Below are 72,089 nucleotides of genomic sequence, written 5' to 3'. Positions count from 1 at the left end.
ATTGTGAAGTGCTTTTAATACAAATTTAGTGAAATCTTTATTATGGACTTCAACTTTTATGTACCTAGGTCCTCACATTTAACTTGATCCAAACAGGCCGTTACACGAGGGTCATTTATACAACACATTTTGCACATATTGTCTGAGATAATCTTATTTTCTGTAGATTCAGAGTTCACAAATGAGTAATACAACTGGGTTAAAGCATAGAAACACAAATATTGACACAGGAAAACCTGTCACATAGAAAGTCAGAATGCCATTTATGCATCAAAATTGAAAAAGCTTTGAAATGCTTATTTTGACCATATAATGCCAAAATGGGTAATTTTTGCAGAATTTCTATCAAATAAAAGTTTAAATCCTTTAGTTTCATGCTATCTGACAAATTGACACCATTAAATCATTCAGGGAAGTTGCCAAAGTACAGATTCTATATTTACTGATTTCGCCTCTTAGGTCCGAGTACACAGTTATTTCGTAGTGCATTTCTTTTAGACAATAAATGAAAATAAAAAAAATCCCACCTGCGCTTTCTCAATAATATTTTTACAGTGTGTTGTACTACTTTTGGGACAAATTATATCAAAATTATAGAAAACTTCATCGGCTCTAACTCAAAATATGGACAATTCTATGTTAAGGGGGTCTTGAAATCTTTTGACAGCTTCCGAAGTGCTAATTTTTAACCTTTTTCAGCTGGACCAAATCACTACTTTACTTTACAATTCATGACCCAAATTTTTTTACAGTGTAATTTCATCCCCCTACTTGCTATTTGAGGCATAAAACATGAAGGAATACATTTGGAAGGGGAATTAAAAAAATTGGCAAGCAACACACTGTCCACACTAGGGACTTTATTCGTGGACAACGAAAATCAAAGGACGATAACTGTGTACTCGGACCTAATAGGATAGAAAAATTTGACCAATCTTAATAAAACTTGGTATGACTAAAGCTTAATAAATTATGAGACTGCTGACAAAGTTTCATGGCAATAGGATATATATTATAGACAATATGATAAATTCTATATTCAACTTCGCGTGTTAAATTTTGACGTTTAAATTGAAAAATTTCAACTATCGACATTTGGGGCTTTAAAAATTAAAATATTGCAAAAGATTACATTTTAAAGGGCTTTATATATGACATATTATGTATTTAAAGCAATAGAATACTCATTTGATTTATCAGACTTATCACAATTATTTAAAAGTCAAATTTATATGAGCCTGTGCCAAAAAATGGAGGTTTTCCAATGAAGGGGGGCCTTACATGAAGATGTATTATTTTCCAGCAATTTTAAATTTGTGGAGTTTTTTGGTTATAAATAATCCTTACATATGTATTAAATGTACTTTAAATGGAAAGAAAAATTACAAATAGCATACCATATTAGTATAAAAGGGTCTTAAGCCAAGTAAGACTGAAAATAATTTAGGGTCAATTTAGGCCGTAGCACATATTTACATTTAAAAATGCATACTGAAGCTATAGGAAATAAAAATTTGTGTCTCTTTTATAATTTCTATACTCAGGTTACATGATACAATAAATCTGAGAATAAAGGGACTCTTGCATTCTACTTTTTTTGCAGACAGTATGGTCTGATACAAAGATTTTTCACTTTTTAGTGAAAAACTCGCATGCAATTTTAGCCTCAGCAGGCTTATATTTGAACCACTTGCTATTTAACATAAGAAAAGAAAGATACTATGTGAAATGAAACAGGTACAAAAGACATTGTGAAGTGCTTTTAATACAAATTTAGTGAAATCTTTATTATGGACTTCAACTTTTATGTACCTAGGTCCTCACATTTAACTTGATCCAAACAGGCCGTTACACGAGGGTCATTTATACAACACATTTTGCACATATTGTCTGAGATAATCTTATTTTCTGTAGATTCAGAGTTCACAAATGAGTAATACAACTGGGTTAAAGCATAGAAACACAAATATTGACACAGGAAAACCTGTCACATAGAAAGTCAGAATGCCATTTATGCATCAAAATTGAAAAAGCTTTGAAATGCTTATTTTGACCATATAATGCCAAAATGGGTAATTTTTGCAGAATTTCTATCAAATAAAAGTTTAAATCCTTTAGTTTCATGCTATCTGACAAATTGACACCATTAAATCATTCAGGGAAGTTGCCAAAGTACAGATTCTATATTTACTGATTTCGCCTCTTAGGTCCGAGTACACAGTTATTTCGTAGTGCATTTCTTTTAGACAATAAATGAAAATAAAAAAAATCCCACCTGCGCTTTCTCAATAATATTTTTACAGTGTGTTGTACTACTTTTGGGACAAATTATATCAAAATTATAGAAAACTTCATCGGCTCTAACTCAAAATATGGACAATTCTATGTTAAGGGGGTCTTGAAATCTTTTGACAGCTTCCGAAGTGCTAATTTTTAACCTTTTTCAGCTGGACCAAATCACTACTTTACTTTACAATTCATGACCCAAATTTTTTTACAGTGTAATTTCATCCCCCTACTTGCTATTTGAGGCATAAAACATGAAGGAATACATTTGGAAGGGGAATTAAAAAAATTGGCAAGCAACACACTGTCCACACTAGGGACTTTATTCGTGGACAACGAAAATCCAAGGACGATAACTGTGTACTCGGACCTAATAGGATAGAAAAATTTGACCAATCTTAATAAAACTTGGTATGACTAAAGCTTAATAAATTATGAGACTGCTGACAAAGTTTCATGGCAATAGGATATATATTATAGACAATATGATAAATTCTATATTCAACTTCGCGTGTTAAATTTTGACGTTTAAATTGAAAAATTTCAACTATCGACATTTGGGGCTTTAAAAATTAAAATATTGCAAAAGATTACATTTTAAAGGGCTTTATATATGACATATTATGTATTTAAAGCAATAGAATACTCATTTGATTTATCAGACTTATCACAATTATTTAAAAGTCAAATTTATATGAGCCTGTGCCAAAAAATGGAGGTTTTCCAATGAAGGGGGGCCTTACATGAAGATGTATTATTTTCCAGCAATTTTAAATTTGTGGAGTTTTTTGGTTATAAATAATCCTTACATATGTATTAAATGTACTTTAAATGGAAAGAAAAATTACAAATAGCATACCATATTAGTATAAAAGGGTCTTAAGCCAAGTAAGACTGAAAATAATTTAGGGTCAATTTAGGCCGTAGCACATATTTACATTTAAAAATGCATACTGAAGCTATAGGAAATAAAAATTTGTGTCTCTTTTATAATTTCTATACTCAGGTTACATGATACAATAAATCTGAGAATAAAGGGACTCTTGCATTCTACTTTTTTTGCAGACAGTATGGTCTGATACAAAGATTTTTCACTTTTTAGTGAAAAACTCGCATGCAATTTTAGCCTCAGCAGGCTTATATTTGAACCACTTGCTATTTAACATAAGAAAAGAAAGATACTATGTGAAATGAAACAGGTACAAAAGACATTGTGAAGTGCTTTTAATACAAATTTAGTGAAATCTTTATTATGGACTTCAACTTTTATGTACCTAGGTCCTCACATTTAACTTGATCCAAACAGGCCGTTACACGAGGGTCATTTATACAACACATTTTGCACATATTGTCTGAGATAATCTTATTTTCTGTAGATTCAGAGTTCACAAATGAGTAATACAACTGGGTTAAAGCATAGAAACACAAATATTGACACAGGAAAACCTGTCACATAGAAAGTCAGAATGCCATTTATGCATCAAAATTGAAAAAGCTTTGAAATGCTTATTTTGACCATATAATGCCAAAATGGGTAATTTTTGCAGAATTTCTATCAAATAAAAGTTTAAATCCTTTAGTTTCATGCTATCTGACAAATTGACACCATTAAATCATTCAGGGAAGTTGCCAAAGTACAGATTCTATATTTACTGATTTCGCCTCTTAGGTCCGAGTACACAGTTATTTCGTAGTGCATTTCTTTTAGACAATAAATGAAAATAAAAAAAATCCCACCTGCGCTTTCTCAATAATATTTTTACAGTGTGTTGTACTACTTTTGGGACAAATTATATCAAAATTATAGAAAACTTCATCGGCTCTAACTCAAAATATGGACAATTCTATGTTAAGGGGGTCTTGAAATCTTTTGACAGCTTCCGAAGTGCTAATTTTTAACCTTTTTCAGCTGGACCAAATCACTACTTTACTTTACAATTCATGACCCAAATTTTTTTACAGTGTAATTTCATCCCCCTACTTGCTATTTGAGGCATAAAACATGAAGGAATACATTTGGAAGGGGAATTAAAAAAATTGGCAAGCAACACACTGTCCACACTAGGGACTTTATTCGTGGACAACGAAAATCAAAGGACGATAACTGTGTACTCGGACCTAATAGGATAGAAAAATTTGACCAATCTTAATAAAACTTGGTATGACTAAAGCTTAATAAATTATGAGACTGCTGACAAAGTTTCATGGCAATAGGATATATATTATAGACAATATGATAAATTCTATATTCAACTTCGCGTGTTAAATTTTGACGTTTAAATTGAAAAATTTCAACTATCGACATTTGGGGCTTTAAAAATTAAAATATTGCAAAAGATTACATTTTAAAGGGCTTTATATATGACATATTATGTATTTAAAGCAATAGAATACTCATTTGATTTATCAGACTTATCACAATTATTTAAAAGTCAAATTTATATGAGCCTGTGCCAAAAAATGGAGGTTTTCCAATGAAGGGGGGCCTTACATGAAGATGTATTATTTTCCAGCAATTTTAAATTTGTGGAGTTTTTTGGTTATAAATAATCCTTACATATGTATTAAATGTACTTTAAATGGAAAGAAAAATTACAAATAGCATACCATATTAGTATAAAAGGGTCTTAAGCCAAGTAAGACTGAAAATAATTTAGGGTCAATTTAGGCCGTAGCACATATTTACATTTAAAAATGCATACTGAAGCTATAGGAAATAAAAATTTGTGTCTCTTTTATAATTTCTATACTCAGGTTACATGATACAATAAATCTGAGAATAAAGGGACTCTTGCATTCTACTTTTTTTGCAGACAGTATGGTCTGATACAAAGATTTTTCACTTTTTAGTGAAAAACTCGCATGCAATTTTAGCCTCAGCAGGCTTATATTTGAACCACTTGCTATTTAACATAAGAAAAGAAAGATACTATGTGAAATGAAACAGGTACAAAAGACATTGTGAAGTGCTTTTAATACAAATTTAGTGAAATCTTTATTATGGACTTCAACTTTTATGTACCTAGGTCCTCACATTTAACTTGATCCAAACAGGCCGTTACACGAGGGTCATTTATACAACACATTTTGCACATATTGTCTGAGATAATCTTATTTTCTGTAGATTCAGAGTTCACAAATGAGTAATACAACTGGGTTAAAGCATAGAAACACAAATATTGACACAGGAAAACCTGTCACATAGAAAGTCAGAATGCCATTTATGCATCAAAATTGAAAAAGCTTTGAAATGCTTATTTTGACCATATAATGCCAAAATGGGTAATTTTTGCAGAATTTCTATCAAATAAAAGTTTAAATCCTTTAGTTTCATGCTATCTGACAAATTGACACCATTAAATCATTCAGGGAAGTTGCCAAAGTACAGATTCTATATTTACTGATTTCGCCTCTTAGGTCCGAGTACACAGTTATTTCGTAGTGCATTTCTTTTAGACAATAAATGAAAATAAAAAAAATCCCACCTGCGCTTTCTCAATAATATTTTTACAGTGTGTTGTACTACTTTTGGGACAAATTATATCAAAATTATAGAAAACTTCATCGGCTCTAACTCAAAATATGGACAATTCTATGTTAAGGGGGTCTTGAAATCTTTTGACAGCTTCCGAAGTGCTAATTTTTAACCTTTTTCAGCTGGACCAAATCACTACTTTACTTTACAATTCATGACCCAAATTTTTTTACAGTGTAATTTCATCCCCCTACTTGCTATTTGAGGCATAAAACATGAAGGAATACATTTGGAAGGGGTACTAAAAAAATTGGCAAGCAACACACTGTCCACACTAGGGACTTTATTCGTGGACAACGAAAATCAAAGGACGATAACTGTGTACTCGGACCTAATAGGATAGAAAAATTTGACCAATCTTAATAAAACTTGGTATGACTAAAGCTTAATAAATTATGAGACTGCTGACAAAGTTTCATGGCAATAGGATATATATTATAGACAATATGATAAATTCTATATTCAACTTCGCGTGTTAAATTTTGACGTTTAAATTGAAAAATTTCAACTATCGACATTTGGGGCTTTAAAAATTAAAATATTGCAAAAAATTACATTTTAAAGGGCTTTATATATGACATATTATGTATTTAAAGCAATAGAATACTCATTTGATTTATCAGACTTATCACAATTATTTAAAAGTCAAATTTATATGAGCCTGTGCCAAAAAATGGAGGTTTTCCAATGAAGGGGGGCCTTACATGAAGATGTATTATTTTCCAGCAATTTTAAATTTGTGGAGTTTTTTGGTTATAAATAATCCTTACATATGTATTAAATGTACTTTAAATGGAAAGAAAAATTACAAATAGCATACCATATTAGTATAAAAGGGTCTTAAGCCAAGTAAGACTGAAAATAATTTAGGGTCAATTTAGGCCGTAGCACATATTTACATTTAAAAATGCATACTGAAGCTATAGGAAATAAAAATTTGTGTCTCTTTTATAATTTCTATACTCAGGTTACATGATACAATAAATCTGAGAATAAAGGGACTCTTGCATTCTACTTTTTTTGCAGACAGTATGGTCTGATACAAAGATTTTTCACTTTTTAGTGAAAAACTCGCATGCAATTTTAGCCTCAGCAGGCTTATATTTGAACCACTTGCTATTTAACATAAGAAAAGAAAGATACTATGTGAAATGAAACAGGTACAAAAGACATTGTGAAGTGCTTTTAATACAAATTTAGTGAAATCTTTATTATGGACTTCAACTTTTATGTACCTAGGTCCTCACATTTAACTTGATCCAAACAGGCCGTTACACGAGGGTCATTTATACAACACATTTTGCACATATTGTCTGAGATAATCTTATTTTCTGTAGATTCAGAGTTCACAAATGAGTAATACAACTGGGTTAAAGCATAGAAACACAAATATTGACACAGGAAAACCTGTCACATAGAAAGTCAGAATGCCATTTATGCATCAAAATTGAAAAAGCTTTGAAATGCTTATTTTGACCATATAATGCCAAAATGGGTAATTTTTGCAGAATTTCTATCAAATAAAAGTTTAAATCCTTTAGTTTCATGCTATCTGACAAATTGACACCATTAAATCATTCAGGGAAGTTGCCAAAGTACAGATTCTATATTTACTGATTTCGCCTCTTAGGTCCGAGTACACAGTTATTTCGTAGTGCATTTCTTTTAGACAATAAATGAAAATAAAAAAAATCCCACCTGCGCTTTCTCAATAATATTTTTACAGTGTGTTGTACTACTTTTGGGACAAATTATATCAAAATTATAGAAAACTTCATCGGCTCTAACTCAAAATATGGACAATTCTATGTTAAGGGGGTCTTGAAATCTTTTGACAGCTTCCGAAGTGCTAATTTTTAACCTTTTTCAGCTGGACCAAATCACTACTTTACTTTACAATTCATGACCCAAATTTTTTTACAGTGTAATTTCATCCCCCTACTTGCTATTTGAGGCATAAAACATGAAGGAATACATTTGGAAGGGGTACTAAAAAAATTGGCAAGCAACACACTGTCCACACTAGGGACTTTATTCGTGGACAACGAAAATCAAAGGACGATAACTGTGTACTCGGACCTAATAGGATAGAAAAATTTGACCAATCTTAATAAAACTTGGTATGACTAAAGCTTAATAAATTATGAGACTGCTGACAAAGTTTCATGGCAATAGGATATATATTATAGACAATATGATAAATTCTATATTCAACTTCGCGTGTTAAATTTTGACGTTTAAATTGAAAAATTTCAACTATCGACATTTGGGGCTTTAAAAATTAAAATATTGCAAAAAATTACATTTTAAAGGGCTTTATATATGACATATTATGTATTTAAAGCAATAGAATACTCATTTGATTTATCAGACTTATCACAATTATTTAAAAGTCAAATTTATATGAGCCTGTGCCAAAAAATGGAGGTTTTCCAATGAAGGGGGGCCTTACATGAAGATGTATTATTTTCCAGCAATTTTAAATTTGTGGAGTTTTTTGGTTATAAATAATCCTTACATATGTATTAAATGTACTTTAAATGGAAAGAAAAATTACAAATAGCATACCATATTAGTATAAAAGGGTCTTAAGCCAAGTAAGACTGAAAATAATTTAGGGTCAATTTAGGCCGTAGCACATATTTACATTTAAAAATGCATACTGAAGCTATAGGAAATAAAAATTTGTGTCTCTTTTATAATTTCTATACTCAGGTTACATGATACAATAAATCTGAGAATAAAGGGACTCTTGCATTCTACTTTTTTTGCAGACAGTATGGTCTGATACAAAGATTTTTCACTTTTTAGTGAAAAACTCGCATGCAATTTTAGCCTCAGCAGGCTTATATTTGAACCACTTGCTATTTAACATAAGAAAAGAAAGATACTATGTGAAATGAAACAGGTACAAAAGACATTGTGAAGTGCTTTTAATACAAATTTAGTGAAATCTTTATTATGGACTTCAACTTTTATGTACCTAGGTCCTCACATTTAACTTGATCCAAACAGGCCGTTACACGAGGGTCATTTATACAACACATTTTGCACATATTGTCTGAGATAATCTTATTTTCTGTAGATTCAGAGTTCACAAATGAGTAATACAACTGGGTTAAAGCATAGAAACACAAATATTGACACAGGAAAACCTGTCACATAGAAAGTCAGAATGCCATTTATGCATCAAAATTGAAAAAGCTTTGAAATGCTTATTTTGACCATATAATGCCAAAATGGGTAATTTTTGCAGAATTTCTATCAAATAAAAGTTTAAATCCTTTAGTTTCATGCTATCTGACAAATTGACACCATTAAATCATTCAGGGAAGTTGCCAAAGTACAGATTCTATATTTACTGATTTCGCCTCTTAGGTCCGAGTACACAGTTATTTCGTAGTGCATTTCTTTTAGACAATAAATGAAAATAAAAAAAATCCCACCTGCGCTTTCTCAATAATATTTTTACAGTGTGTTGTACTACTTTTGGGACAAATTATATCAAAATTATAGAAAACTTCATCGGCTCTAACTCAAAATATGGACAATTCTATGTTAAGGGGGTCTTGAAATCTTTTGACAGCTTCCGAAGTGCTAATTTTTAACCTTTTTCAGCTGGACCAAATCACTACTTTACTTTACAATTCATGACCCAAATTTTTTTACAGTGTAATTTCATCCCCCTACTTGCTATTTGAGGCATAAAACATGAAGGAATACATTTGGAAGGGGTACTAAAAAAATTGGCAAGCAACACACTGTCCACACTAGGGACTTTATTCGTGGACAACGAAAATCAAAGGACGATAACTGTGTACTCGGACCTAATAGGATAGAAAAATTTGACCAATCTTAATAAAACTTGGTATGACTAAAGCTTAATAAATTATGAGACTGCTGACAAAGTTTCATGGCAATAGGATATATATTATAGACAATATGATAAATTCTATATTCAACTTCGCGTGTTAAATTTTGACGTTTAAATTGAAAAATTTCAACTATCGACATTTGGGGCTTTAAAAATTAAAATATTGCAAAAAATTACATTTTAAAGGGCTTTATATATGACATATTATGTATTTAAAGCAATAGAATACTCATTTGATTTATCAGACTTATCACAATTATTTAAAAGTCAAATTTATATGAGCCTGTGCCAAAAAATGGAGGTTTTCCAATGAAGGGGGGCCTTACATGAAGATGTATTATTTTCCAGCAATTTTAAATTTGTGGAGTTTTTTGGTTATAAATAATCCTTACATATGTATTAAATGTACTTTAAATGGAAAGAAAAATTACAAATAGCATACCATATTAGTATAAAAGGGTCTTAAGCCAAGTAAGACTGAAAATAATTTAGGGTCAATTTAGGCCGTAGCACATATTTACATTTAAAAATGCATACTGAAGCTATAGGAAATAAAAATTTGTGTCTCTTTTATAATTTCTATACTCAGGTTACATGATACAATAAATCTGAGAATAAAGGGACTCTTGCATTCTACTTTTTTTGCAGACAGTATGGTCTGATACAAAGATTTTTCACTTTTTAGTGAAAAACTCGCATGCAATTTTAGCCTCAGCAGGCTTATATTTGAACCACTTGCTATTTAACATAAGAAAAGAAAGATACTATGTGAAATGAAACAGGTACAAAAGACATTGTGAAGTGCTTTTAATACAAATTTAGTGAAATCTTTATTATGGACTTCAACTTTTATGTACCTAGGTCCTCACATTTAACTTGATCCAAACAGGCCGTTACACGAGGGTCATTTATACAACACATTTTGCACATATTGTCTGAGATAATCTTATTTTCTGTAGATTCAGAGTTCACAAATGAGTAATACAACTGGGTTAAAGCATAGAAACACAAATATTGACACAGGAAAACCTGTCACATAGAAAGTCAGAATGCCATTTATGCATCAAAATTGAAAAAGCTTTGAAATGCTTATTTTGACCATATAATGCCAAAATGGGTAATTTTTGCAGAATTTCTATCAAATAAAAGTTTAAATCCTTTAGTTTCATGCTATCTGACAAATTGACACCATTAAATCATTCAGGGAAGTTGCCAAAGTACAGATTCTATATTTACTGATTTCGCCTCTTAGGTCCGAGTACACAGTTATTTCGTAGTGCATTTCTTTTAGACAATAAATGAAAATAAAAAAAATCCCACCTGCGCTTTCTCAATAATATTTTTACAGTGTGTTGTACTACTTTTGGGACAAATTATATCAAAATTATAGAAAACTTCATCGGCTCTAACTCAAAATATGGACAATTCTATGTTAAGGGGGTCTTGAAATCTTTTGACAGCTTCCGAAGTGCTAATTTTTAACCTTTTTCAGCTGGACCAAATCACTACTTTACTTTACAATTCATGACCCAAATTTTTTTACAGTGTAATTTCATCCCCCTACTTGCTATTTGAGGCATAAAACATGAAGGAATACATTTGGAAGGGGTACTAAAAAAATTGGCAAGCAACACACTGTCCACACTAGGGACTTTATTCGTGGACAACGAAAATCAAAGGACGATAACTGTGTACTCGGACCTAATAGGATAGAAAAATTTGACCAATCTTAATAAAACTTGGTATGACTAAAGCTTAATAAATTATGAGACTGCTGACAAAGTTTCATGGCAATAGGATATATATTATAGACAATATGATAAATTCTATATTCAACTTCGCGTGTTAAATTTTGACGTTTAAATTGAAAAATTTCAACTATCGACATTTGGGGCTTTAAAAATTAAAATATTGCAAAAAATTACATTTTAAAGGGCTTTATATATGACATATTATGTATTTAAAGCAATAGAATACTCATTTGATTTATCAGACTTATCACAATTATTTAAAAGTCAAATTTATATGAGCCTGTGCCAAAAAATGGAGGTTTTCCAATGAAGGGGGGCCTTACATGAAGATGTATTATTTTCCAGCAATTTTAAATTTGTGGAGTTTTTTGGTTATAAATAATCCTTACATATGTATTAAATGTACTTTAAATGGAAAGAAAAATTACAAATAGCATACCATATTAGTATAAAAGGGTCTTAAGCCAAGTAAGACTGAAAATAATTTAGGGTCAATTTAGGCCGTAGCACATATTTACATTTAAAAATGCATACTGAAGCTATAGGAAATAAAAATTTGTGTCTCTTTTATAATTTCTATACTCAGGTTACATGATACAATAAATCTGAGAATAAAGGGACTCTTGCATTCTACTTTTTTTGCAGACAGTATGGTCTGATACAAAGATTTTTCACTTTTTAGTGAAAAACTCGCATGCAATTTTAGCCTCAGCAGGCTTATATTTGAACCACTTGCTATTTAACATAAGAAAAGAAAGATACTATGTGAAATGAAACAGGTACAAAAGACATTGTGAAGTGCTTTTAATACAAATTTAGTGAAATCTTTATTATGGACTTCAACTTTTATGTACCTAGGTCCTCACATTTAACTTGATCCAAACAGGCCGTTACACGAGGGTCATTTATACAACACATTTTGCACATATTGTCTGAGATAATCTTATTTTCTGTAGATTCAGAGTTCACAAATGAGTAATACAACTGGGTTAAAGCATAGAAACACAAATATTGACACAGGAAAACCTGTCACATAGAAAGTCAGAATGCCATTTATGCATCAAAATTGAAAAAGCTTTGAAATGCTTATTTTGACCATATAATGCCAAAATGGGTAATTTTTGCAGAATTTCTATCAAATAAAAGTTTAAATCCTTTAGTTTCATGCTATCTGACAAATTGACACCATTAAATCATTCAGGGAAGTTGCCAAAGTACAGATTCTATATTTACTGATTTCGCCTCTTAGGTCCGAGTACACAGTTATTTCGTAGTGCATTTCTTTTAGACAATAAATGAAAATAAAAAAAATCCCACCTGCGCTTTCTCAATAATATTTTTACAGTGTGTTGTACTACTTTTGGGACAAATTATATCAAAATTATAGAAAACTTCATCGGCTCTAACTCAAAATATGGACAATTCTATGTTAAGGGGGTCTTGAAATCTTTTGACAGCTTCCGAAGTGCTAATTTTTAACCTTTTTCAGCTGGACCAAATCACTACTTTACTTTACAATTCATGACCCAAATTTTTTTACAGTGTAATTTCATCCCCCTACTTGCTATTTGAGGCATAAAACATGAAGGAATACATTTGGAAGGGGTACTAAAAAAATTGGCAAGCAACACACTGTCCACACTAGGGACTTTATTCGTGGACAACGAAAATCAAAGGACGATAACTGTGTACTCGGACCTAATAGGATAGAAAAATTTGACCAATCTTAATAAAACTTGGTATGACTAAAGCTTAATAAATTATGAGACTGCTGACAAAGTTTCATGGCAATAGGATATATATTATAGACAATATGATAAATTCTATATTCAACTTCGCGTGTTAAATTTTGACGTTTAAATTGAAAAATTTCAACTATCGACATTTGGGGCTTTAAAAATTAAAATATTGCAAAAAATTACATTTTAAAGGGCTTTATATATGACATATTATGTATTTAAAGCAATAGAATACTCATTTGATTTATCAGACTTATCACAATTATTTAAAAGTCAAATTTATATGAGCCTGTGCCAAAAAATGGAGGTTTTCCAATGAAGGGGGGCCTTACATGAAGATGTATTATTTTCCAGCAATTTTAAATTTGTGGAGTTTTTTGGTTATAAATAATCCTTACATATGTATTAAATGTACTTTAAATGGAAAGAAAAATTACAAATAGCATACCATATTAGTATAAAAGGGTCTTAAGCCAAGTAAGACTGAAAATAATTTAGGGTCAATTTAGGCCGTAGCACATATTTACATTTAAAAATGCATACTGAAGCTATAGGAAATAAAAATTTGTGTCTCTTTTATAATTTCTATACTCAGGTTACATGATACAATAAATCTGAGAATAAAGGGACTCTTGCATTCTACTTTTTTTGCAGACAGTATGGTCTGATACAAAGATTTTTCACTTTTTAGTGAAAAACTCGCATGCAATTTTAGCCTCAGCAGGCTTATATTTGAACCACTTGCTATTTAACATAAGAAAAGAAAGATACTATGTGAAATGAAACAGGTACAAAAGACATTGTGAAGTGCTTTTAATACAAATTTAGTGAAATCTTTATTATGGACTTCAACTTTTATGTACCTAGGTCCTCACATTTAACTTGATCCAAACAGGCCGTTACACGAGGGTCATTTATACAACACATTTTGCACATATTGTCTGAGATAATCTTATTTTCTGTAGATTCAGAGTTCACAAATGAGTAATACAACTGGGTTAAAGCATAGAAACACAAATATTGACACAGGAAAACCTGTCACATAGAAAGTCAGAATGCCATTTATGCATCAAAATTGAAAAAGCTTTGAAATGCTTATTTTGACCATATAATGCCAAAATGGGTAATTTTTGCAGAATTTCTATCAAATAAAAGTTTAAATCCTTTAGTTTCATGCTATCTGACAAATTGACACCATTAAATCATTCAGGGAAGTTGCCAAAGTACAGATTCTATATTTACTGATTTCGCCTCTTAGGTCCGAGTACACAGTTATTTCGTAGTGCATTTCTTTTAGACAATAAATGAAAATAAAAAAAATCCCACCTGCGCTTTCTCAATAATATTTTTACAGTGTGTTGTACTACTTTTGGGACAAATTATATCAAAATTATAGAAAACTTCATCGGCTCTAACTCAAAATATGGACAATTCTATGTTAAGGGGGTCTTGAAATCTTTTGACAGCTTCCGAAGTGCTAATTTTTAACCTTTTTCAGCTGGACCAAATCACTACTTTACTTTACAATTCATGACCCAAATTTTTTTACAGTGTAATTTCATCCCCCTACTTGCTATTTGAGGCATAAAACATGAAGGAATACATTTGGAAGGGGTACTAAAAAAATTGGCAAGCAACACACTGTCCACACTAGGGACTTTATTCGTGGACAACGAAAATCAAAGGACGATAACTGTGTACTCGGACCTAATAGGATAGAAAAATTTGACCAATCTTAATAAAACTTGGTATGACTAAAGCTTAATAAATTATGAGACTGCTGACAAAGTTTCATGGCAATAGGATATATATTATAGACAATATGATAAATTCTATATTCAACTTCGCGTGTTAAATTTTGACGTTTAAATTGAAAAATTTCAACTATCGACATTTGGGGCTTTAAAAATTAAAATATTGCAAAAAATTACATTTTAAAGGGCTTTATATATGACATATTATGTATTTAAAGCAATAGAATACTCATTTGATTTATCAGACTTATCACAATTATTTAAAAGTCAAATTTATATGAGCCTGTGCCAAAAAATGGAGGTTTTCCAATGAAGGGGGGCCTTACATGAAGATGTATTATTTTCCAGCAATTTTAAATTTGTGGAGTTTTTTGGTTATAAATAATCCTTACATATGTATTAAATGTACTTTAAATGGAAAGAAAAATTACAAATAGCATACCATATTAGTATAAAAGGGTCTTAAGCCAAGTAAGACTGAAAATAATTTAGGGTCAATTTAGGCCGTAGCACATATTTACATTTAAAAATGCATACTGAAGCTATAGGAAATAAAAATTTGTGTCTCTTTTATAATTTCTATACTCAGGTTACATGATACAATAAATCTGAGAATAAAGGGACTCTTGCATTCTACTTTTTTTGCAGACAGTATGGTCTGATACAAAGATTTTTCACTTTTTAGTGAAAAACTCGCATGCAATTTTAGCCTCAGCAGGCTTATATTTGAACCACTTGCTATTTAACATAAGAAAAGAAAGATACTATGTGAAATGAAACAGGTACAAAAGACATTGTGAAGTGCTTTTAATACAAATTTAGTGAAATCTTTATTATGGACTTCAACTTTTATGTACCTAGGTCCTCACATTTAACTTGATCCAAACAGGCCGTTACACGAGGGTCATTTATACAACACATTTTGCACATATTGTCTGAGATAATCTTATTTTCTGTAGATTCAGAGTTCACAAATGAGTAATACAACTGGGTTAAAGCATAGAAACACAAATATTGACACAGGAAAACCTGTCACATAGAAAGTCAGAATGCCATTTATGCATCAAAATTGAAAAAGCTTTGAAATGCTTATTTTGACCATATAATGCCAAAATGGGTAATTTTTGCAGAATTTCTATCAAATAAAAGTTTAAATCCTTTAGTTTCATGCTATCTGACAAATTGACACCATTAAATCATTCAGGGAAGTTGCCAAAGTACAGATTCTATATTTACTGATTTCGCCTCTTAGGTCCGAGTACACAGTTATTTCGTAGTGCATTTCTTTTAGACAATAAATGAAAATAAAAAAAATCCCACCTGCGCTTTCTCAATAATATTTTTACAGTGTGTTGTACTACTTTTGGGACAAATTATATCAAAATTATAGAAAACTTCATCGGCTCTAACTCAAAATATGGACAATTCTATGTTAAGGGGGTCTTGAAATCTTTTGACAGCTTCCGAAGTGCTAATTTTTAACCTTTTTCAGCTGGACCAAATCACTACTTTACTTTACAATTCATGACCCAAATTTTTTTACAGTGTAATTTCATCCCCCTACTTGCTATTTGAGGCATAAAACATGAAGGAATACATTTGGAAGGGGAATTAAAAAAATTGGCAAGCAACACACTGTCCACACTAGGGACTTTATTCGTGGACAACGAAAATCAAAGGACGATAACTGTGTACTCGGACCTAATAGGATAGAAAAATTTGACCAATCTTAATAAAACTTGGTATGACTAAAGCTTAATAAATTATGAGACTGCTGACAAAGTTTCATGGCAATAGGATATATATTATAGACAATATGATAAATTCTATATTCAACTTCGCGTGTTAAATTTTGACGTTTAAATTGAAAAATTTCAACTATCGACATTTGGGGCTTTAAAAATTAAAATATTGCAAAAAATTACATTTTAAAGGGCTTTATATATGACATATTATGTATTTAAAGCAATAGAATACTCATTTGATTTATCAGACTTATCACAATTATTTAAAAGTCAAATTTATATGAGCCTGTGCCAAAAAATGGAGGTTTTCCAATGAAGGGGGGCCTTACATGAAGATGTATTATTTTCCAGCAATTTTAAATTTGTGGAGTTTTTTGGTTATAAATAATCCTTACATATGTATTAAATGTACTTTAAATGGAAAGAAAAATTACAAATAGCATACCATATTAGTATAAAAGGGTCTTAAGCCAAGTAAGACTGAAAATAATTTAGGGTCAATTTAGGCCGTAGCACATATTTACATTTAAAAATGCATACTGAAGCTATAGGAAATAAAAATTTGTGTCTCTTTTATAATTTCTATACTCAGGTTACATGATACAATAAATCTGAGAATAAAGGGACTCTTGCATTCTACTTTTTTTGCAGACAGTATGGTCTGATACAAAGATTTTTCACTTTTTAGTGAAAAACTCGCATGCAATTTTAGCCTCAGCAGGCTTATATTTGAACCACTTGCTATTTAACATAAGAAAAGAAAGATACTATGTGAAATGAAACAGGTACAAAAGACATTGTGAAGTGCTTTTAATACAAATTTAGTGAAATCTTTATTATGGACTTCAACTTTTATGTACCTAGGTCCTCACATTTAACTTGATCCAAACAGGCCGTTACACGAGGGTCATTTATACAACACATTTTGCACATATTGTCTGAGATAATCTTATTTTCTGTAGATTCAGAGTTCACAAATGAGTAATACAACTGGGTTAAAGCATAGAAACACAAATATTGACACAGGAAAACCTGTCACATAGAAAGTCAGAATGCCATTTATGCATCAAAATTGAAAAAGCTTTGAAATGCTTATTTTGACCATATAATGCCAAAATGGGTAATTTTTGCAGAATTTCTATCAAATAAAAGTTTAAATCCTTTAGTTTCATGCTATCTGACAAATTGACACCATTAAATCATTCAGGGAAGTTGCCAAAGTACAGATTCTATATTTACTGATTTCGCCTCTTAGGTCCGAGTACACAGTTATTTCGTAGTGCATTTCTTTTAGACAATAAATGAAAATAAAAAAAATCCCACCTGCGCTTTCTCAATAATATTTTTACAGTGTGTTGTACTACTTTTGGGACAAATTATATCAAAATTATAGAAAACTTCATCGGCTCTAACTCAAAATATGGACAATTCTATGTTAAGGGGGTCTTGAAATCTTTTGACAGCTTCCGAAGTGCTAATTTTTAACCTTTTTCAGCTGGACCAAATCACTACTTTACTTTACAATTCATGACCCAAATTTTTTTACAGTGTAATTTCATCCCCCTACTTGCTATTTGAGGCATAAAACATGAAGGAATACATTTGGAAGGGGTACTAAAAAAATTGGCAAGCAACACACTGTCCACACTAGGGACTTTATTCGTGGACAACGAAAATCAAAGGACGATAACTGTGTACTCGGACCATGTACCGTGTTCGCACGGAATTTTGTGAAGCTTAGGTATTCAATACAAACAAGGTAAGTCATCAAATTTGCTGTTCAATGTAATGTTCATTGAAGCCATGAAGGACTTATGATTCGCCAAAATCCCATCCTTGTCAAATGATATGTTGTTGCATAAGTGCTCATTTATTCCTAATTATTTTACAAGACACTCGTAGTAGTACGATTTACATACAAAGACAATATTATTTGAAGCTTTGTCCGCAGGAACAACAACATATCTATTGCGAAGAGATGACAGACATTTCACAGCTTCTTTGTCTCTGAAAAACGAACTTTGGTCGATCATTCACACAGTTTTTCAACTTATGAATTCGACGTTTTATCAGGAACCTGATTGTTTTGACCCATTCTGAATAAGTGTCCAGTTCAACTTCTTCTCGTTTAGTCCATGCTCTGGCGTAGTCCTCAATGAAATCCATAACTATTTTGAAGTTATTGTTCCAATTGATGTGTTGGGGTTTTCTGAACTTAGGACCATGGTATATCACCTTTCAGAGATGTTCATGTTGAATTATGTTATGTTATGATCCCCAGTAATAACATGATCAGAAGGGCTGTTAATATAAGGCGAATAGAAACAGTCACATTTCAGAGGTTTTATTTTATGTACTCTTCTTAATCAAGATCCTGCAATGCTTGCTTATAGTTAAATACTTTAGGTGCAATGGTTTTGGTGTAACTGTACGATACAATAGGAACAAACTAATTTTGAAAATAAAGTGGAATTTTAGATGTTACCTCCTTGTGATGGAGAACGTTGCTGATGTTGATTGCATCAATTCCTTTACTAGAAAACTGAACTGAACGGAATTTCCTCTTTTCATCATGTAAAGGTTTCGATCTTACTGGTTTAAAAAGACGGAACAGAGCTACATCACAAATTATACTGACCAGTCTGTATATTGGCGAAAATGTATTTATGCATCCCTTGTCAAGTGCATAATCTCTCAAACATTTTAGAAAATTAACAGGCAGTGAATAAAGAATAGTTCTAATATAGTAATGTAATCCTAGAGGATGATGAAGATGTGAAAGAAGGTCATCAAAACACCCGGAGGGCGATCTAGATTTGGAAGACTTTTTTTACATTGGGCAGATGGTAATGTTTTTGCCCATGACTACGCTGGTGTCTTAAAGCGGTATTGAATAAGCTCATTACATTCACATCACTGCAGACTGGACTTGACAAACTTCCTGCTCCTTTTATGCTTTCATTGCAACCATATGGCAATGCAGTACAAAAAACTCTTATAATTAAAAACTGAATGTGTACAATTTTATTTAAGCATGAGCAATGATGTAGGAGATTTTTTTATAGACGAATAGATAAACAGGTGATAACTTCATACATTATTCGTTATTTTTTGTACATGATTTTGTAGGTTTTCATTCGACTTATGATTTTTGATTGCATGTCCTCTTCTTAAACTTGTACCCCTTTTTTCCTATTCTTCCAACCACTTTTTCTTTGGCATTAGAACAAAGGAAACAATAAGATGTTAAATCTAGTAAAGTGGAAGTGATAACTGCAGCACAAAACTAAAATAATTTCAAGTTTCAAGTTTAGATGACTTGTACTTAAATACAACATAAGATACCGAATACGTCTCGAGTATATTTGCACATTTGTAGTAAAACAGAAAAACTAGCCAACTGAATAAAGTAAAGGAAACAGATAAAATTCGAACGATTAAATGAAATGATAAATGTACATAATATCACCTAAATTTTATTGTAATTCTAACAATGTACATGTATTTGCAACTTAAAAGGAAAACGCATGATCTAACGACCGATATGTCTTACGTTTCAGGACAGGTGTCGCTGATAGCCATACAATTCTATCACATTATTCGCGATAACAGGACAGCAGAAAAGTTAAGTCGTGATGCGATAAATATGAACGCACTTGCTGATTGGTAGCCTCCGCTTACTTCCGGTGATAACTGGAAAATAATCAGACGGCAATAAAAACAGTAAATTAATGCTAAACAAATGCGGGACGAACAAACTGAAAGAACAAACAGAATGATTTTTTGGATTACCATCTCAATAGCAATTACTTCTATTTGTGAGTATTGTTTTGTTAAAACTCCTTATGTGTTACATAATGATTTAAGATTATATTTAATAGTGCACCTATTCTGTTTCTATAATTAACTTTCATGTCAGCTTAACCCATTGACCGCGACATTTTAAGAATGACTGAAGTCGTGAAATATTTTGTCAACGTGATTGTGCGACGCTTACCGCAATAGTCCGGACAATGTTGCCAATATTATAATAGGCACTAGAACGTTGATGTGAGTAACTGGAGCTTAGCGCAATTGTTGTCCGCATTAATCCGAAGTACTAAAAATGAAATAAAAAGGTTATATTAAGCCTTTCCATTATTTAGGAATTTTTCGTTCATTTCATGCTAAAGTTCAATAAATAGATATTATGAATGTAATTTATACTGGTTTGGTTAAAAAATCGACAGTCAAATATAATTTATCGAAAAAGTTGTGTTTAGAAATTACGATATGTGAAATAATAGCCTTGGTTGAAGACTGAGGGCACATCCCTTTAGGCCGCCACTATGTCTTCAAGGCTTGGCTACTATAAATTTCAATGTCTTCAAGTCTTGGATACTATAAATATTCAATGCTAAACACAACGCAATTCTATAAAGAGCGATTGAAATGAAGAAGCACAAGAAATAATCAATAACCAGTTTAAAAACAGCTCTACAACTTTTGTATTTGGCTTTAGATTTTTAACTTTTGGTCTCGAGCATCATTGAAGAAACATTTTGTTGTCAACATGCGCACCTGGTGGAGTAAAATTGGTAACGTTTTATGTTATTAATAGCTGCCAGACAAGATAAATAATTAAAAGATAATAATAATAATAATAATAATAATAATAATTATAATAATAATTATAATGATACAAAAAAAGTAATAAGTTATTTTCCTATCATTAATATGATAAACTTTATCCGAATCAGTAATATTACATATTACATTCATATAGCTGATATTTGATACACTCTCTTACAGCGGCCTATGGACCTTGTCCAAACCCTCCACGATGTGCCCCGGGCTGTTTTAAACTTGATGAAAGAGGATGTCTCCTATGTGCTTGTGGTGTCTGTGAGTATTAAGTCACACATGAACTTTCTTTTGTCAAAGAGGGGAGAAAAGGAAAAAGGAGTCTGGTATTTTATGTTGATTGAACATTTTTTTTCGAAAAGATACATATCATATATATATATATATATTCCAATAAAATAATATTACACCCCAGTTCTATTGTTATACTTCATAGTTTCTATTTCTGAAACAAGTGTAAATTGAATAGATCTATTGTTACGAATAACAATGGATTTGACCACAGGGTGTGACGAGCAGGGTTTCTGGAAACCCCTGCTTCTACATCCCGAAAACAAAGTCCATTGTTATTCATTACAATAGAAATTGATTATTTTTTAAATAGCATGAACATAAGAAATTACTAATAGACGTGTTCACTACAAGTTGTTTCAAGATATATAAAAAAAAAAACACAAAAAAAAAATCCTTTAAGGGAAAAATAATTTGATTCATAGCGTTGAAAAACTAAATAAAATTGTTCGCTATTTGCAAGAGAGAAAAAATTTCTGACTCCGACAGAAAATCATACCCCCCTTTTGAAGTTAAAATGGTTGCTCCCTAAATAGTCCTTTGCTTGAAGGTAACATTTTTGATCCCAGTCATATGTCTCTATTCTAAAGCATTGATCTTATAAAAAAACGTGGATTCTAACTCCCGGACCCACCTGGATTGCCCCCAAAAAGGGAGTCCGAATGTGAATGTTTGTTTATTCTCGAGAAGGGGGGGGGCTTTTTTTTTTATAAAATCGTTACATAAAAAATACTTTTATGATTACCTTCATTAAACTGATACAGGTAAGTACTTTGGGTTATAATATTGCCTTTATCTTTAGTCTCTTCTACCAAATCCAACGCTTGACTCAAAATGTCGTCCGTGTTATACCCGTCCATATTGACAACTGCATACAAGGAGCATGATGTATTTTTTTTGTAACAAGAAAGCACGAAACGGTCAATCTTGAACTGCTGATCCATATTAGCACTAGGATTTAACGGGAATATGCAAAACAGCAACTTTGACATTTATAAAATCTACTCACTTGTCAAAGTTTGAACGAACATAGCCAAAGTAAAGTTACTAGTGGGGTTTTATGTAAAAATAATATGTTTTTCTTATAAATCGTGGTTTGATTTTGTCAATAAATATGCTATCCGTTCTTTTTCATTTAATAATCAATGTTAACAAATATAGGGTTTAGCATTGGGTGTAAGTTAGTTATACATCTCGGGATACGGCGTGTCTGGATGAGAAACCCCTGCGGCCTCCGGCCGTCGGGGTTTCTTATCCAGACACACCTATCCCTCGGTGTATAACTATTACATCGTTTATTCTTGCATGATAAAACTAATGATGTAGTGCTGTGAAGACACAATTTATCTTTAAACATATTTTGGATCCGAATCTAAAAAAACCTAGGCCTTTCTTTAGTTATGAAATGGTTAGTGTCAAAATGTGCGAGATCGAATTGAACGGCACAATTATAATAGTAATGACTGCACCTTCTTATACCTTACTCGTGTTATGCAAAATTGTATTCCATATAGTTTTGGGTGTGCAATTGAATCTCGTACGATTTATAAGATATACGCTGTGAAAATGTTACATTTAAGTTGGAAACAAGTAAAACAAATCTGCATTACTACAAACACTATTTTATTAAGGATCGCAAACTTCGTGCTTAAGTCACATTTGCGAAAGTGTGCACAAAAATGTCATTTATTTCAGTAAATATTTGTTAATTAGAACATTTTTTTAGATCAAATTAAATAGTTTAATAATATAAACGGTAGAATTTAAATTTCTACTTTGTTTGTTTTTGTTTGTTCAGTAAAAAATAGTACGATGTTAAGTAGGGTATATCAAAAATATAAAGGAACGACCAGTCAACTACATCACGGCTGACTTTGGACTAATTTTGAAGATGAAAATAAAACCTTTCGAGTAAAGCCTGGCATAATGGTGGTGCAGATTTAAAAAAATGATGTTAAAGGTCATCATACTTTTTATCCTTGTGGAAAATTTGTCAGAAATCCTTCATGATAAATAAATAAAATATTAAGATGGTACCTAACACTACAGGGAGATAACTCTGTAAAAATCAGCTAAACGTTTTAATCACGTTGTTTTGTTAAGGAAATATTACGCTTCTCAATGATCAAAATTAGTGTTTGTCAAACTGCTATATAACCAATGAAATTTTTCTGATAAAGTGGTTGGTTCAAATTATTTGAAATTTTTATATTTTTGTCAAAGGGTCAAAGTAAACATTATGTCAAAATTTTATGAAAATTAAACGAGCCAAATTAATTTTAGTCAAGGTGTTGGGTACCACCTTAAAGAGAAAATTTACTGGAAATGTTGTTTATATCTTGTGTATTACTTTATGCCTGATTACCAGAGCTTGGTGACATATACTTATGCTTCTGAAAGGGGAACAGTTATATTAAAATCCGATTCAAGTTTCATGGAAAAAATTGATGAAGATCATTATTGGTCATTTAAACCCAAAAGAAAATCAAAAACATAATAGTAGTCTGGATGCGTAAGGGATTTGATTCTGAAGGGGGTTGGGTGGATGGGGGAGCTGGCAGATTTTGGAAATAATATTCTGGTCCCCATTTATGTGAAAATAAATAATCTTGCCTTATCACACATGAAAATAAATATTCTGGCCCCAAATATTCAATATGTTCAAAATATTTTTAGCTCGCTTTTAATTTCATTAAATTGAACCATAAGATATTCTACCAAACTTTAGAAGTCATGGATATTTCCGGGAATTTGGCCCATATGGCAATATGACTGAAGTATAATCCCCGGCATTTTCAGGTTTCAACCTCCGTTGGGAACCCTATACACAGGCAAATTTTGCTCGGGTGAATTTCACACGAATATCACCTGAAATTCACGTAAAAAATTTCACGTGAAATTCCCCTCAAACGAGCTTATACGTGAAACTCATGTGTTTTTACGTTAATTTCACGTGCATTGAGATTCACATGAATCTCACGTAAACTTAACAACAACAACAACAAAAATGTATTTTTCATGACTTTAATTAAATTTGAAAGTAAAGATGTTATTTGTTATTTGAAAAACTTTATTTTGAAATTCACGTGAACTTCACGTATAAGCTCGTTTGAGGTGAAATTTCCCTGTGTACAGAAGAACAAATTCATTTGCAACTTCGAAATATGTGACTGAACATCAGACATTAGTGCTTTATAAATTTTTTTTTTTAGTTTTTCCCCTTGTACATGTATTGTTTAAACTTTATTTCTTAGAAAACTTAAGAAATTCTTGACAATGCTACAGAAAAAGAGAAATAACCCAATCTACTATTTCTTATTGATATGAAAAATAAATAAACATTCTTTTTCTAATAAGTTAAATAAGTAAGCATTTTTACCATCGTGTTCCTGTTAAAACATACCTGTTTTCTGAAATTATAATTATACATATTGTTTTTCCTTTCAGTAAACTTTCACCCTGGAGGATACCATGGAATGCCACAACGTAAGCAAATACTTTATAAGTAATAACCAAATAGTTTTATATTGTTTTATTTATGACCCTTTGGAACGTTACATGTAGAGTCATGGTAGCACTTTCATGAGGGTCTGGATGGGGTTTACAGAATGGAGAATAATGGGCAAAAAGTGCAGAACAAATGGCAAACAAAAATAAAGAATAGAGAATAATAGGGCAACAAAATAAAGAATAGAGAATAAGTGTGCGCTTAAATATAAAGAATAGAAAATAATGGTCAAAATTTATAGAGATGAGAGAAAAATGGCTAAAAAAATTAAAGAATACAGAATTGAGGACCCCCATCCATACCCTCTTTCATATCTACATGTCTGTATATTTGTTTAATTGAATTTTATTTTGCTGCGAACGATGTTCACTATATTAGAATATCAATCTATTTACTTATTCACTGCAATTTCATACATATTTGGAAATGTTCTTTGTATCTAAGCACCTACGTTGTGGTGTCAACATATAATTGTTCCGCCTAACAGAAGTTCCCATGGAAACTTTGTTATAATATATTGCCATAATATATGTTCCTGTTGGAAAAATATTCTATAATATCTATTCCGTAAAGAACAAATTCTGCAATATTTGTTCCAGAGGAAAACATATAACAGAATTTTTATATTATGAAGTAATATCTATTTAATGGATATTTGTGACATCACAGAAGTCCAGAATATTTTACTGATGGGAAAATTCCGTAATAACAAATGCATACAAATTTGATTTGAAAATAAACGAGAACCAAGCCTAATTGCGAGAACAACCTGTACAATCGAATCTACATTTCTTTCAGTATGAACCACGCATTTTCCTGAAAAATCTGAATATTCGTTCCTTTAGTATTATAGATTTCTTATTAAATTCAAATACACGATTGCATACAGGAAGTATTCGCAACTGTAAATTAAACTAACATCAATCAATTAATATATCTTAGTGGCTGTGCGTCCATACATATTTGTATTTTAGTTGTACCTTCATTCTCATATTTCTGTGCGAATTGTCTTACTGTCTTATTATCCGTGAATAAAATGTGTTTAAATTTAACATGCTTAAAACATGAAAACAATACTTATATACGTCCGAAGCCCTCTTCTGGATTTACCTTCATCAGGACCGCCCAAAGCCGAATATATGAAAGCCAAGGATGTATAAGAACCAAAGCAGTTGAAGACATATATAGATATAGGAAGATGTGGTATGAGTGCCAATGAGACAACTCTCCATCGAAGTTAAAATTTATAAAAGTAAACCATTATAGGTCAAGGTACGGCCTTCAACACGGAGCCTTGGCTCACACCGAACAGCAAGCTATAAAGGGCTCCAAAAAATTACTTATATATGACTAAAAAGGACCGTAAATTAATATGGACTTAAATTATTTTTTTAAGTTCATATGGGTGGTGGCGGATTTGTTCCTGGACAAATGTCAGGAGGTGGAATGTTTGGAGGACATAAGGTAAATGGTCAAGGTGCTCTTAGTAATAAAGCAAATCAACTTTATATAAACAAAATGAGAAGATATTTGGTACATATATATAATCGCACAACCTATGATTTTTAATCAATGCACGTGACATTTGTTTCAGGATTAACGTGATCATATATCTTAAAAAGGTGAACGGCGAGTCTCAACAAATGGTCGTCAACGACGTGTCTACCACTACAAATACAACGCATACGCGAATAGAACTGACCTGTTTAGTATATTTTAGATAAATAAATATCTAATGTGAAACTAATGCATGTCAGAATAAAAGCCAACAGGTGTTAATCTTATCAGATAAATTAAAATTATCCACAGTAAATTCATATTGAAAAAAAATGTTTATCTTATATTGGTCTTTATTTCATGGTGCAAAGAGCACAATTGCATTAAAAACTTTTTTTTACAATAAATTAAGATGAACTTGTAATATGCTTGAGTCTGACAAAAAGCATAGACCCCCTACATACATTAACTTAAAATGGGAAAACATATTCGATAGATGACAGAACAAGAAACACTTGAAACAGCTAGATATATCCATTTTTTTCAGAGTTCTTGAAATCCTTTTCCCCCTTGTGGTCCTTGAAGAAAACTCCTCACTATTATTTCTATTGAAAAAAAACTAAAATTGTGTCGGTCCTTTGCAAAATTTTTGTTGTTGCTCAAAACCTTCGAACCACAACGGATTTTATTATCTTTACGACTTGACAAAGTACGAGCTTTTGGTTGAGACTTTTGCAGGGCTATCTTTCGTTATAATTTTTATTCATTAATTATTAAAATTTAAGGCACAGACACAGGCACAGTCCAAACCATTAAGTCAATGCCCAGGGACAAAATTATGCATGCAGACATGCAAAGGAAAATATTCCCTTGGTAATGTCGACAGAAATGGATGTAAAACATGCACCTGTCATACAACGCACGTTTCCACGCACCACTCAAGTAACAGTAAGTATCACACAACACACGTCTCCACACAGCACTCAAGTAAAAGTAAGTATCACACAACGCACGTTTCCACACAGCACTCAAGAAACGATAAGTATCACACAACGCACGTTTCCACACAACACTCAAGTAACAGTAAGTATCCCACAACGCACGTTTCCACGCACCACTCAAGTAACAGTAAGTATCACACAACACACGTCTCCACACAGCACTCAAGAAACGATAAGTATCACACAACGCACGTTTCCACACAACACTCAAGTAATAGTAAGTATCACACAATGCACGTTTCCACACAGTACTCAGGTAACAGTAAGTCTCTACGCACATTAGTAACAGTAAGTATAACACTATCACAAGTACTTATCAAACAAGACACGTCTCTGCGCACACACATTAAACAGAAAGTATCACCCTTTCACATGTAGTTGTCACACAACACAAGTATCCACACACACACACACACACACACACACACTCAGTAACATGCACAATCACATTATCACATGTACATGTCACACAGCACATGTATGAAAAATCAAAGCCTGGAAAAGTATCACATGTATACCTGAAACATAACACAAATACAAACAAGTAACACAAAGTATCACAATATCACACTTTCTTTTCACACAACACATGTTCCCAAAATACAAACAGCGGTTAGTATTGCAAATTGACGTGTATGCTTGTAACACAACACACAAACACACGCTTAACAGCAAGTATATTAAGACTATCATCATATCGATCACAAGTCACACATATTGACACATATTCACACTCACATTTTTCAAAGCTTTCGTAATGTATCACATGTTTCTGTTACTGACCACACGTCTTCCCTTTCTGATGAAAAAGTGCCTATCACATATGTTTTTGAAATTTGGAATTCCGTATCCTAACGAAACATTTGTAAAACCAATTGAAGGATGCATTTAAGTTCTGTATTAGTTCTGAATTTAGGTTTAATTCGATTGTTATTCAATTATAATTACATTTTCATCAATGTACCGTTTATCAATTATAGAATAGAGAAATATTTACTTCGATGTTTAATGTTTTTCTTTCAGCTGTATATGTGGCAAAACAACAACCACAACAACAACCAAAACCACAGCCCCATAAGACATATTCGTACGTTGTACAACAAGTACAACATAAAGAAGCCTCATGTACTGGTACAAAACTTTGTATGATGACTTGCAAATCGAGATATGTCCTCGGGGCTAAAGGTCGTGATGGATGCAACACCTGCACGTGCATCCCAGGTACGTTGTTCATCACGTGTATACTTTTAGACGTTTATAATGATACAATTGTGTTCTCGTCCTTGTTTAACGGAAAAGACAAAGGGGGAAGGATCTATTTGATGTATTTTAAAAGCTATAGATATTCGAAAGTTTGTTTTTGTCTTCTAATACTTGAAGGATCTACAAAACTGCTGATATGAATTCCAATGTTGTACAATTGACTGCAGACAAAAAAGAGCTGTGCAAACAAGCTGATATGCCATGTTCAATACAGTAAATTTGACCAAAACCATATAACAAGATTAAATAACTTTATAAGAAAATAAGTGCTTGGCTGCAAATTCACAACAATGTTCTTAAAAACTAAACAAAGATCAGATGAATCGTAAGTTTTCAAATTTTTTTTTTGAGATTTTTGGTGTTAGTGTAGTCTTTACAAAAACCAAATACTAGCTCAGTGAAAAATTACATTGTTTTCCTAAATGGCTTCGTATGGCGCTCAATTACAAATTAGGATATATACATAAATGTGCATGACATCTTTTCTCTTGGAAACGCCCATAATAGAATACATTTTTACATTTTAATTTATATTGGTGAACGTCATGGCAAATTCATGATGTCACACGTAGGGCTTCCTAAACAGGTGAAGTAATTCTATAAGTATTATTCATTTCTTACCTGGAAGTCATTTATAGAGCATTTAAGGATGTACTTAGGTGAAATTAAAAAAATCTAGAATTCAAAATTGGTACTATAAGTCAAAAGAGCATTAGTTAAGGAACAAAATTAGCTAACAATATTGATATGTTATGGAGCTCCTTTTCGAGATATTTAATTTTTTTTAAATGGCGGGAAAAGGCTGACTCGGACTTTTACCTTATATTTGCATTGGTATTTTTTGGGTCTCAAATTGAAAGAAAAGAAATCTAAAATCTGCTTGAATTTTGGTAAATGACCTTTTATGAGCCATTGAAGTCTTATAAGAAAAGTAAAATGGGTGTTATGGGGCAAAACAATTTACCCTGTATCGTAGGACAAAAACAAAGGAGTCCGAACATTTGACAAAAATTCATAAACCTCACCCAAGTACATCCTTAATTGTAATCATTTTTTATTGTTGAATTATGTGTAAGTAAGATTATTTTAATAGAGTGCATTGAAGGGAAACTCTGCCGTTCACTCACAAAATAAACCTAAAGAGCTCCGAACTTAATTGAGTTTGTAAGTGAGTCGGCAGAGATAACACATTAACGTATTCCTTCAAAATAACCTTAATTACTATTATGAGCACAAAGGAATTTGTATTTAGTAATAAATAACCATACACAAAACACTTACCAAAGGGATATTTTTTTAGAACCAACACCAGCACCAACAAAAGCTCCCGCCAAAATGAGCTGTATGTCGACTGTAATGTGTATGCTAACATGTAAGAATGGTTATCAACTTGGAGCCACTAAGACTGATGGTTGTCAGGAATGTGCCTGTGTTGTTCGTAAGTTTTATATTCCCGAAAAGAAGTTTGTTTACATTTCCTGTTTGAATAAAGCAATTATATCTGATAAAACTTCCTCTATAACCTCCCATATTCAAAACAAACGATTATTCTTTTTGTCTGAAACACCTGCGAACCACACTTGTGTATACACTCTTGAAAGATACCACGCTTATAATTTTGTCGGGCTAAATTCTGACAGTAAATGTTTGATTTCTTTGCCAGATTTATTTTATTGATATTACTCCATGGCTTTGTTCTTGAATTCACAATTCTGGCGTGATCGTCAGTTTGCAAAGAACTACACTCAAACCGGTGCTAGGGGCAGTCTCAAACTTGCAGTGAGGTGAGAGTTTTTGCTCTGTGTTGAAGGACTCACTTTGACTATGAGATGTATAAAAGCGCTTGTTCCTTTGCTTTTCGGGTTTTTTGCATGTACTGATTTTGTGTCATGGATGGATACCCAATATCCTTTCTTTTCTGTTATAATTTTTGTTACGTGCCACGCGTTTCTTCAACATGCGACTCTTTAGTTGCGTTCTTATCAAAATAGTTGGAAAATCAAACCAAATACATTGACAATTGTCAACTGTGTATCTTGACCCGTATTTTTTAAATATTATCATTGCAGCACAAGTAGTTAAGATGGAAGTGACTTGTGCTAGCAAACTGACGTGTTCCTCAGGATGTAATGTCGGATACAAGTGTGGAACTGATGGATGTCCAACCTGTGGCTGTATCAAACCTCAAGGTACCTTCTTTTTTTATAATAAGTGCTTCTTTTAAACAAAATCTTACTTGCGTTGTCTTTTTTGTGGGACACGTGTACACTTCTAAGCTTACAACAGTTGTCGTTCTTGTGAGACACTTTTAAACGGGTTTCTTGAAACATATGAAAATCGGCCCAAAATTGGGGAAGAGCACTAGTATAATTTATGATTGAAATACAAAACAAATCAATTGAATTTTAAGTTAGTAGCACTTATCTAGTAAATTACGACTATCGTCATTATCAGTTCGGAACTATCGTATTGGAATTGTAGATTGTAACACTGACAAATTATAAACGAAAGAAATAAATAAATGTTTGGAAAAAAATCGGTAAAAGTGATTTCATATCTTTTGCAATATAATAAATAAATAGTACACGATAATCAAGTTGAAAATTCCGTTGCTTACACAGAAGATCTAGATATTGATATTTATAATTACTTTTTTTATCATAAGAGTCTTATATAAAACATTTCAGTTGTTGGACTAAAGGTTGTAGAAGTAGTTCAGAAACAAGTCACGTGTACGTCTTCATTTTCCTGTCCCAGTAAATGTTCACTTGGTTACAAATGTGGTACAGATGGATGTCCCACTTGCGAATGTTTGGTAGCAGTACACACAGGTATTGTTTTGTTATTGACCTGACAATTCAAATGGAAATCTGGTAATGCATTTTTTTCTGAATTATTTTTCCTTTTGATACCCCTGTAATGAGGGCCTGGATGGATTTTAGAGAATAGAGAAAAATGGACAACAAGTGCAGAATAAAGGGCAAAAATAAATAAATAATAGAGAAAAATAGTCCATGAAAATAAAAAATAGAGAAAAAGGGGGTGTTAAAATTTAAAGAATAGAGCAATAGGCATAAAGATAAAGAATAGAGAAAAATGGTCATAAAAATAAAAAAATAAAAAATTGAACGACCCTCATCCAGACCCACATGTATGATACATTTTGTTGATGCTATTTATTTCTGTTCTTTAAATGAGATACTTATACCTCCCTCTGTAGAGATCATTACATTTTTTTTATTTGATTTCAATTTTATAAAAAAAGACATAATCTCATTATTTAAATGGTGTAATGTTTTTTTTTATTTCAAAACTAAAGACAAATAATGAATAACATCTGCTCCGTAGCTGCTTCTGTAAACTTGAAACAAAGAAAAGAGAAAAGAGTACTGTGAATCTGGTTAAATATATATACCAAAATGAACTGTATCGGACAAGACCCATAGTCAGTTTAATTGTAAAATAAAAAAAAATGTAATGTGTAAATACTTAAATTATCTTACATTATACATCGTTTGATCTTTACTAATATAATTATTTATGAGCACATACGGAGGAAGGTATCGTACTCGAATACAAAATTATTTCAAAATAAAGAAAATATTTCTTCATATGATGACATCAATGCTATCAATAGTTATAATTTACATTGATTTATTAGTTTAAATTTGTAGAATGCAATGACTGTAGTAACGTCAATAGTGGTAGCAATCACGTGTATATCACTCAGACAACCAATCAGTGTCATGACTGTGACAATACACATACCTCGACAACCAATCAAATGGCAACTCAGAATACCGGTTCATGTACTGATTGCGGTACTGGTGGAGGAAGTGCTAATATAGCACAAAATAGTGGCACGAAGCCAGGTCAAACTAGTTCAGGAGGACTTCAGTCACCTTTTACACCGGGAAGTGGTGGAATGGGTAATGGCCAGGGTCTCACGACAAACAATGGACAGAATGGCGGAACGAGCACTGGACAATCACCATTCAATACAAACGGAGGTGGTATGACAAACGCAGGTGGTGGCATGACTAATTCCGGGACCGGATATAGCCAAAGTCAAGCACAACATGGAAGTAATTTGATAGGAACTGGCGGGGAAAACATGGCTCAAGGTACTTTGCAACAGTCCAATACTGGTAGTGGTCTCTCACAGAGTGGTCTTGGAACAGGAACCGTATCCCAATCCTTAGGAAACACCATGGGGAATCAAGGACCTTCGGCCGGTATAAACACTACTGGTACAGGACCATTTGTTGCTTCTGGATATGGATTCTTTGGAAATGAGGGATTTAAACAGAGTCCTTATTCACAAGCAAGTGGAGGTAATACTGAGAAAGGTCCTTTTGCCCAAGCAGGAGGTAATTCTGGAAAGAGTCCATTTGCACAAGCTGGAGGTAATACAAATGGGCAAACAAGCTCAAATTCTGGTGGAGCACAAGGTCCGTTTAGCTCTATGCAAAACGGACAAGGATCAGTGACAAGCAGTGGTCAAGGTCCATCAACCGGAGGGAACCAAGGTCCTTTCAGTTCGGGACAAAACAGCCAGGTAGCAAATTCTGGTGGTGGACAGGGTCCTTTTAGTTCAATGCAAAATGGTCAAGGTCCTTCGACTGGTGGTAATCAGGGACCATTTAGTTCAACGCAGAACGGAAAAGGTTCGACTACAGGTGGTGGACAGGGTCCTTTTAGTTCAATGCAAAATGGCCAAGGTCCTTCGACTGGTGGTAATCAGGGACCATTTAGTTCAATGCAGAACGGAAAAAGTCCGACTACAGGTGGTGGACAAGGTCCTATAAATTCAATGCAAGGCGGATCAAACGGGCTTGCTGGATTACAAGGAAATGGCAATGTTGATGTGTCCCATATTATCAAAAATTGTCCAGAGACTATGCACTGCATGGGTCAATGTCCAATGGGATATCAACTTGCAGAAGCCGATAAGAATGGTTGTCCTAAATGTTCCTGTCTAACTGGAAAGGGAGAAACAATGCAAGGTCTACCTCATCAAAATCAGATCAACGGTCAAGGTCAAGTTGGAAAAGGTTCTGGACCCTTTTCATCAGGAGGACAACAAACATCCGGAAGTCAACAGTCAACAAACACACAAAAGCCCAGTAGTACGCACACGACTGGAGCACAACAAACAACCGGAGCACAACAAATAACCGGAGCACAACAAACAAGTACAGATAACAATAACGGTATGAAATCAGTTGGAAATTGTCAATGTCAACTTTATGTTGACCTTCAATCTCAATATAGCTTATTTTTTGTGCACATCTTTGTCCTTTGGTCTGTGGTTGATTGTTGTCTCATTGGAAATCATACCACATCTCCTTATTTATATCATTAGGGAACAAATTAACAAAGAAAGATATAAACTTATAAGCAAAACGAAGGGAATGAAACAAAAAAGTATATATATATATAAAAGCGTTTTATATTTAAATTCCGCAAGATATATTTTACAAACATGCTACTATCATAAGTCAAAAGTATTAAAAGAAATCACCTATTAACTGAACAATAAAAGGAGAAAGGAGAAAGCTGCCACCACAACTGTCAGTTTAATCATTAACTTGTTAAAATGACATAGATATTTGGCATTGTTACTAAACACACATGTTGATTGCGGTATTCTACAATGTTAGTTTGTTTTTAGCCAATAAGAAAGGGTTGTGATATTTATTTACTTGTAAGATTATCTTATAGTGCTAAATTATGTATTTTGAACAATATGGCATTGCAATATGACAACAGCAACAATTTATTCATTAGTAACGGCTGCCATATCAGTTGTGTATGAAAACCGCAACATTCTGATTTCATCAAGTTTTAGTCTAAAATATCAAACATTAAACATATCTGTTAGGAAAATAAATAAACTCATCATAGATACCAGGATTAAACGTTTGTATGCCAGACGCGCGAAGCAAATAAGTTAAAAAGCGCAAAAGTAATTCAGAGATAAATCAGTGCAATAATAACAATTTTTATTTTTCATAATTTACAGCACAGAAATCTAATGTTTTGTCTTGTCCGACGACATTTTACTGTCCCCATGAATGTTCGATTGGTTACATTCCCGGTCCTGATGGATGTCCGTCATGTGAATGTGCTGGAGGTTATAGTAAGTTATTAACTAATACAGAGCATGTGATTGGTCATTTTAGAATTTTATGAATTCTGGGAAATACTTTCAAAAGCGTACACAAAAATGTGTGATAGGCTAACATTGTTCTAAACAATGAGAATTGAACCAATGACTTGAAGTTATTGTCATTTCGGGATATGAACGATGAAATGAAAATCCTTTAAATTATAAAACGGCGAATTGTTCATCAATAGAATAACAAATTTAAGTAATGATACACAAAATAAAAGTTCAAAAATACACACACATATATATATATATATATATATATATATATATATATATATATATAGGGCGCCTGACATAGCTGACAAATAGCTGATATGAAAGGTACACCATCTACTTGCCATTATACATCATGTACTGTGTTACAACCCTAGATAAAACCGACGAGGAAAGACATTACATCGACACCGAAAGCTACATTTATATGTAGCCAAGGTGGTAGAGTGGTCTAGGGCGCTGGACACGGTGTGGGCGGTGATGTCACAGAAGCAAGGGTACGAATCCCGCTGAGGGAAGAACAAAAATTTGTTGACGCAAATTTAAAGCTCTAACATTTTGGGCTAAATTTGAGACGAATTATATATATATATATATATATATGAGTTTGAATTAAATCGTCGTGATATGAATTAAATAAAACAAAAATGTTTACAAGACAGATAAAATCTAAAATATTTTTATTTTGTTCCTTGATATTAAGCCATTCTCATACCGAATCACATAAAAAGATAGGAGATTTATATTCTATAAAATGTGTTTAAATATAGGTAAGGGAATGTTCAATTGTGAAAATCTGATTTGATATCAAATAGTAGTAATTAATCATTAAGAATACTTGCCATGGATATTAAGCATGTTTTACTGAAGAAATTTAATGTACCATCATGATTTTGGACCATATAAACGAATTAATAATTGGCAACACATACACATATATTTAGCAACCACCGCCAATTTACCCAATAACTTTTAATTTCGTTGAAACATGTTTATACAAGTTTAAAAAAAAATGAAACTAGTACATATTGTTAAAAGTAAATTTTATTTTTAGGAACCGCATCACCTGCTGACTGCATGGGGACATTTGCCTGTTCTGACATCTGTAAATCGGCGTACATGCGAGGATCTGATGGATGTCCTAAATGTGACTGTATAAAATCATTTGGATGACCCCGAGATATAAAGACAAAATAAAATGTTCTATCTATCAATCTTGATACAACATCATCTTCTAGTATTTCTTATACTGTCTGCCACACTAATCATTGGTCTTTCTTTTTACCATTTCATTACACATGCTGTTCCATATATACAACTGCCTTTCAGAAACATTATATATTAATCCATAATCTTGACTGTTGTATTGTTACTTTCATTGCTTGATTATATGCTACCGCTGATGACGTTATACAGTTGGATTATTTGTATGGTGTATTTTGTACATGCCAAGTTGCGTTTTTGCTTAAAACTATTTTTTACTTTTATCTTTATACCCAACAATACACATTTTGTTTTCTAATACTTATTTCGTTTAAATATTTTGAATTTCATTTTACATGCAAAAAAGTATGGAACAATTAAAATACAAATATTTGAAAATTTAAATTATAATTTTACAGAACAAAAACCAGTGATTGTAACAGAGCCTTTAAAACAACCATCAAAAACTGAGACAGTCACCTTATTGAAACAGTGCCCTGCAACATTCAATTGTATGACGTCATGTAAGGAAGGCTACACATTGGGTAGTGCTGGTCGTGATGGGTGTCCTGCTTGTACCTGTGCTACAGTACAAAGTATGTATTTCATTGCTTTTGCAAACACAAATAAATAGATATAAGAAGATGTGGTATGAGTGCCAATGAGACAACTCTCCATCCAAGTCAAAATTTATAAAAGTAAACCATTATAGGTCACAGTACGGTCTTCAAAACGGAGCCTTGGCTCACACCGAACAGTAAGCTATAAAGGGCCCCAAAACATTACTAGTGTAAAACCATTCAAACGGGAATAGACCGGATTGACAGATTTCAAAGTGGTTAAGGCCAAAATCTAAAGAATTTGTAACAGTACCTTACGCAATCTAACCTATTTAACTTTTGGATCTTGAATGTCTCTTTGGTATCTGCTGGCTGTCTGCTGCCTCTTTTTAACATAAGAATATAACCAGACACGTCGATATGGTAAGCACCTCCTGTTGTTTATCCAATACAATTTGAAATACAAAGTGCCACATTCAGGAGAATGACAATTCATACATGTACGAACAAGTACAGTCAGGTAGAAGAGCCTTTTATATATTTCTAGACAACCCTTTCGTGAAATGACTGCAGATCTGGTCAATATACTCTTGAGGAACTTGGTTTGAATTTCCTAATTTAAGTATAATTTAGCTAAAGGAGCATCAATAATTGTCACATTGTAGTAAAATATTAAGGAGTCCGGGTTAGTAATAGATCAATTTATATGAATGCTGAGCAACAAAGCGCTGAAATAGATTATTAAATAATAACAAAAGTATACTGAACAAAAACGTTTAGAACCACCACAACCTTAAATTGCATTGCAATGAAATTAAGGTTTTCAAAAAAGAAATGTTCTCATTAATTTGCACATACATAATGCTTTGAATATGATAATTTATATTCAAGCTTATAGCTTTTATCTCGTTGAAAAAGTTTAAGAGGTCGACACTGTAGAACACTTTTATACACTCGTACACTGAAGAACACATGTTTAAACACTTGGACACTGTAGAACACATTTGTACACTGTAGAACAAACATGCAATGACTGCCACCACACATCACGTAGTTGTGATGCTACTATATCCTGTATGGCAACCTGTGAACATGGATATATCCTCGGTGATAAAGATAACACTGGATGCCCGTCATGTCAATGTCAGGCATGTAGCACATGTGAAGAAACAAAACCACAAGTTGTTCTTGTTCAACAGCAAAAAGAGACATGTAATAATTGTGAAAAGGTTCAAGTTGTACAGCAGGTTAAGGAAGAATGTCATGAATGCGAAACTACAGGTAAATATGTTAATAAATTGCAGTTCATGTTACCTTCTGTAGACAATTGTAAATTATAGTAAATCGTATCAAAGTAAAGTTGAATTTCTAATATTTCTTTAATGATAATTGTTGGGTTTTTTCACTGAATTTCTCTTCTCATTTGTACAGCTGTTTTACTATTACAAACGAACAAGAACTAGAACTCTTCAAATTAGAAATCTTTCATCCCCACTTTCTGAGTAACAATTGGTAAGAAGTAAAATAACAAAAATACCGAACATCAAGGACAATTTGAATTTGAAAGTCAAAAGCTCAGTTTCATACCTGTCTTAGTTAGATATTTATTTGGAGTATACAGTAAGATATAAAATATATTACCGTGGTTGTTCGTATGTTTAAACAAAAGAAGAAACAATCCTTTGGTATTATTTTTTATATATAAATGTTCCGTTTATATAAAGGTGGTACAGGTCTAATGACAGGAGGTACATCCGGAGGCGGAAGTGGTGGAGGAATGACGGGAGGAAGTGGAAGTGGCATGATGGGAGGTGGAGGAGGAGGTGCCATGGGAGGAGGAATGTCATCAGGAGGTGGGGGTAGTGCTGGTATGACTGGAGGTAATATATTCAAACATCATTATATGCTTTCTGTAATTTCAAAATTGTTGTTCATAAAATTAGCTCATTGTATGCTTTCTGTAATTTTAAAATTATTGTTCATGAAACTAGCTCATTGTATGCTTTAATCTATGAATTGTAGTTCATATAATTTACTTATTACATGCTTTCTATAATTTCAAAATTGATGTTCATAAAATTAGCTCATTGTATGCTTTCTGTAATTTCAAAATTGTTGTTCATAAAATTAGCCCATTGTATGCTTTCTGTAACTTCAAAATTATTGTTCATAAAATTAGCTCATTGTATGCTTTCTATAATTTATAAATTGTAGTTCATATAATTTACCCATTCTAAGCTTTCTACAATTTCAAAATTGTAGTTCATAAAATGCACTTTACGGAAAAGAGTCGTATCAGTAATTACTTATAACGATAAGAGATTTCAGATAAGAGAAACCTCTTAAGACATGTAAGACTATATATGACAATCATCCATAACGTTTCAATGATTCTTACATAAGGGTTGTGAAATTATGTGAAGCTTTTGGCATATTTCATCATCAATTTATTTACATGTAAAACATGACAGTTGTTATTATTGGCTGAAAAATGATAAAGATACTTAATAAAATTATTGCGTCCGAAGCGCTTTGGGTTTACCTTCATCTGAAACACTCACAGACAAAATTAAAAGTTTAAGCTGCTGAGCTATATGCATGACATAAACTCGCAACGAATCGTAAAATCAAAATTGGCATAACGATGATAATGATGGATAGCTGCTTATCGTCTAGCTTGAAATTTGTATGAGTATTCAGGACTAGAACACGTCGATATAATATGAATATTAATCCTACGTTGTTCTAGACCGACACGATGAGTCGGATAAAAGAGGCACGAATAACTATATCTATCGTAGGTTAACATTCCCTGTGTGAGTTGAAACATTACTTTCATTCAAAAATATTCCAAGTTATTTATTTATTTTGTTTCTAGGTAGCGAATGTCATCCACTGCCACCAGATTGTCATCCATCGTGTATAAAGTACGATGTGGCACATTGTAGGATCTGTGAATGTACAAGTAGTAAGTATATTGCCGGCATGACGGGCTTCATAGAGTTTACAAAATGATGTACAAAAAAAAAGAAAATAAAGAACAAAATAAAAAAGACAGCTAAAAAGAAAATAAAAGAATAATGCGGTGCTAAATTTAAAGAATATAGAATAAATGACAAAAACCTTCAAATGCATGGAATATCATACCGAAGATAAGACAGTGTACATGTATCAGACAAAACAGCAATACCATGAAAAATAATGACTTATAAATCTTGCAATCACCATTTAAATTATGCATTATTAATAAAGTGTTGTTCTCATAATTTGTTTGGTTATACTCCAAAAACATTCGCAACTATATGACTCATACATAATCACTGATAAACATTACTTTTGATACAAGGAGGCGCGCCGATTCTGAGGGGATATCAAAACTCATAAGTCGACCGAAACTAACAAAGCCATGGCAAAAGAACATGAGAAGACAAAATAACAATAACGTGCACAAAACGCTCCATAGACATCAAAAGACTGAGCAGCACGAACCCCATGAAAATAGGATTGATCTCGGGTGATCCGACAGTATATGTAAACACCTCTCCTCTATAGTGGCACCCGTCGTGTTAACCTTGGTAAATACAAGTTCAGTGGTATGTCCCATTTGGTGATCTCATTGTGTAAAAGAAGACAGGACAATCAGTATGTGTTAACGAATAAATACCAAATTTGATGCACACGTTTGATTCGCATTATTATTCTTATTTCATGGATGCACAGACCTTTTTTTCCCTAGAATGTATTGGACCTATAATAGTATAAATACGTTTCTCCCCTTATTGTTGACCGCAGATGAAACTATTATTTGTTGTGCCCTCACCAGCGTGTTTTTTTTTATATTTCCGGACATGTTTTCTATTGAACACTACTTTGACTAAATCTGTGATTGTAAGCAACTGACAAAAATTCTAACGAGTACTGCAAATTTCTTTCAATATGTGAGGGACTTCATAGAGTTTACAAAATGATGTACAAAAGAAAAAAAAATATAGAACAAAATAAAAAAGACAGCTAAAAAGAAAATAAAAGAATAATGCGGTGCTTAATTTAAAGAATATAGAATAAATGACAAAAACCTTCAAATGCATGGAATATCATACCGAAGATAAGACAGTGTACATGTATCAGACAAAACAGCAATACCATGAAAAATAATGACTTATAAATCTTGCAATCACCATTTAAATTATGCATTATTAATAAAGTGTTGTTCTCATAATTTGTTTGGTTATACTCCAAAAACATTCGCAACTATATGATTCATACATAATCACTGATAAACATTACTTTTGATACAAGGAGGCGCGCCGATTCTGAGGGGATATCAAAACTCATAAGTCGACCGAAACTAACAAAGCCATGGCAAAAGAACATGAGAAGACGAAATAACAATAACGTGCACAAAACGCTCCATAGACATCAAAAGACTGAGCAGCACGAACCCCATGAAAATAGGATTGATCTCGGGTGATCCGACAGTATATGTAAACACCTCTCCTCTATAGTGGCACCCGTCGTGTTAACCTTGGTAAATACAAGTTCAGTGGTATGTCCCATTTGGTGATCTCATTGTGTAAAAGAAGACAGGACAATCAGTATGTGTTAACGAATAAATACCAAATTTGATGCACACGTTTGATTCGCATTATTATTCTTATTTCATGGATGCACAGACCTTTTTTTCCCTAGAATGTATTGGACCTATAATAGTATAAATACGTTTCTCCCCTTATTGTTGACCGCAGATGAAACTATTATTTGTTGTGACCTCACCAGCGTGTTTTTTTTTATATTTCCGGACATGTTTTCTATTGAACACTACTTTGACTAAATCTGTGATTGTAAGCAACTGACAAAAATTCTAACGAGTACTGCAAATTTCTTTCAATATGTGAGGGACTTCATAGAGTTTACAAAATGATGTACAAAAGAAAAAAAAATATAGAACAAAATAAAAAAGACAGCTAAAAAGAAAATAAAAGAATAATGCGGTGCTAAATTTAAAGAATATAGAATAAATGACAAAAACAAATTGGAAAATTACCTAATAATTAATGAATACTGACAATAAGATCACTAATCGCCAGACCCCCATGCATGTTAAGAATATAGAATATAAAGAAGTTAGCATTTACTTCATCCATGACTTTTAAAAGGAATCTGTCTTAAAACAGATGTATGTTGATATGCATTTTCATTCGAATTTAATGCATGCTTGTAACACGAAACACCAACAAAAGGTTTTGTTCAAAAGTAGTGAGCCTGTCCACGAGCTCCATGATTTTACACAACCTAAGCGTGTTCCCGTTGACTTAAAACTACTTATCTACTAAAATGATATTTAATAATATAAGTGTACAGTAGATGTTAGAATGAAAACATTTTGAAAACATATCAAACATATTAACTCTAAAGTAAGAAGCCATTTCACTAGTGACACAAGTCGTGTTACAAACTATTTAATCTGGGCTCCTATGGCAGATTATCGATATTATTGATTACCAAATCATTTAAAAGTACTATAACGGAATGTTTATTATTACACATCTACAAAATGGGGGCGGACGATGAGATCAAAACTTACAAGCCGTAAATATACTGACAACGCAATTGACGACAAAAGACAAGCAAGTCCACAAAACATTACATAACAAAATAAATTAACATCATGTACCCATAAAAAAATGGGAAGATTTCAGGTGATCAGGAAGGTTTGCAGATTTTGTTTTAATTATTTATAGAATGATGCAATAATATCGCTTTCATTTATGTTTAGATCCAGGGCATGGAATATCATACCGAAGATAAGACAGTGTACATGTATCAGACAAAACAGCAATACCATGAAAAATAATGACTTATAAATCTTGCAATCACCATTTAAATTATGCATTATTAATAAAGTGTTGTTCTCATACTTTGTTTGGTTATACTCCAAAAACTATCGCAATTATATGATTCATACATAATCACTGATAAACATTACTTTTGATACAAGGAGGCGCGCCGATACTGAGGGGATATCAAAACTCATAAGTCGAGCGAAACTAACAAAGCCATGGCAAAAGAACATGAGAAGACAAAATAACAATAACGTGCACAAAACGCTCCATAGACATCAAAAGACTGAGCAGCACGAACCCCATGAAAATAGGATTGATCTCGGGTGATCCGACAGTATATGTAAACACCTCTCCTCTATAGTGGCACCCGTCGTGTTAACCTTGGTAAATACAAGTTCAGTGGTATGTCCCATTTGGTGATCTCATTGTGTAAAAGAAGACAGGACAATCAGTATGTGTTAACGAATAAATACCAAATTTGATGCACACGTTTGATTCACATTATTATTTTTATTTCATGGATGCACAGACCTTTTTTTCCCTAGAATTTATTGGACCTATAATAGTATAAATACGTTTCTCCCCTTATTGTTGATCGCAGATGAAACTATTATTTGCATGTTGTGCCCTCACCAGCGTGTTTTTTTTTTTATGTTTCCGGACATGTTTTCTATTGAACACTACTTTGACTAAATCTGTGATTGTAAGCAACTGACAAAAATTCTAACGAGTACTGCAAATTTCTTTCAATATGTGAGGGACCTTATTTTGATTTTAAGCCTTTAACGAAAAAAAAAGAAAGTACCGCTTTTATGACTTAATCTAAAACTTTTATTTCCTCCCGAGCCTTAATGCTAAATTGCATTTATAGCGTAAACAATTTAAAATTTCTTTTGCATTGATAAATAGCTGGCTAAAAAGACTGAATCAGTATATACGAAAGTATTGGATTTTACGCATTGCATTTTGTTTTGTTTTATCATCTAGCTATATATATATATATATATATATATATATATATATATATATGGAAGGCTTTGTGATGAATAAAATTACAACCATCATTTTTATTCAGGAAATGTAGCATAGTCATTGGTTGTGTTACTGAGGAATGGATAAGTAATTATTACATAATGTCTAAGCACATGAGATTACAGTGTAGATAGTCGATGAATTAACAAAAACTATAACAACATTGTTATATTGTGCTCTATGGTCTTCTTAAAGAGAAAAATAAATTATTAATTTCAAATAAAATACATCAGTGAATAATGTTGTAATGGTTTCAAATACAATGACAGTCCCAGATACAAATACTTTCCATGACGTCTTTCGTAGCATCTGCCACAAACCTAAGAGCCAGACGTTAATTTATAATCTGAATCCTGCCGGATATCCATAAGCTGTATTTCCACCAAATCCATAAACAAAAACTCCATATAATGCATTATTTGACACATGACGTATTTTGTAAAATGAAAAACCAGCCATTTTCTTTACAATTGTTGTGAAACTTTCATTACGCGCCATTATAACAGAGGTTTCCACAGAGAAAAGACTTCCAACAAATCGAAGTCCGTCGACGTCCGATGATTTGATGATAATTGATATGTAATTTGTGTATGCGGAATGCTTTGGTGGTGCAATCACATACTCTTTTGAAAAATGATCGATTCCCGGAACAATCGACGTGGCCATACCTTTATTTTTAAATATTATATAAATAGATAGACTGATCGGATGAGACGCAGATACATAATTTGACTTGACAGATAAATCTACCTCTATGTTATCTCCATGCACAGTCATTGGTCCTGATGACTTAGCCCATATGAGTGTTGTGGTATTTTCATTTCGGCTTACGATTCGAATTCTAACACTGGAAGCCTTCTGGATTAGTGGTATGATAAAATTGCGACTCCATTTGTCAGCAGAAATCAGACTTTCGTACACAGTATCAGATACAAAGTCACAAAAATCTTCACATCTGCGGTATTCTTTAAAATATACATATTTATTTCCTGATAACGACAATCTGTTTGTTTGCATAGATTTTTGTTCCAGTCAGATTGGCATCTGTATTGATATTAAAGCCTTCCAAATAATCAAGAACCAATTTAAATTTTTGTCCAGGATTTACAGTTGCACCTCCAACTGATATACTACTGACTGATGCAGACTCTATAAAAACTGTAGTGTTTGTAACTGAAGCCATTATACCACAGTTTTGTTGGTTGGTCGGGTATGTTGTAAGTGAGTATTCTGTTCCTAATTTATTGGAAGGCAAACCAATAAAACTTGACGATTGACATAGACGAAATCCATCGTAACAATACGATTTACGGAACATTTCAACAACTGTAATCAGTTGATCAGCCGATATCATAACGGTTGTAAATGTTCTACCCGTTTCTGAATTCATTACTAAGCTTGGAATGTCAATATATGCAACACCCGTTTTAATGACTATAGTTCTTTTAATTTCTGCATATTCTGAAATTATCTCAACATCAGTTGGCATGTCAGCTGTGATAATGAACTGCACATTAATCTTGTACGAGTCTACTTGTTGTATTGGGAACATTGTATACAATAGTTTTCCTTTGTGATCTGAAAGAGAGAAAGTGTTATTTCAAATCATCATTCAAAACCAAATTTAACATTAATTGTGTTTTGATAATGCCCACTCCACAGGGAGTCATTTAGGCGATATAATAGAGACCATTTTGAAGATTTACTTACAGTTGAGGACATCATTATTGCTTTATCAACATATTATGTTATTTGAAATTTTACACAGTAACATGACGCGTTTTGTATACGATAAAATTATCCAATGATTATCGTTTACTTGTAACATAACGGTGGGTAAGGTTGTCCTGCGAGAGAACTATCTGTGCTGGTGATTCGGTCATGACTGGTGCTGTTGGGTCCTGATTCTGTGCTGGTGGGTTTGTTTACATTGTATCAGAAAGGAAATAAAACAACGGTTCTGTTGCTTAATTTTCTCTGATAGGTCCTTTAGTACCATGTGAGGATTATTGCGACAATCTTGCAAAAGTTGTGCAAATTCGCCAAACGAAATTGTCCTGACGACGTGTTGGTGATACGGTAAAACGGTCCTGGGTCTGTGTCTTATATGTTAGTTAAAAGTGGCTATTATTCAAGATTATTGAATCAGAAAATTTGTGTTATTGATGAAAAATATACCTAGCATATATTTGGTGGATATTTCATATGAGCAAAGTTGGGTCTATTTTGTTCTAACTTGATTTCTGAGAGGGGTGCAAGAGCTTTTTTATATAGGTGTTTTAGGCATTTTTAAACATCGTTCACTTACTTCCCCTTAATTTTTTATCAAAAATCCTTGACAACAGACTTTACTTTTGGATCTTTAAAATGCATAACTTAATAAAAAATCGTATTTTTGTGTGTGTTATCTAGGTTATCTAGTCTTCATTCTTTGCCTTTCCATGAAACATTTAAATATTGGTTTTAGTGTTTTATTGAACATTCACAACCCCCCCTTAACAAATTGACACACAAAATGAATATAGTATTGTGGAATTGTTTAACTTAAAATGTTCGATACATTGGTATCAATAAAATAAAAACTACTTAGTATCTTCTGCTAAACCAAAAATTAAAATGTTAGCTTAAGTTTTGCGAAATTTGTTTAATGAGTACCGATTGAGATTTTAATCTAATAGAACATGGTTTATCTATTAGTTGAAAATGCTACTTTGAACTAGCTTTCAGTAACTGCGAGTACTGGTGGTTCAATAATTTGTGTCTTTATGTTATTATTGTGTGTGCTAAGTTGTCTGCTCTTTGGTCGGGTTGTTGTCTCTTTGACATATATCCCATTTTCATTTCTCAATTTTAAGTGTTGTGTTGTTACACAAATTCACTAATAAAGAAGGAAAAGAGAAAGGGTTGGTTGACCTAAGGTGGGGAAGGGGTGTGGAGCGCAAACAAACATGTTGAGCCTTGTCCTGAGTGCCCAAAACCAGTGGTTGTTGATGGTTGCAATCTGTCATATTTGTTTGTTTTTTTTTTCAAAGTTGTATTTCAAATCAGACCGAAGGTCTTCATTTTTTAATCGTTTACATTTTTATAGCTAGCATTCGTTATGGTTTTTGCTCGTTGTTGAAGGTCATACTTTGACTTGCAATTGTTCATATCTTGTTCCATTCTAGTCAGTTTTTATCAGTCATGTATGATTAGCAAGTCTGGGTCGTTTTTTTTTTATTCAGTCGAAATGTATTGAGGACAGTGTATATATTAAGGAAGAAATTATAGGCACCAGTAGTTAGGTCATCTAACCTCGTAAATGTATTTGAAATAAACCAGTCAACCGTTTATCGTCGTTATAAATGTCGCTTTAACTCAAGCACCTTTTAATTGTTAGTTAGCATACTATGTAGAGAATAATCAATTTAAGGGCATTTAATATCTTAAATAAAACTATTGTAGCTAGATATATTTAAATCTGATATTGGACGGAAGATGTTGCCCTTTTAAGTAAATAAGTTACGATTATTCGAAAACGCTTATTAAACAGCAAAATGCATGCACACAAGTGAAAATAGGAGTCACAAATCCGATTGAATACAATTATCTGCCCAATTTTATTGATTCTGTTACGTTTGTTTTAAATAGGACCGACCTTTTACCAAAAATCACCAGCACAATGACAGGACTCACCAGCACAGAATCAGAACATGTTCAAACTGAGAAAATGAACAATTTTGATAAATTGCGCAGATTTTTCACAAAATAATTTTGTCGTGTGGATTTGGGTAAAGAAAGCGGACTCCAGGAGCATATTTGTTTTATTTTTCCGTTCTAGATTTTTTTAAATGAACACTTTTGTGTTACGCTTACTGGAACAGTTTAGAGGGTAACATTTTACATTGTTGTTTAAGAACCCATAAGAAACAAAATTAAAACATGGGATAAAACGTAAAAGATCATCATTTTCGTCTTTGTTTGCATATTTTCAATGATCACCAGCACCAGTCAGGACCATATCACCAGCACAGAACGTTTTCTCGTTCCAACGTGAACATGTATTTTGGAATTATTTTTATTTGCTGGTTCTTGTTTATTGTTGTCCCAAAAACAAACTGAAAACAATTAGTTCATCATGTTCATATGATATCATATAATACAAAATATGAAAAAATGTATATTTTACCTTGGGCATTCTTTTTGGGTGATAATCCGTTGGCCCTGTTGATGCAAATTTCTATCATATGATAGATCTAAAATAAAATAGAGTAAAATTTATTAAGTGTGTGATGAGTTGCAGATGATATCAGAAATATTAATTGATTGCCTGGAGGAGGCAAACATTAAATACTCACGGAAAGACCATGGAGGAAATGACAGCAAGGTTTAAAAACCATCATAGATTGGAAAAATAGGAGTCAAATTATAGAAATACTTTACCTTTATCCGTACAATGCATGTAACAATGTCATTGAGCGGTACTTGTTTGCGATGAAGACAAAGGTTATTTTAAATTATCATGATTAAGCTGGTTTAATCTTCACATTTTTTTTCAAATGACAGTTTTGAACTATCTAAACTGTTTACTCGCGTAGTGGTATTAACCATATGTGGATTCTTAAAAATTCTTAAGAACTTCTGGATAATTTTAAATTTCGGTCTTTTTCTGAAATAAGTTCTATCAAAACTTTTGATTTTTCAACCCTGTATACCACCATTCCGCATGTGAAATTGAAAAATCGCCTAAAAGAAATAATCCACAATGCCTTTCATCATAAAAATGGTAGCATACGCTATACTTATTTATTACTTTGGGATACCAAATTGCATATTTTGTTAATAGTGAACAAAAGGGTAAAACATGCTACACAGAGGAACAAATGATCAGTATGCTGGATTTCTTATCGACAACATGTTTGTTGAATATCGAGGTAGACTTTTTAAAACAAATTGTCGGCATCCCTATGGGAACAAACTGTGCGCCTCTCCTTGTCGATCTCTTTTTATTTTCATATGAATCGGAGTTCCTTCAGACACTTGTCAAAAACAAGAAGATCAAAGAAGCCAGGTTATTTATTTTCACTTTCAGATATATTGATGATGTTCTTTCCATTAAGAATCTGAACTTTTCTGATTGGGTTCCATTAATATATCCCCCAGAACTAGAAATTAAATAGACAACAGACACGGCTTCCTCCGCCTCATTTTTATTTAGACTTATACCTCGAATTTGACATACACAGTCATCTCAGTACCAGAATCTATTACAAACGAGACGATCTTAATTTTGAAATTATCAATTTCCCCCATCTTGGGACCGACTTTGAACGACATTAATTCTATATCTCTACCTGAAATTAGTTCTAACAAAAACTTTTGGTTTTTCAACCCTGTATACCACCATTCCCCATGTGAAATTATAATTTTGAAAATACTTTGAACGACAAAATTATTTTATAGTTCTTCCTGTGTGACGTTTTCTGGCGTCAAACACGCGACTCAACACTAAGAGTAGATGTGAATGGAGTCACAGGACTTTAAATATTTCAATCCTTTATCCTTTTTTTTTTTCTGATTTTGCCATTTGATTGGGGGACTTTCCTTTTTGAATTTTCCTCGGAGTTCAGTATTTTTGTGATTTTACTTTTTATGGGTTGATTTAAAATACATATACAAGTAAGCAATAAATGTGGTTGTTAAATTTGATAGATGCTTTCTGTGCTTCTTTGTTAAATGTTTGTTTGTTTTGAGATTGTTACACAGTAATGACTGCTGTACCCATATTTTGACAATGTTACCTATTAATTATGTCTGTTTTGTTCACGCATCGTTGTACATATAATGGAATTTGATGCGACTGTCATACAAGTGAGAGGTTTAGCGCTATAAAATCAGGTTCAATCCATCATTTTCTAAATTTGAAAATGTCTGTACCAAGTCAGGAATATGACAGTTGTTGTCCATTCGTTTGATGTGTTTTATCATTTAATTTTGCCATTTGATAAGGGACTTTTGTTTTGAATTTTCCTAGGAGTTCAGTATTTTTGTGATTTTACTTCTAAGTAGCAATATACCAACTTCAACTGCATATGAGATATACATTTCACAACTTATTTGGTATTCAAGAGCTTGCAGCTACTACTCAGACTTTGTAAAACGTCACCAGTGTCTGAGCAGAAAGTTGATGAACCAGGGGTATGTCAAAGAACCTCTCGTCCTTTTTCTAAAAAAAGTTCATCGGAAGGTACCAAGACCTTGAATTGTTGATAAATATTCCGTATCAACTGCACACATAATACATGATGGTTTTGAAGTATAGAGTATCAGAGGCGGATCCAGAACTTTTCATAAGGGGGGGGGGGGGCACTGACTGACCTAAGGGGGGGCCCGCTCCAGTGGTTCCCTATATAATCAACCAAATTTTTCCCCCCAGCCCCCCCCCCCCCCCCCTGGATACGCCTATGAGTATGCGTACTGACGTTGTTTATCATCTCAATACGTGTTATAGTGTTCTTTTATTTGTTATTAATAATATTACTAATACCGTTTTTCTTTTTTTTTGGTGATATCCATTTGACGTGGCTCTGTACTTATACATCCCGTCATTGTGTTGTTTGCATTATCTTTCATATTTGCTTTGTGCGTGTGACTTTTGTATTTCTTTGATACATATGACGTGGCTCTGTACTTTAACATCTCGCTATTGTGTTATTATTCTATCATAATTTTTGTATTCTGGTTTTTCATATTTACTAATGATTTGCCAATATGCCCTGTTGTGTTTTTTTATACATAATAACGTGGCTCTTTTTTTAGAAGAAATTCACAATAGGAATCATTCACGACTTTTCACGCGTGGCGGCGCTGCGGTTCCATAAGTGGTTACTTGAACGCTTCAATCACGTAAAACGCTTGCATCTGTATTTACAACGTAAACAATGCCAATGGCATCCGATGATTACATCACCTGGTCTGTTCCAGAACTAACGTTACGTGGAGCTGTCACAAGAGACAGAAATATAGATCTTATAGAAAGGTAAACGACGTATTTAAAAAATATTGAGATTTCTTCTATTATAAGCGGAAACGCCGCTACAGTACATGGCCAAAAAGATTTCGTCACCTAAATTTTTGGGCTATAAAAATGTATATACATGATGTATTTCATATAAAAACACGTTTATTGGAGGCATTTATGGTTGTATTTTTTACAAATAATGTGTTGAAAAACGCTGAATTGTATATAAAGAGTATTTAAAATTGAGAATGGAAATGGGGAATGTGTCAAAGAGACAACAACCCGACCACAGAACAGACAACAGCAGAAGGCCACCAACAGGTCTTCAATGCAGCGAGAAATTCCCGCACCCGGAGGCGTCCTTCAGCTGGCCCCTAAACAAATATATATACTAGTTCAGTGATAATGAACGCCATACTAAACTCCAAATTGTACACAAGAAACTAAAATTAAAAATAATACAAGACTAACAAAGGCTAGAGGCTCCTGACTTGGGACAGGCGCAAAAATGCGGCGGGGTTAAACATGTTTATGAGATCTCAACCCTCCCCCTATACCTCTAGCCAATGTAGAAAAGTAAACGCATAACAATACGCACATTAAAATTCAGTTCAAGAGAAGTCCGAGTCTGATGTCAGAAGATGTAACCAAAGAAAATAAACAAAATGACAATAATACATAAATAACAACAGACTACTAGCAGTTAACTGACATGCCAGCTCCAGACTTCAATTAAACTGATTGAAAGATTATGTCTTCATCATATGAATATCAGGCACAATCCTTCCCGTTAGGGGTTTAGTATCATACCATCATAACATATATGAGAAGAACATAACCCGTGTCATGCCAACAACTGGTTTTTAAATAAATGTGTTTAGTGCCGATGCAAAGACCCTATAAGTGAATCAATATTAACGCCAAAATATGCAATTTGTTTGTTTTGTCATAGCTCTGTCATCAGTTGTTTTTATTTTCTCCTGATGTGAACACATATACTATTTTTTACAATCTAATTTGGTTGAAATATAAATATAAAGCAAGATTGTTTTAATAGACAATAATATTTATGTTTATCTCAGAAGAAAATGAAAATAAAACAAATAGGTATTCTGCTGTTGGTACCAAGTTGCATAAAATCAAATCAGAAATGTCCCCTAAATAATCTTTTGAAATGCAATTTTATATGAAATATTTAGTGTGAAATACCAAGTGACAAATACATGTACCCCAAGTTAGAAAAAAAAACAAACAAACAAACAAACCCACTAAACATATAAATAGGCATGAAGGTATAATTAAACTTTCTAGGATACATTTAAATGATTTTGTATAATAATAATCAAAAATAGTGGTTCTATACAGATATTATCTGTTGGCCATGAAATGTGATACAGACCATGCAGACTGGGCAAGGGAAAATTAAATTTAACTTGTTATAAACTGGGACTATAATACTAATAGTATAATAGTCCCAGATATATATAAACAATTTATTACTTTTGAAAATTGGACAATTACACAAGGAAAGTATTAAATCCTCCCAATAACACTTTTAAACAAGACATGATTCTACATTTTTAAGCTTTAAATCTTTTAATATGTCTCAGCTTCATCAACTTAAAAAAAAAAAGACACTGTAAAAAAAATTATAGAGGCCCTTCTCTGCAAACTTTTTACATATAACATGATGGGGCCATTTTTGGAAATTTTAAAAGATATGTACATCTATAATGAAGTTTTATTTGCAATTCAAGTTCAAACAAGGAATTATTTAAATATAGAATAATTTCAAATTCTGCAAAATTGATTAGAAAATAATTATGAAAACTAACCCAACTAAATATTTTTTAAACTAAGAAATGTGGTCGCTATAGTTCTACATCCTTTTTTGATTCCTATCTGTTTTTGGCAGATAATCTTATAAGATTCTAAATAGTTTTCTAAACTATTATACTTTGGAAAAAAATGTTCCTAAACTAGTAAAAAGGGTTACACCTCTGTTGTTTGAAGGGCTATTAAATCATCTTCCTTTGAATATGGGTTAAATAAATTTTCTCTCCAATAAGAACTTCTTGCTAGAGAGAAAATTTTATTAATTTTTAAGAAAAAAGTAGTGTTTCATAATTTTATATACATATCATGCCCAACATTCAGCATACAAGAATTTTTCAAAATTCCATTAGTTATACATTTACCATTAAATCCACTCGATATCTTGTTTTTCAAATATTTCATGGCAAGCAGAAACCTCCTTTGTAATCCTAACATTTTAATCTATGTAATAGTACTTTAAAAAATCTTTACCTACATGTTTTAAAAAAATTCAAACCATTCCTTAGCTTGTTTAATTAAACTTTGGCTGGAACATGCATTAAATATTTGTCACTGGACATTAAGATTCCAACAATCAATCAATATATTTGAACTTGAATCATTGATTTCTTTCCTTTTTGTCTTGCCTTGACAGAGTCCAAAAGCAAGACATAGCATATATTAGGTATGCTGTTTTCAGCGTCATCAACAATGTATTAGTTAGTAAAGTAATATAAAATAGTGAAATATTGCAGACATTTTCTACTGGTAGATATTTGTAACCATGAAAGACAATATATTCATTATACAGTTTTCATGATTAATCGCACATTTTTTTCTGAGACAAGTGCCTGTGATTACTTGCTAGCCCTTCAGGCCAGGCCAGATACATTTTTTGTAAGTATAGATAATTGTTAATGTGTCAATCCTAGTCCGGAGCCTTTAATTTAGTAGTTAGAGTTGATTAATTTCTGATATGTATACATATATATTTGTTTTTTTATTGTCTTATTTTATAATTTAAAATCAAGCCATTTGTTTTCTTGTTTGAATTTTCTTTCATTTTTTAATGTTGTGACCTTTGTAGCTGACTAGTACAATGTGATTATTTCTTGACTGTATTTTATTTAATATTTTGACTTTTTTTTTTATCTTTTGTAGAATCAATTAGAAGAGCCAAAATTTATAAGCTTAGATTCAAAACATTCTGGAGGAGCAGATTGTGTGAAGGTACTTATCCTTTGCCTCAATTTATATCACAAAAATGTATTTGTGTTAAAATATACAATTACCATTAAGAGAGTTGATTTTTTGTAAGACCAAGTAAAGGTTACAGGTCCTATTCTCAGTTTGGAAAATGGTACTGTACAGTTTTATTTTAGTACTGGTGAACTCTACCGTTACAAACTGGTATGATAATAATACACCTGAAACTCCACAGATGTACGTGTATATCTAATAGCTATAAATATTCCTTCCGAATCCAGCCACACTGATTAGATGTCGCTTTTCAATATACATTTTTATGAAACCAGACTGGATTAAAATAAAATTTTCTTGTGTAATTTGATGAAATTTAAATTACACAATGTATCTCCACTAGTTTACTCACTAAACAACAGGACTAATTTGTTAACATTTTCTTTACAGAAGCCAGCAGAATTCAAGAGAAATAAAAAGAATGGAACAAAGAAAAATTGAAAAAGAACAGTGAAATGACAAAATTAAATAAATTTTTTGCATTTCTTATTGTTGTTATCTTGTGTGTTGTTGACCAAGACAGCAAAGAAAACCATCGAAAAGCTGTTCAGACAGAAAATGACAGATGCTACACATGATCAAACAAAAGATAAAAAAAAACACTTCTAAGAAAAAATTTGTTCAATACTGGACCAAATGAAATGCATGAGGATATTTATAATCTGAAAAAAAATTAATACCTCTATGTAAGTGAAACAAATTATGCGGTATGGGCTTTGCTCATTGTTGAAGGCTGTACGGTGACCTATAGTTGTAATTATTTCTGTGTCATTTGGTCTCTTGTGGAGAGTTGTCTCATTGGCAATCATACCACATCTTTTTCATATGTGTTCAGTGCAAAATACAAAAAAATGGACTATTCAATAAAATTGATATCTAAGACAGGAAATATTGGGGTTTGTCAATGAGACATCAACCCGACAAAAATAGCCAAAATATATGTAGATTAAGCCGGCATCAACAGCATGCAGACAAATGTAAAAGGAGATGTGGGGTAAAGATCAGTATGACGGCAATTGTTTTCTCAAATGTGGATCCATGATATTGAATCTAGATAAAGTGATGCCCCCCCCTCCCCCCCACTCCACTCTGAAGTAACTGTATTAAAACAAAGTCAATGTAGAACTTTCTTTGAGATATTATTGTGTCTGGGAGACACAGTTGATGCCCCCGTAGATGCAAAGTGTTATTTTAAAATAACTATAACATTTAACCGCTTATACCCCAAAAATGACAAAGTTCAACTATCTCCCAAAAGAGCAAATATTAATAAAGATCAAAACCCTGACCACATGCACATCTTCAATATATGTACAAACAGACATCAAAGTGAAAACTTCCTAGGATTCTAACTGTAGGAGGAGTTGTGCTGAATAACTATATACCCATAATGGGACGGACGGACAGACAGAAGGACAGACAGGGGTAAAATAATATGCCCCCCAACTTTCAGTTGCGGGGGCATAAAAAGGGGTCAACAGGCCCCAAACTAGACAAAGTTTTGAGAGTGATAAAAAAATCTGGATTAACCATAAATGTAGCTCCATAAGGGCCATAAAGGGGGGACCCAGGCACCCCACTCCTAAATCTGTCTCTAATATTAAACATTGTTTATATGTTTCTGAATATTTTATAAAAAGACTTGAAAGATTATGTTAGAAAACATTTTTATAATGATATTTCGTATAACATTTTTTTTAATGATTTTTTGAGAATATGAAGATTATTAAAACATTTTGTTAAAAAATATTTTTTGAACTTTTTCAAAACATTTTATCCTGCAGAAATGGATTTTTATATGTTTTTAAAATGTTTCAGGTATATTTGATTAACAAACACATTCAAATCATTTATAAGACATTTTACAAACATTGTCGTCAAAATTCAGTAACATTTTAATGATGTTTTAAAAGTATCATGAAAATATTTTTAACGCCATACATTTTTGCATGATTTTAATATTTTTCTACAATATTTTTTCAACATTTTTCTATTTTTGTTTGTGCTAACTGGGAAAGCAGTGGTGAAACAGCACCACTAATAAAATCAATTGCATGTAAATCCATTTCATCATTTATGCATATTTCATAGCCGGATCCGGGGGGCCCGGGTCCCGCTTTTGTGGGAAAAATTTGGTTGATTATATAGGGAATCACTAAAGCATGACTGGAGCGGGCCCCCCTTAGGTCAGCCAGCGCCCCCCCTTTTATGAAACGTTCTGGATCCGTCACTGTATTTATTTACGATGTATTTTTATGAAATTAGAAAGAACACAGCAAACATAGATAATTCTGGAACCAAGTTGAATTAGAGGTTTCCACGTGGAATTACATGTTTCAGATTTTTTATTCCCCTGCCACAGCAGAGGAGGGGCATTAAGTTTTACCCTTGTGTAATTTTTAGACAATACAAGGACTCTTTTAATGTGAATTCGGTTGGACGACACTTTTCTATCACAAACTACTTTCTTCTGATCTAGTTGGAATTTCCCTTTCAGAAAAGTGTGTGTGTTAGTATAAGGAACTGTCTTGGCTAGTAAATAAATCCTGTTCCATAATTCCACTATTTGTCATTTGTTGTCACCTTTGTCAAATTGTTTTTTTACATCTGGCTCTGACAGAAGTATTGATCCTTGCACTTGCAGCCACTTGGATTTTAACCATGAATTCATTTCAAACATAAAGATGTATCCCATCCATCACTTCATGGTTGGGTAAAAAGTCTGTTATCCATGATGGCTTCTGAAATATTAAAACAGGAAACCACAAAGCATCATGTTATTTAATAAACTGCAGGTCCAGAAATTTTTCTTATTATTCATAAAGGACAAGCGTTTAATGCTGGGATGTGTGTGATGTTTTTTTCTCACAAAAATACTCTTGATTTCCAACTTTGAAGAATTAAATAAAATTGTTCTGACAGCTTTTGCCATAAGTTTAATGTAAAGTCCTTTGAAAATTCAGACTTTATTGCGACAAACAAATAAAAAAATTATGCTCATGTGTACCATGGTTTTTTTTAGAATGCTATATAGGGATTGTCATATTTCCCAATACATGTAGTTCTCTTCCTTTCATGCATTGTTTTGTCAGGGAAATATATTTCACTTGCTTTAATTAAGTGCACAACATAATTATTATTTACCTGTCAAATTATTGGGCTGTTTAATCGAGAAAAAATAAAACAAAGAGGTTTAATAATGTACTAAATACAAGAAAAATATAAATACATAATAACCTAATCATGTTGTTATATAATCTCCTGGCATGACATGGTTATCAGCTGGTTATGGCAAACTTGGTCGAATTTTCCGCCGGGTTTCCTTAGATATTTTTGATGGGTGGATCAACTCTCTTGATGCCTTCTCTCCATTTCAAAAGAATTTCATGGTCTATTGGGAATCTGTGGTCCCCCTTCAGAATAATTGCAGCCTGGGACACAACAATTTTGAAGCTTAGTTTGGTGAAATTAGCGAGTGTCGATTGGTTACTAATGTAAACATGTGCAATGTAATGCGATTCAAGCGTCCAAGTGATTAAAACGTTTCCGACAACCACTTATGGAACACCAGCGACGTCTACAGGAAGAAATATTACGAATGATCCCTATTAACCTATAGACAAGCGGCAAGAAGGAAATTTAGACTTCTAATTTACATTCTGCAGAGGATATGCCTAAAGAACTATAGACTATATTATTTTCATACTTTGAACGACATTATTTTATATCTCTACCTGTGTGACGTTTATATCTGACGTCATACGCGCAATTCAACGTTAGAGCAATGTTGATCTGGCCATTCGGTCACAGTGCGTAAAACCTTTCAATCGTAAGTAGGTGGATTTAACATACATAAATAAAATTATAAAATAAGAAAGCAATGAATGAGGTTGTTACATTTGATATATGCCCTTTTTGTGCTTCTTTGTTAAATATTTGTTTGTTTTTATTGGTATTAAGATACTTGTGGTACTTGTACATTCTGTCATTATTGTTTGTGATATTCTCGTATTCTTGTCTTTCATTTTGCTAATGTGCTTTGTCTATATGCCTTTTGGTGTTACTTCCAAAACTTGTTTGTTGCTCGTCTTTCATTTTTGCTATGTGCTTTGTCTATATGCCTTTTTATGTTTCTTCGTTACATATATGACGTGGCTCTGTACTTATACATCCCGTCATTGTGTTATTGTACTATAGTAAATTTGTGTATTCTTGTCTTTGTCAATATAATGGAATTTGATGCGACTGTCATACAAGTGAGAGGATTAGCTAGCTATAAAACCAGGTTCAATCCACCATTTTTTACATAAGAAAATGCCTGTACCAAGTCAGGAATCTGACAGTTGTTATCCATTCGTTTGATGTGTATGAGCATTTGATTTTGCCTTTTGATTAGGGACTTTCCGTTTTGAATTTTCCTCGGAGTTCAGTATTTTTGTGAACTTTCTTTTTAAGGAATGTTGTATTTCTGGTCATGTTCTAGAAACTAGCAAAAACAATATAAGAATCCACCTTACATACATCTGTCTTTGATACTATAATGTTTAAAAGACTTTAAAACCTTTTTTGGTGTATACACGAGTCAGAGGATACCAAATGGACAATTTGATATCAGTATATGGCAACTTAAACTGTTACTCGCAAGAAGACTAATTGTGTTAGGGTCAGACTTATGTGTGAACTGATGACAAACGAAAATAAGGTCTGAAAAAGACAAACTGATATGCTGATATGTTGGATAAAAATCAGCAATTAATTTTGTCGTCCATTCAAAATTAGAATACTTTCAAATCGGGTTATCAGATCAATCACTTCTAATGATATAGAATCTGTATGAAAATGCTGCAACATGTATTAGAAGAAACTGACTGATTTCTGAATATTTCTTAGCATATCAAGCAAGATGTCAAGGCTGATTTATATAAAGTGTTTGTAAACTCTTTACAAATATGGTGTAAAGCTAAAAAGATTGTCAAGACCAAGATACACCACTTGTGTTATCTTAACTGAATTGAAAGGACCAGCTTAATCATCTTAAACATCTCTGTATAGATGCACGGCCTTGAATATAGAAAACAAAGTGTTTCCTTTATTAAATCTTGTTTTTATGTCACACTCATCCCCATTGTTGGACGCTGTATTGACCGGTACGAAATATTGAGTGTTGATTTTAATCCTAGACATGTTGATATTATTAACCTTTTTATTATATTCTAATTTACTCTTAATTCAATATTCACTATTCTTACACTTTTGCGATATACAGTTCCGTTCAATAAGTCTTACATGCATACAAAATTATATAAAAAAAATTATATATCCTAAATACATCACATTTACGCCAATTTCGCTTTCATGCAAAAAAAAAAAACCCATAGTAGATTAAACCTGCCTTTTTAGTTGTCTGAAGGTACGTTACATTGGCAAAATTGGGCGAGAAGCTCAAACAGACATACTAGCTTAATAATATGACAATAATTGTAACCCAGCAGCAAAACTGGGTTAACATACATCAAGTATATTCAACTCAACTGACAGAAAACTTCAACTGAGTGAAATAACATATTTGTTTACCTTTTAGATGTTCTGATAGTCCTTTGATTTTTCCCGACAATTTTCCAATTTGTGTCCCATCTGGGTTCTTAAAATCGCTACTATTATAATTCTCAGAAAGAACAGCATCTATTTCATTTTTAACATGTTGTAAGGAAGATCGGATATCAGAATGCATGATGTTTCTAAAACGACGCACTCGCCTAGATAATGATTTGTTAAGTTTCCGTTCAATAGTCTTTTGCATCATTATTGAATTATTACGAAGCACATTATTCGTGTAAGCATCCATTGACGTTCTGAACTCTTTAATTGCTTCGTTAATTTTACTCTCCAGCTTATATTGAATATCTTTAGATTCTAGTACTAGCTTTTCAGGTATTACATTTTTAATTTCATTTTGCATAAATGATTTAAGTTGCTCTCCAAGGTTCGACATACCAAGTTCCGCCATCACCGGCGTTTTTACTTTGTTAAGAAGAGGTACATATTGTTTATCCGTTGAATCAGACGAATATACAGTTTTCAGGTACCCAATTGCAAAATACAAAATAAGTAAAACGTACATGCATCCTTCTTTTGAAGCCATGATTTTAATAACCTGACGTTGTTAAAACTTACAGAGAACGATCCACACCAGTTTATTTCGTTTGCTACAAAGAATTGGAAAGAAAAAAACAATGCGCACAACTGGATACCGACTTTGCAGGTGTACATAATAACGATTGAAATGTGTCTGTTAACTGTCGATTCTTAAATTAATTTTCGTAAAAGTAATAAACTTTAAAAACAGAATAGAGTAAACTGTCATGCCATGTTTATATTCAACGTCCTTGCCTGTAGTTATATGATCCGACTTTAAAATAAAACAAAATATAAAATATCCATATAACACGTCTCAAATATATTATGTCTGATCAACATAGTTTGATCAAACTCTCTTATAAACATCATCAACTTTTTTGTATTTGTATGTCTTGATGAATCATCCAACATACATTCGTTAACACTAACAGAGATCGTGTTTAATAAATAGTAATACTAGTAACTATATACTTTAAACGCAATATGGTTTCATCGGCAATTTCTTACTTTATCTAAATTTAAACTTTTCAATTCGAGCGTAACTAATGAGTCTCTTGTAGATAAAACAAGCATCAGGCGCTCAAAATCATTTACATTTTAACTAAAATGATTTTGTTTTTGGTTCAAATAAAAGCATTGATGTTACATGTTATATCTAGATACTGAAATAGCTTAAAAATTCTTCTACATTTTCATATTGTGCAAAAATAAGAATACGTATAAAGACTGAAAATAAAGTTAAAAATGTAAATGAGACAACTATCAACCATATACGAAATGACGTGGATGATTGGTTTTAGCCAAAAAGCTTTTATATTTTCTTATTTCTAATGCTCCTCAACTTTTGAATGCAATTTAGTAATTTATTTATTAAGTTCATTTATTGTATGACGTGCCAAACGTCAGTTAGCCTACGCTTTTTTGGTGCAAAAAAATTGTTTCATGTTATTACATATTACTATCACTGATTAATATACAGGTAACAATTGTTCAAACAATGTCTACAAATTACACAATGCTGGTAAGTTTTGATCTAAATTTTAGAACGAGTATCTTACTTTTAAATTCTTATATATATATAACAAAGCAGTTTCTATGTATGATATTGTTTTTTGTTAGGAAATCATCAAGGAGTTGTAACATGAAACCCCTATAATTCCTCCCTTTAAAACAATGTCTGTTGTTTCTGAATACATTTTACAGGTATTACATCCATTTACATTATTAGAAGATCATCAAAAATTTTCATGGAAGAAATTTTTGTTGGACTTGATTGATTATTGAGATACCGGATTTATAAAAATTCACTGCTTTCGTTAACCTAGCAGAAAAATAGTCAACCTGTTGTAAATGACTGACAATTAATGTTATTTGTTCAAGTTGTTTATCGTATCAATTAATAAAATGAAATTACACAATTCTTAAATAATATGTTTGGTTAGTCTGAAATTCATTGATCATCCTTAATCGAATCGAGCAAACAGAATTCAGAAAAACGAGAATTAAAACAATACTTTTACACACATCAACTATACACAATAATGAAGAGTGGCCTTTTAATTTAACAGTTTATCCCATATAGCTTTATATTTTTCATAGATAATATCCATACTTTACGTATTGTGGTCTGCAGAACAACATTGGAAATCAATCAAAATATGTTGCCACATATTTGTTATACTTTATACAAATTAGCGATGTTATGATAACTAAAATATTGAAATATAAAAAATGCTGCTGTAATTGTTTGCACCTGTCCTAAGTTAGGAATCTGATGTTCAGTAGTTGTCGTTTGTTGATATGGTTCATTAGTGTTTCTCATTTGTCGTTTTTTTTTATAAAGATAAGACCGTTGGTTTTCCCGTTTAAATGGTTTTACACTACTAATTTTTAGGGCTCTTTATAGCTTGCTGTTCGGTATGAGTCATGGCTCCGTGTTGAAGACTTTATTTTGATCTATAATGGTTAACTTTTATAAATTGTGACTTGGATTGAGAGTTGTCTCATTGGCACCCATACCACACCTTCTTATATCTATATATGAGCAGAAATTAAGACAGCTGATAATACGAAGTAGATGAAAATATAAATCAACAAAATATGAAAAGTGTAACAGTAGACTGTTAAAAATGTATAGCACAAGAATCATACATAGTTACTTTACAAGATCTCCTAAAGTGCGAATTCTACTATACATATACATTCATACAAAACTTCCAACTTTTGAAGATATTTTTAGAATCGTCTTACACTTGTTAGCAAAGAGTTAGGACTAGGTTGTACATATATATATTTTACTTTGATGCGTGACACTTTAATAAAATAAATCGTATCTTATCTTATCCATACAAATAGGCAGATAGCAATACAATTCTTTCAAATTATGCAGAGATATATACATGTGTATATTCGTGAAAAAAATCTTTCATGTAACATCATATAATGCCATAAACAATTCTTCTGATAAACACACGAATACACTTTTGTCGTTTTTCGTAGACTGTGACATAAACACATGAATCTGCGAATAAACACTAAAATCGAAATCCTGCGGGATATGCATATGCTGTACTATCGCCGAATCCATAAACAATTACTCCGTATAACGCATTCCTAGACACATGACGTATTTTGTAAACTGAATGACTCGCCAGTTTCTTAACAACAATAGAGAAACTTTCGTTTCGCGCCATTATTACAGTTGATTCAACGGAAAAAAGATTACCGATAAATCGAAGTCCGTCGACGTCCGATGATTTGATCATGATCGATATGTAACTTGTATGAATCAGATCTTTCGGTGGTGCAATAACATACTGTCTAGAAAAATGTTCGATTCCTGGAACAATCATCATGGCTATCCCTTTGTTATCTATAAATGCATACAGAGACAATAGGATTGGCTGGGAAGAAGATACAAAATACGACTTAGGAGATAGTGTTACTTCTATCCGATCTCCTTGTTTAGTGGTTGACCATGCTGCATTATCCGTTATGGTTATGGTGGTATTTTTACTTAGGCTTATTATTATTATTCTATATTTGGACGCCTTATGAAGAAGTGGTATAACGTAATGACGAACCCATTTATCAACAGGAATCAAGCTTTCATACACAATATCTGAGTAACAATGATACTTGTAGCAATAAGGAAAACACGTGTATGGCTCTTTAAAAAACGTATACTTATTTCCTGATATAACAGCTATTGGTTTATTTGCAAATATTTTAAATGCAGTCAGATTGTTATTAGTCTGAATAAGAAAGCCTTCCAAATAATCAAGAACTATATTAAATGTTTGACCAGGATGGATAGTTGAACTTCCAACAGTTATATTCCTCTCTGAAGCAGATTCTATGACAACTGTAGTGTTTGTAGCTGTAGTAATTATTCCGCAGTTTTGATTGTTGTTTGGTAGTGTAATAAGTGAATACTCTGTTCCTAATACGATGAAAGGCAAAATAATGAAACTTGATGATTTACATTTATTGCTACAATACACTTGACTAAAATATACAACAACGGTAATAGGTTGATCAGCCGAAATCAGAATTGTTGTATATGTTCTCCCTGTTTCCAAATTTATAACTAAGCTTGGAATATTTATGTGTGCAACGCCTGTTGTTATGACAAGCGTACTATTAATTCCTGCGTATTCCGAGATTATCTCAACATTAGTTGTCTTATCTGCTGTGAAAATTAACTGCACTTTTAACTTTTGCCATTCTACTTGTTGTATTGGGAACATTGTATAAAAGAGTTTTCCTTTGTGATCTGAAAGAAAGAAAGTGTTATATCAAATCCTAATTCAAAACTATGTTTAGCATTAATTTTGTTTTGATTATGCCACGTATATATGGGGTCATTTATGAGATTTAGTAAAGACAGTTTAGAAGGTATACTATTCAGTTGAATACATCATTATTGCTGCATCACAATATTATTTAGTTTAAAATTTTACTTAGTAACATGATGCGTGTTGTGTACGATAAAATTATCCAATATCTATTGTTCACTTATAACATTTGTTTTGTAATTATTTTTATTTGCTTGTTCTTTTTTATTGTTGTTTCGAATACAAAATTAAAACTATTAATTCATATGGTATCAAACAATATGTGTATTGTACCTTTGGCACTCCTTTTTGATGGTAAGCCACTTGTCTTGATTTTCTTGTCGGACCCCTTACTATCATATGATGGATCTAAAATGAAGTAAGGTAAAATTAATAAAGTGAATGATCAGTACCATTAATTGTTTGATTGAAGGAGGCAAACATTGACTACTCATGAAAATACCTTGAACCAAAATGACAAAAATTCAACAAGGTTAAGAAACCACCATGGATTTAAATACTTATAAATCTTAATTAAAATACGTAAAGTTTGCACTTTGTAAATACAGCTGTTTCACAAGCCACACCCCTTTTGGGGAGATATATAATATTCAAAGATATGGTATTTTGTTAATGTACTGGTTCCCATATATGATCTCTGTATTTTATATCATAGAGACATAACTTAAGAATGTTAAAAGTAAATAAAAAACATGGTACCGCCTAAAATTTAATTCTTAGGAGGTCCAAAAATGAAGGTAGGTGTAGTATAGAATTTCAGTTAAAGTTTTAACTCTTAACAGATCAGGGCATATACATAATGAAAATATACCGCACAATTTTATATTTTGACCTTTGATTACAATAGTAGTGCATATCAACTTTCAGTTCTGGGATATAATTTATCACAAAACTTCATAATAAAAGTGGCACAGATTTAGCCGCAAATGGACTTCCTATCGGAAATCACATTGTCTATATTAACAGAATTGCAACCTACAACATGTTTCAATCATTTCACATGTTTCCGTAATATACAAATGTCATTTAGCGCTACATGTTTGATATGAAGACAAAGTTTGTTTTATACTATCAGGATTATATTGGCCATGTTTTGCTTTAAAGGCATCTTAATCTAAACAACATGTCTCATTACACGCCAAAAGTTTCACAATTGCAGTTTTAAAACTATCTTACGAGATATTTTCCTTTGTCACGTTGTAGAAACAAGAAAAAGCAGTCTAAGAACCCTCAGTACATACATTTTACTTATATACTTTAATGTTAAAAAACTTAAAAATCGCTTCTGGTGTATAAATGAAAAAGACATAGGAGCTTAAGGAAGAATTGAAATACTGAGGTGGTCTAGGTTCTCTGTTCATGACTTTTTCCGTCAAAGAGAAATTGTCTACATAAAAAAGAAGTGGTATGATTGCCAATGAGACAACTCTTCACAAGAGACCAAATGACACAAAAAATAACAACTATAGATCACCGTACGGTACGGCCTTCAAGAATGAGCAATGCCCATTGTTCTTTTTTCTAATTCTTTCTTTTTTTCTAGTCCTTTTTTAGCCTGTTCAGTGTGTACATGTACAAATCAACGACGTACTAAGTAGTCTGAAAAAACTACTTAACATTACTGGATTGACAAGTGAAATACATTTAACAATAGGAATATTTCTGAAACATGACTGTTACTCATTACATGACTAAATTTCATTCAGACTTTGTATGTCATGTTTGGACCAAAATATTATTTACTTGTGGTAATTTAACTTATTTGAAAGATCAGTCTAAACCAACGGCCTTGGATGTAGAAAACGAAATATTTTATTTTTCTAAAACTTCCATGTTGTTTTTACCTCCAATCATGTCCATTGTTGATTGCTATATCGACAGCTACGAGCCCCTCACGCAAAACGAAATCTTGTGGTTTGATTTTATCATGGATATACGCAATTATTAACTTTTGTTTTATTTTCAAAATTATTTTGAATCTAATATTCACTATTGCTAGCCTTTCGCGATACTAAGATCCGTTCAGGAAGACTTACATGCATACAAAATTTTATAAAATTATAAATACAGCACAATTACGCATATTTCGCCTTCACGCAAAATAAATTGAACAAAATATATCGAATTCAAAGGAAAATTTAAAAGAGAAGTCCATAAAAACTAAACGAGTGAAAAATATTTGTCATATCCCTGACTTGGTACATGAATTTTCCGAAGAAAATTTAGGAATAAATATGGTTTTATAGCTAGCTTAATCTCCCGTTTTATTTCCAAATTGTGAACTAAAATCAAACAGATATATTAACTTAATGTGACAATAAAAGGAACGCAGCAGCAAAAACTGTGTTAACATACGTCTCGGACATACAACACCTATGACAGAAAAAAATCAACTGACAAATCTGTTTACCTTTCAAATGTGTAAATAGTCCTTTGGTTTTTTCCGTCAATTTTCCAATTCGTGTTCCATCTGTATTCTTAAAATCGCTTTTGTTAAAATTTTCGGAAAGAACTGCATCTTTTTCATTTTTGACATGTTGTAAAGTAGATCGGATATCAGAATGCATGATGTTTTTGAAACGACGCAATCGCCTAGATAATGATCTGTTAAGCTTCCGTTCGATAGTCTTTTGCATGATAACTGAATTATTATGTAGCACATAATCCGCGTAAGCATCCATTGAATTTCTGTACTGTTCGATTGCTTCGTTAATTTTTCTCTCCAGCTTAAATTGAATATATTGAGATTCTAGTACAAGCTTTTCTGTTATCGCATTTTTAATTTCATTTTGCATGAATGATTTAAGTTGTTCTCCAAGGTTAAGAGGTGGAACAGGTGAATTATACGAATATACAGTTTTTAGAAAGTCTATTGATAAACACAATATGATAAAGACTTTAACACATCCTCTAAATGAAGACATGACTTCAATGAATTTTCGTTGCTGACTACTATACTGAAACAATCTAAATCAGTCTCTATGCCGTCTGCTAAGCATCTATACTAAGAAGAGAAAATGCACTAAACTGGATTGCACTGTGTATTCATACTACTTAACGATTGAAATGAAGGTCCTGTGTCTGTAAATCATTTATTCATAAACAGTTGCTCATAATTAACACCTTTTTCAAAGCAAACTTAAGTAAACTATTTTTTATATGAAGCCATGTTTATATACAACGTCAATTTTTGCAGTAATATGACCCAATGCTTAAAGTATAAAAAGTATGCAGTAGTGTAAACATCCATGTAACACTTTTGCGATAATCAGACTGCTTAACAAAGTTTTATCACACTCTTTTTTTAATGATGATCAATTACTTAGCATTTCGTGACTTTAAATGGACGCCAGCAAACAGCTGGCATTCTCCAAGGATTCACAAACCAAGTAGTCAGTACTTGAAATTAATTATCATTGAAATTATATTATATGTGAATTAACTCTTTACAAAACGTTGATTTTCGTGAAAATACAAACCTTATCCTTATTTGGCAGCACCTTGCAGTGTTTTCAAGTTCTTAAGGTTTCATTTCATTCCAAACTTACCCACATAATTACTTATTTAAGGAATGACTGTAATATTTTTTCTGTCTTTGAAGAAATAACATTATAAATGTGGTGCACCACATTTTTTATGTTATTTCGAATAGACAGAGAAAATATTACAGTCATTTCTTATAATTTAATTCTAAATTCATTTTAAACCGGAAAAAACCATGAAAAAACGTTAATGACGTCACGGTCACATGACCAAATTATGTCTATGAGCTGATAAACAAAACAACGTCAGCCAATCAGAAGACGCGTTACATCCAAAATTAAATTATTGACATTTAAACCGATTATGATATTTTACCGATTATGTCTGGTTTGTACACGCATCGTTGTAAACATAACGGAATTTGATGCGACTGTCATACAAGTGAGAGGTTCAGCGCTATAAAACCAGGTTAAATCCATCATTTTCTACATTTGAAAATGCATGTACCAAGTCAGGAATATGACAATTGTTGTCCATTCGTTTGATGTGTTTTATCATTTTATTTTGCAATTTGATTAGGGACTTTCCGTTTTGAATTTTCCTCGGAGTTCAGTATTTTTGTGATTTTACTTTGTAATGTGTTCTACCTTTTTGTATGTTGTTTTATCTGACAGGCACCAAATGAGCTGTTCTAGTATACACCTATAAACGATCAGAATTAATTGTAAGAATGGCAGAAACAGTTTTATATTTCATTTTATTGTTTAGTTTTCTTTCTATTGACGAAAATTGAATTCTTCCGTGCATCATCTTTACACAATCTGACAAATTTTACAGAAGGATATCGTTGACTTGAAAAAAACTTGGTGTCCGATTCTTCTGATTATTGTTTTGTAAAATAACAGGACATCAACCACATTTTTGCAAAATTATTGAAATATTTTTATCTTTTAAAAATTTATCCATATTTATCTTAATATATGACAATAATGAGTTTAATAACCTATCAGTTTTTTTGATAAGTCTTTGAACTTTGCTGACAATTTCCTAATTTTTTCTCCTAACTGGGTAACAAGCATTGCTTTTGTAATGAATCTGCGAAAACACATAATCCACTTTTCTTTTTTTTTACTATTTGTAAGTTAGATTGGATATCAGAATACATGATGGTCCAGAATAGACGAATTCGCCTTCCTAACGTTTTGTTCATTTTCCGGTCAATGTTCAAACGCATGGTCATCGACGTATTGTAATGCACACCATCAGTGTAATCATCGATTGCTGCATTTAAATTATTTTCAAGCTTATTGTAATTGTTTTCAGACTCTAGTGCCATCTTTTCTGCAATCACTTTTTCAATTTCAATTTTCATAAATGATTTAAGTTGTTATCCAAGTTTCGACAAGTCAAGTTTCATTATCTTTGTTAAGAAGAGGAACATATTGTGTATCTGTGAAATTAAAAGAATATGTAGTGATCCACAAAATATAAATAAGGCATGTACGCATCCTGTAGCTGAACCCATGTTTTCAATAACTTGTCGTCATTTATTCTATACCAAAATAACAATAAAGACTTATGACCCTGTATGTCGTGTTTTACGTGTGTATGACAATGGAATTTGATGTGAAACTCGTGATAGAACTGTGCATGTATACTGGATTTAGTCTGAGGTGAAGGTTAGATCACCTCATTATTGATAATCGGTTCGCGGAAATTTTTGGGATATACATGTTCAAAAGTTTTTACTTTTTAACTTATCTTTCATTACCAAAAATATATGTCATCAACAACAAAAAAAAAAAGACAATTAAAAAACCAAATTTCATATAGGCAATTCTGTGATGAAAATTGTGGTTTAAACACCTTACCATTGGTTTTTATTTTAAGTATCTAGAAAATGAAAAACTAAATAGAAAACTTGTATTTTCTTCCATTAAAAATGTAGATGATCAATCATAATACCTCTCCATATGATACCAACAACATTTTATTTTGTTATAGTTTGTGATCAACAATTTAATTTATTATTTTACTCTTTACATGCACATTTAATAAACCCCTACGAATATTCGATAGTTTGATAAACATGATAAAGAATGACGACTAGGATCGGTATGATCAATTTTTTGTGTTATATGCTTACGACTTCATTTGCTTTACAATTAATTTTGATATTAGACGAAATATAAAACAGAGGTTAATGACATTAAATCGACACTCAAACTCATAAATCGAAAGTAAACTGATAACGCCATGACTTAAAAAAGGACAAACAGACAAACAACAGGACACAAAACACAATATAGAATACCAAATACTGAGCAACACGAACCCCATCAAAATATGGAGGTGATTTCAGGTGCTCCGGAAGGGGTCATCAGATTCTGCTCCCCATGATCCGCCAGTTGTGATGTTCATATTAGTACAAACCTGTTGATCAGTCTAGGTTGAAAGGTTGCATTCGGACAAAAAGGAACGGAATTGCAATATCGACATGAGAAACATATCCGCTTCCATTTGGGAAACGGATATTCCATAACGGTCAACCAGTTCGTATTGGCGCCCATAAAATTTACGAATGGACGATTTCAACTTCACCACTTGGAACTATTTTCCAGTATATGTATTGTGAATGTTTCAACGTTTGATTTTCAATTTTTTATATCCGTTAAAAACATTGTTAGGGTTTTTAAGCAAGTCGATAAGAAAACATATTTGTCATGTTAAAGATATGTTCTCTATTCTTGAAGAAATATAAATTACCAATCTGAATATAACACCTCCGTGCCATTATATAAAAAGTATTGTTAAATATAATCTACAGCTGGTACTTGATATTAATTGAATATATGTAACTGAAGTCAAGCAACGTCATTCGTTAATTAATGGTTCCTAAGGAAGCAGGACAAATCGCCCCACTGGCAAATCGCCCCACACCAAATCGCCCAACTTTTTCACCAACTCGCCCCACTTTTAAAAAATCGCCCCAAACTGGTTTACCAACTCGCCCCACTTTTAAAAAAATCGCCCCACTTGTGAAAAGGGTTTATTAAATCCCATTAATTTTTCTCCTGCCAACTCGCCTCACTTAATGAAATAATGTAAACCTAGATGAATATATAATTTCAGGTCTGCCAACTCGCCCCATTTAATTAAAAAAATCTTATACACAGAATACAAAAAAACGAAAATTTACTAAATCATTAGTATTGACATTGAGTTGGCATGACTCAACTTGATTCATCAGGTATTTTATATTTTTCATAATTAAAGTGGGTCGAGTTGGCATTACTCAATTCATCAGGATTTTTCTATTTTTCACTGGTTGAGCTAGTTGGCATTCACGTCACAGAAAATACTGATACTCACTTCTTTGTGCTTTATTTCAACAAAAAGATAAGAACTACAAAATAGATATAGGAAGATGTGGTATGAGTGCTAATGAGACAACTCTCCATCCAAGTCACAATTTGTAAAAGAAAAACCATTATGTATAAGTCAAAGTACGGTCTTCAACACGGAGCCTTGCTTGGCTCACATCGAACAGTAAGCTATAAAGGGCCCCAAAAATGACTAGTGTAAAACCATTCAAACGGGAAAAACATGTGTATCTAAGGTTTTAATAGGTATTGATTTTATTTATAAGTGGGGCAGGAACATAGATATACAACGGGATTGCATCTTTTTTCATAAGTGGGGCGAGTTGGCATTTTACTAAATTCATCAGGATTTATCTATTTTTCACAAGTGGGGCGAGTTGGCAGACCTAATATCAGAGGGACTTTTTTCCCTTTTCATAAATGGAGCAATATATCCAACCTATTTTCAATGGAATTTTATCCTTTTCATAAGTGGGGCGAGTTGGTAAACAAAAGTGGGGCGATTTTTAAGAAAGTGGGGCGAGTTTGTGAAAAAGTGGGGCGATTATGTGTGGGACGATTTGCCAGTGGGGCGATTTGTCATGGATTCGGTTCCTAAAGGGGGAATTCTGAAATTATATAAACTTTATAAAAAAAAAGCATAACAAATTATTGATCGCTTATGCAAATTCAAAAAGGAGAAGTCCATAAAAACAGATGACATCCAACGATTCCAATCAATGTTGATTTATAGGGGTGTGCGATAATATATCAACTCATGCAATGCTGACAATAGAGCCGTCGCTAACACTGTAATCCTATACAAAACCCGCAACTTTTGAAGTTATTTCATAAATGATTTTTCTCTCGGTAACATAAAAAGTCAAGAACATAGTAGGCTGAGACAAGAAGTTCAGGAAACTGTTTAGTAATTTTCCATGCTTTATGCGGTTTGATTTCAGAATGAATATGCCTAAACATATACAAGTCATTATCGCATGACATTCGGTATAACCGCCATTTTTCTTCAGTTGCTTTTATATTCCGATTTACAATAACTGACCAAATTGTTTTTGGATGGGAAAGAACCAATGTTTGTAAAATTAACAATATAATCTGTAATGATATATTTTTCGGCTGCTTTATAGATGTCAGGTATAAAACCAAGATGTTCTGGAACGCATTTATGTTCGAATTCCGTTAGTCTGCTTATCAATATTAGTTTTGGTAACGCAGAAGACTTCAACCTACATAGTCTACCACAAAATAAAAGTTTACATCTGTTGATGATGCTTTCGACTGAAAACGAACCAAGAAGACCTGTACATTTGTCAGAACAGGTTCGTTTGGGAAGTCCTTGGATAATTTTACACACAAATCTGTGAGATCTTTCTAACATCGTAAGTTCTGTGAGTCAAATTGTTCTATAACTCACAACCATATAGAGCTTTGCTGTAACATATTTGAAGTATAATCTTGAAACACGTCAAAGGGTTTAAA

The 72,089-nt window shown here is 32.3% G+C and overlaps 2 protein-coding genes and 1 long non-coding RNA gene across 4 annotated transcripts; all 3 read left to right on the top strand.

The window, feature by feature from the left end:
* The first annotated feature begins 20,438 nt into the window (after positions 1-20,438).
* On the top strand, positions 20,439-42,716 carry LOC127721576 (major surface-labeled trophozoite antigen 417-like). Of its 2 annotated transcripts, none has more exons than XM_052228349.1 (14): positions 20,439-20,502; positions 21,476-21,568; positions 25,046-25,084; positions 26,503-26,570; positions 27,389-27,551; positions 28,628-28,825; positions 30,168-30,305; positions 30,937-31,056; positions 31,555-31,698; positions 36,659-36,835; positions 37,817-38,080; positions 38,533-38,679; positions 39,678-39,767; positions 42,576-42,716. In XM_052228349.1, exons 1-14 carry the CDS (start codon positions 20,460-20,462, stop codon positions 42,605-42,607), a joined length of 1,716 nt encoding a protein of 571 aa, XP_052084309.1. In that variant the 5' UTR covers positions 20,439-20,459; the 3' UTR covers positions 42,608-42,716. The 2 variants fall into 2 exon arrangements, with proteins under 2 accessions (XP_052084309.1, XP_052084308.1); XM_052228348.1 differs by having other exon boundaries at positions 38,524-38,679.
* On the top strand, positions 32,520-36,668 carry LOC127721580 (hornerin-like). Its single transcript, XM_052228353.1, has 3 exons — positions 32,520-34,080; positions 34,893-35,009; positions 36,091-36,668. The coding sequence occupies exons 1-3, from the start codon at positions 32,652-32,654 to the stop codon at positions 36,207-36,209; spliced, it is 1,665 nt and encodes a 554-aa protein (XP_052084313.1). The 5' UTR covers positions 32,520-32,651; the 3' UTR covers positions 36,210-36,668.
* A 7,773-nt stretch (positions 42,717-50,489) lies between the features above and the next one.
* LOC127721598 (uncharacterized) lies at positions 50,490-54,149 on the top strand. The gene is made up of 3 exons (XR_007991332.1): positions 50,490-50,692; positions 53,651-53,719; positions 54,140-54,149. It is a non-coding gene; the product is annotated as an uncharacterized LOC127721598 (long non-coding RNA).
* The last annotated feature ends 17,940 nt before the right edge of the window (positions 54,150-72,089 follow it).

This window comes from Mytilus californianus, unplaced genomic scaffold (genome assembly GCF_021869535.1).
Source record: "Mytilus californianus isolate M0D057914Y unplaced genomic scaffold, xbMytCali1.0.p SCAF_12, whole genome shotgun sequence".
NCBI classification, from domain to species: domain Eukaryota; kingdom Metazoa; phylum Mollusca; class Bivalvia; order Mytilida; family Mytilidae; genus Mytilus; species Mytilus californianus.
Note: the sequence above shows the minus strand (reverse complement) of the source record. Positions and strands in the feature narration are given on the sequence as shown.

Coding starts and splice junctions, on each gene's coding strand:
- LOC127721576 (XM_052228348.1), top strand. CDS start 20,460: ATGATTTTTTGGATTACCATCTCAATAGCAATTACTTCTATTT. Junction 38,081..38,523: donor TCATGAATGCGAAACTACAG/GTAAATATGTTA, acceptor GTTTATATAAAG/GTGGTACAGGTCTAATGACA. Junction 39,768..42,575: donor GATCTGTGAATGTACAAGTA/GTAAGTATATTG, acceptor ATTTATGTTTAG/ATCCAGGGCATGGAATATCA.
- LOC127721580 (XM_052228353.1), top strand. CDS start 32,652: ATGGCAACTCAGAATACCGGTTCATGTACTGATTGCGGTACTGGTGGA. Junction 34,081..34,892: donor AAGTACAGATAACAATAACG/GTATGAAATCAG, acceptor CATAATTTACAG/CACAGAAATCTAATGTTTTG. Junction 35,010..36,090: donor TGAATGTGCTGGAGGTTATA/GTAAGTTATTAA, acceptor TTTTATTTTTAG/GAACCGCATCACCTGCTGAC.